The sequence below is a fragment of the Cajanus cajan genome, chromosome 1 (genome assembly GCF_000230855.2).
Source record: "Cajanus cajan strain Asha chromosome 1, NIPB_CcT2T_4, whole genome shotgun sequence".
Lineage (NCBI taxonomy): Eukaryota > Viridiplantae > Streptophyta > Magnoliopsida > Fabales > Fabaceae > Cajanus > Cajanus cajan.
In genome coordinates this window covers 16929484-17001572 of record NC_138517.1, presented here as the reverse complement: position 1 = coordinate 17001572, position 72089 = coordinate 16929484, and the positions used below count along the sequence as shown (strand labels likewise).

Here is a 72089-nt window from a genome sequence, read left to right as displayed (position 1 = left end):
GTACTGTAGTTCAAAAACCCAGTACGGGCCGTATTGACCTCCCAGGCCATATTGCGCCTCAATCCTATAAATAGGACGTCATTTGCACGTCCTCCCACACTTTTTACTGATTCCTCAACCCTCCTACTGAGTATTCTTGGGTTTTTGAGCTTTTCTCTGCCCTAGATATCTCTCCGGGAGCCGATCCGACGAAGTTCTTGAGTCATGAGCCATTAGCTTGAGATTCGAACAAGTCGAAGGGAAATCTCTTTGATTTCCATAGTAAAAATTTTGTCTTTAGGGGAAAGGAGCGAGCGGACGTGTAGTGGGAAGGAGCGCCAAAAAGCCTCCTAACGATTGTTCTGATATATATAAAAGCCCGCTTCGGAGGTTTCTTTCTAAATCCTTTCTTTTACCGCTTTTATTGATTTTTGATTATTGTATTACATGTTTAGAGCTTTCATAATGTAAATATTTTATCTATAATCGTTTCTAATAAAAAGGGGTAATTTAGTAACTTTTTACTGTTATTTATGAAATAATCCGTCATAGGGAACCCGAAAGGGGCGTTGTGGGGTGCTAACACCTTCCTTGCACGTAACCGACTCCCTTACCCGAATCTGGTTGTAATGGCCAAAGTTGATTTACGAAAATCAATTGCCTTATATCTTTTTCCAATGTTTTGAGTAAAATATTGGTGGCGACTCCAAGAACCCTTCTTTTTACGAAAACCACTAATCCATGGAGGGTCCCGCTTGAGATTAACATGGATTGGTGAGAGCCATTTAAACAAAATTGTTAGCTCGATGAGGTCTCAGTTTGAGAATAAGTCGTTCTAACAATCCATCATCTTTCAAAACTTAAAAAGAGTCCGACCATCGTCGCGAATGCCAAGGTCCGTTTCGGCGGGTGGCGACAGATGGCGACTCCACTGGGGAAGCCTCGAGAGCCAGTCCCATTTAGTGATGGATTATTTCTAAAATAATAGTTTAAAATTACTTCATTACCCCTCACTTGTATGATAACATGTTTTACATAGTTGGCTTTAATAAATGTTGGATGTTTAAATTTACGCAATTGTTTGAAATACAAACTGCACACGAACCTTTGCACACAACAGTTCCCTCTATACCCGGGGGCATGAGTGGAAAGCCATAGGGAGTGGATGTTAGTACGGCCGGTTGTCGAATGGGTCTATAGGTGCCCGTAGACCGTTGTCGGAAAGCATCACTCAAGGTGATAACCATGAACTCAAGTCCGACAGTGCGTTGGAACTTTCCATCGACTTACGACGAGAGGGATTGGGTCCCTATAATGGGGGCACCTTAGGGGCCTCAGACTAGTGAGAACAGTTAGAACCTCCTTGAATATGCACTTTTCTGCAGGATACCCCTACCTCGTGATTCGCTCGTGACTGTTCGTGGATGAGTGAATTGTTTGTGTATAGGTCTATGTGATACTGTTTGTGCATTAATAATAAACCTCGTGATAAGGTCTAAGAATAAACTCCATGCATAAAAAAAAAAAAAAAAAAAAAAAAAAAAGTCATGACATGAGAGGAAAGACCATGTGTGAAAATATAATAAAAGTAAGGAGCATGTGCATCATTACCAAAAAGACATCATGCATCCTCATAATCATTCATTTTGGGCTCACCAATACCCCCTTGACGTAAGTGAAAGAGACCCATGACTATTGAGATTCTCCGTTGGGGAGAAATCATAAGTCAAGGAGTGTGGTAAACCTCCGTCTTAAAAAGGCAGCGCCTTAAAGACGGAAGATTATCAAGCTCACGTCAAGAGTGTATTCATTCCATAAATAAACTAATTAGGTTAAGCATTCATTTTAGAAAGTGGCTGGTCATCTCTCTGTTCTCACGCGCGCGCAGAAACGCAAGAAAATGGAAGCGTTGGAGGAACAAAATAGGAAGCTTACAGCCGAGCTCTCGCAGCTCAAGGAGCAAATGGCGCAAATGATGGAACTCATGCGTCACCAAAACGAACACGGGGCTCAACACAGTGACCATGAATCCCATCATGAGGAGGAACAAGAGCAAGAGCCTCCGCAAGCTGTACCCCCTAGGGCGGGGATTACAATTAAAGAGCCCGAGATTTCAAAGGAGCAATTCCACGCTCTCGAGGACCGGCTGAGGGCTATGGAAGGGCATGACTTCGATATCAAAGATGCCGCCGACATGTGCTTAGTAAGGGACATCCAATTCCCTCCCAAATTCAAAGTGCCCGATTTCCCAAAGTATGTGGGATCGACTTGCCCCAAAAGTCATCTCACTATGTATTGTCGAAAGATGGCTGCATATGCCACTAATGAAAAGCTCTTAATCCATTGCTTCCAAGAGAGCTTAGCTGACATCGCACTCAACTGGTATATGCAGCTGGATGGGAATCAGGTGCGTACATGGAAACAGTTGGCTGACGCGTTTCTCAAGCGCTACAAGTATAACATCGACCTAACACCCGATAGGTCCGATCTTCAAGCCTTGAGTAAGAAAAATGATGAATCCTTTAAGGCGTACGCCCAACGATGGAGGGAGTTGGCGGCACAAATAGAGCCCCCGCTGTCGGACAAGGAGATGGTGTCCCTGTTTATAAACTCGTTGACCGTCCCTATTATGACAAGATGATAGGGAACACGACAACGCTCTTCTCGGACGTCATCACCATTGGAGAAAGAGTGGAACAAGGGCTGAAAAGTGGGAAGCTAGCTGGGCCTTCCCAATCATTTGAAGCTAAGAAGACCTATGGGAAGAAGAAAGAAGGAGGAGTCAACGCCGTAACTATTACTTCATCTTCCTCCGCTTCGAAGTCAGGAAAGTCGCAGTACAACCCTGTGAAGAAGTTTGATAAACTTCCGACCACATATAGCGACCTCCTGCCGAAGCTAGTACAAGCTCATCTTCTAGCTTACATTCCACCAAGGAAAATTGACCCACCTTACCCCGATTGGTACAATCCGCAAGAGAAATGTCTATACCATTCGGGGGCACCGGGGCATTCAACGGAGAACTGTAGAGCTCTCAAATATAAGGTCCAAGACCTTATCGATGCTGGGTGGGTCACTTTTGATTCGACAGAACCCGACGTGAGTAAGAATCCTCTGCCGAAGCAGGAATAGAGAGAAGAGCAAGCCACGATATGGCCCCTCCACATTTTTCTTTTCTTTTAGGGACTCATGATCAGTACCCGAGGTCATGAGATCTTTTTTATATGAATAAGGGTTTTTTTTTGTACATTTTTCTACATGTCAATAAAGAAGCATTTTTCACATATCATTCTCTCATTTGTTCTTTTCTCTCTTTCTCTCATTAACATTAATAATTCTAAACCAAAAACAGAACCAATAAAACAATTATGTCTGTGATTGTTCGCTCCGACCGGGATCCGAAAGTTGAGGATGAATGGGTTGAGTTGGACAGTGACGAGGAGACCATCTCTCCGGATCTGCAAAGACTGCTAGAACAAGAGGCTCGCCTACTCCAACCGTATCAAGAGAAATTGGAGACCGTGAATTTGGGACAGGGCCAAGAGATAAAAGAGGTCAACATTGGGACCCATATCAGTGATGAAATAAGGACGCAATTGATCCAATTGCTAAGGGAATACAAGGACGTATTTGCATGGTCGTATCATGATATGGCCGGTTTGGACTCTAATATCGTCGAACACAAGTTACCGTTGAAAGAAGGGTTTCGACCCGTCAAACAAAAGCTCCGACGAATCAAGCCCGAGTGGTCTTTAAAGATCAAGGAGGAGGTAGAAAAGCAATTAGATGCGGGATTCTTGGTTGTATCTCAGTATCCCGAATGGCTGGCTAACATCGTGCCGGTCATTAAAAAGAATGGAAAGGTTAGAGTTTGTGTTGACTACAGGGATCTGAATCGTGCCAGTCCAAAGGACGATTTTCCCTTACCTCACATCGATACACTAGTGGATCATACAGCCACGAACACACTCTATTCCTTTATGGATGGGTACTCTGGGTACAACCAAATCAAGATGAATGTGGAAGACCGCGAGAAAACTTCCTTCATTACACCCTGGGGTACTTTCTGCTACAGGGTGATGCCTTTTGGACTCAAAAATGCGGGTGCCACCTACCAACGAGCAATGGTGACGTTATTCCACGACATGATCCACAAAGAAATTGAAGTATACGTGGACGACATGATCGCAAAGTCGAAAGACGAAATGGACCATATCCAATATTTGAGAAAATTATTCAACCGGCTTCGCAAGTATCAGCTTAAGCTAAACCCGGCTAAGTGTACTTTCGGAGTTCGGTCAGGTAAGCTTCTCGGGTTCATCGTCAGTAAAAAGGGCATAGAGGTGGATCCCGATAAAGCGAAGGCAATAATGGAAATGCCTCCTCCTAAGACTGAGAAAGAAATAAGAGGATTCCTCGGCAGGGTGAACTATGTCGCAAGGTTTATCGCACAGTTGACCGACACGTGTAGACCAATATTCAGGCTGTTGCGCAAGAATCATTCCGAATCTTGGAATGAGGATTGTCAACAAGCTTTTGACAAGATCAAACAGTGCTTGGCCAATCCACCAGTGTTGGTACCACCTGTCGAGGGAAGACCATTAATCCTCTACTTAACCGTGCTTGATGAGTCCATGGGAGTTGTGCTAGGACAACAAGATGAAACGGGCAAGAAAGAACGAGCCATCTACTACCTGAGCAAGAAATTTCTCGACTATGAGACCCGCTACACGCCGTTAGAAAAGACGTGCTGTGCGTTAGCATGGGCAACACAGCGGCTCAGGCAGTATATGATTAGGCATACTACTTGGCTGGTTTCCAAAATGGATCCAATTAAGTACGTGTTCGAAAAACCAATAATCACTGGGAAGATTGCCCGATGGCAAGTACAGTTATCAGAATTTGACATCATACATGTCACACAAAAGGCCATCAAGGGCAGTACCCTAGCGGATTACCTAGCATACGGGCCAACCAACGACTACCAATCCCTTCAGGATGATTTCCCCGATGAGGATATAATGAATCTACAACATGAAGAACCAAAAGATGATGCATGGACCATGTATTTTGATGGAGCCTCCAACATGCTTGGACGAGGGATTGGCACAGTGCTAATCTCTCCACAAGGAAAATACATTCCCATAACGGCAAGACTCAACTTCGATTGTACAAACAACATGGCTGAATACGAGGCTTGCGCATTGGGAATCCAAGCGGCCATCAACAATGGTATCCTAAAGCTCAAAGTGTTTGGTGATTCGGCCCTAGTCATCCACCAACTACGAGGTGATTGGGAAGTCCGAAATCCTAAACTGATACCATATGTTGAACATATCAAAGATTTGACGCATCTCTTCCAAAGTGTCGTCTTTGAATACATTCCAAGGGAGGAGAATCAGTTTGCCGACGCTTTTGCTACACTCTCGTCGATGTTCGCCTTGGATAAGGAGCATGAAATGCCCATCATCAATATCCGGCGGCACGATAAGCAAGTGTTCTGCCTTCTGATAGATGAAGCTGTCGATAGTTGTCCATGGTTCCATGATATCAAGCAATATTTAACAAAAGGGGAATATCCTGATGCGGCCAACGACAATGACAAGAAGCATATCCGAAGAAGGGCCATGGGATTTCTGCTAGTCGGTGAAACCCTCTACAAGAAAAATTATGACTCGGTCTTGTTAAGATGTATAGACCAAGTCGAAGCTCAAAATATGATCAAAGAAGTACATGAGGGGGTTTCCGGTACCCATATCCCCGGGCCTGCGATGGCTAAAAAGATCCTCAGGGCGGGATACTATTGGTCGACCATGGAAAGGGATTGTTACCAGTACGTGCGAAAATGCCATAAATGTCAAGCCTACGCCGACAACATTCATGTCCCACCGACTCCACTCAATGTATTGGCTTCACCTTGGCCATTCGCAATGTGGGGCATGGATGTTATTAGACCCATCGAGCCGAAAGCATCCAATGGACATAGATTCATCCTTGTGGCCATTGACTACTTCACCAAGTGGGTAGAAGCGGCATCGTATTCTCATGTGACCCGAAAGGTGGTAACATCCTTCATCAAGAAGAACATTATATGCAGATACGGTATTCCCGATAAAATCATCACTGATAATGGATCTAATTTGAATAACAAAATGGTGGAAGAACTGTGCCAGGAATTCAAGATCCAACACCACAACTCTTCCCCATATCGGCCAAAGATGAATGGGGCAGTCGAGGCAGCCAATAAAAACATTAAGAAAATAGTGCAAAAGATGGTTGTCTCATTTAAAGACTGGCATGAGATGTTACCCTTTGCTCTTCATGGTTATAGGACTTCAGTACGCACATCTACAGGAGCTACTCCATTCTCCCTCGTCTATGGGATGAAGGCAGTTCTACCTGTCGAAGTCGAGATACCTTTTCTAAGGGTAATCATGGAAGCAAAACTTTCCGAGGCAGAATGGGTTCAAAGCCGATACGACCAGTTGAATCTTATCGAAGAGAAACGGCTGAACGCCATATGCCATGGTCAAGCCTATCAGAGGAAGATCAAAAAGGCTTTTGACAAGAAAGTCCACCCTCGAGTCTACCATGAGGGAGAACTGGTAATGAAGAAGTTGCTACCAGCTCAAAAGGACAAAATCGGAAAGTGGGCCCCGAATTATGAAGGACCATACGTGGTGAAGCGAGCCTTCTCAGGAGGAGCATTGATCCTCACGGACATGGATGGGGAAGAACTTCGATACCCAGTGAACGCTGACGTGGTAAAGAAGTACTATGCTTGAAGACGTTGCTTGCATAGGCCCGCTAGGATGAAAACCCGAAAAGGGCGTCCTAGGCAAAAGTTAGGGCAAAATAAAAAGCCCGCCAGTACAAGGGTACTAGGCAAAACAAAGGCGAATTTATCCCCGCTAGGATACGTCCTAGGCAAAAATTAGGGGCAAAAGAATAAGACACAAAAACAAAGCAAGCAACGATCACTCGAATCGAAAACCGAAAGGCGGTTCAAGTGATTATCTTCTAGAAGCAAGCGTCTTGCAGTATCTACACTCCTGACTCAGGCATCTCACCCGAAGCAATTAGGGGAACGTAAGAGCAACAATTACAGATATAATTGTTAAGCCCAATGTATATAGCCTACCCTGGCTAGCCATTCTTCAGAAATTCCTTTTGTATATCTTTCTGTAAAAACATTTGTGAATATCAATAAAATATCTATTCATTTCTCTTCTCTTGACCATGTGATTATGCCTCTAAATTGGTGTTTCCTAAAAATTGTACGAAATTCCTTTAATAATCGGTCAATAAAGAAAATTGGAAAATTGGAGGGGTTCCTATAAAATCCGTAATCTCCTGCGTAAAAGGCTCACAGAAATCTTCCCTCACGTCGACGACAGAAATTCCTCCAAAAAAAGGAGGATAGGGAGAGCCATTCATTTTTCTAAAAACATTAACAAAATAATTAAACTTGCATTTTGTGCATCACACACATTAGTTGCACATTCAAAGACCTTATTACAAGGCAATCGCATAAAATAGACAAAATAGGAAAAATTCTTGTGTATGACAGCAGAAAAACAAAAGCAGCCGAAATCGACAAAAAGGCAGAAAATCCAACAAATTGTACAGAATAACTGAGCTTGGAGAGGCTCGCAGAAATAATACTCCCCAGAGACATCTCAGCTCGCACTCTTGGGCCGAATTCCCAGTAAAAGCTATCAGAGTAAGATCAGCAAGATTCCTCAATGGAAGCATGATCGTCCAAAACAAAACATCCGAGTCAAAGGACTCAGACTTCCTCAGTGGAAGATGGCTTTCCAACTCGAGCGCCGAGTGAAGCTAAGCCTGAAGAGGCTTTCTAAATAATACTCTGGGATACACAAGATCCTCAATTCCTATTCGCCTACTCAGAGGCACTCCTTCAAAAAGGAAAATCAGAAAAGATCAATACGACAGAATCCCCCAGCGGATAACAGCCTACGCAGAGGCCACAAAACCAAGAAAATCAAAAAGTCACCCGAATAAGGATAACCGGGATACTCCACCAACGTCGAAAGGACGTCAGCCAATCATAAGGCATCGCTCACCTCAGAAAGAGCATCTTTGTGTCTGCATCCCCAAGGAATCAGAAATTCCCCAGTGGGCACCGACTACGCAATGGAAAGTTGGGACACAAGAACCTATGAGTAACTGCACATCCCCTAGACGGATCCCTGTGTTATCCAGCCCTCAGCGGTACCAAAATCGAAAACAACTGTCGAAGCAGCATCGTGGACTGTGGAGACAAAATCATCACAAATCCTTGGAGAGGGCAAACTCACGCTACCAAAGTGACCAGAAGCACGGAGGTATGCAACCCTGGGGAGGGCAAACTCAAGCTGCCAAAGTGATCAGAAACACTGAGGTATGCAACGAGCCTGGAGAAGCGACGACTAATACTCAGCTACCCCGTCGTCAGAAACACGGAGGTATGCAGCTGCCAAGGTTGTCAGAAACACCAAGGTATGCACGAGCCTGGAGAGGCGACGACTAATACTCAGCTACCCCGTCGTCAGAAACACGGAGGTATGCAGCTGCCGAGGTTGTCAGAAACACCAAGGTATGCACGAGCCTGGAGAGGCGACGACTAATACTCAGCTACCCCGTCGTCAGAAACACGGAGGTACGCAGCTGCCAACATCGTTAGAAACATGGAGGCATGCACACCCTGGAGAGGGCAAACTCACGCTACTGAGGTTGTCAGAAACACCGAAGTATGCACGAGCCTGGAGAGGCGACGACTAATACTCAGCTACCCCGTCGTCAGAAACACGGAGGTATGCAGCTGCCGAGGTTGTCAGAAACACCAAGGTATGCACGAGCCTGGAGAGGCGACGACTAATACTCAGCTACCCCGTCGTCAGAAACACGGAGGTACGCAGCTGCCAACATCGTCAGAAACATGGAGGCATGCACACCCTGGAGAGGGCAAACTCACGCTACCGAGGTTGTCAGAAACACCGAGGTATGCACGAGCCTGGAGAGGCGACGACTAATACTCAACCTGGAGAGGCCACTCAACAATTTTCCCACCGGAAGACACTACAAGTCGGAAGGATGGCTTACTCCCCGGACAATTGGGTCAATTCCTTTACTTGTCAACCGGTACACCAAAAAGCCGTTCGACTAAGTAAAGGGGGGGCAGCTGTAGACCCCTAAAATTGTCCGGGTCGGAAATAAGACTCAAAGACTCTCGAAGACCGAAGGAAAGTCAGCCGGAAGGACTCCTGGAAGACCCTAGGATGATTCTTTGTAGGTCTAGAAGTCTTAGAGTAGCTTAGAATAAGGGTGTGCGAGGATTGGAGCTCAATACACCCTCCCAGAGGTTCAGTACGGCTGTACTGAGCCATTTGAACTGCAATACGGCCGTAGTGAACTCAATACGGCTGTACTGAAGTTTTTGCACTTCAGTACGGCCGTACTAAATTCAATACGGCCGTACTGTAGTTCAAAAAACTTTAGTACGGCCGTACCAAATTCAATACGGTCGTACTGTAGTTCAAAAACCCAGTACGGGCCGTATTGACCTCCCAGGCCGTATTGCGCCTCAATCCTATAAATAGGACGTCATTTGCACGTCCTCCCACACTTTTTACTGATTCCTCAACCCTCCTACTGAGTATTCTTGGGTTTTTGAGCTTTTCTCTGCCCTAGATATCTCTCCGGGAGCCGATCCGACGAAGTTCTTGAGTCATGAGCCATTAGCTTGAGATTCGAACAAGTCAAAGGGAAATCTCTTTGATTTCCATAGTAAAAATTTTGTCTTTAGGGGAAAGGAGCGAGCGGACGTGTAGTGGGAAGGAGCGCCAAAAAGCCTCCTAACGATTGTTCTGATATATATAAAAGTCCGCTTCGGAGGTTTCTTTCTAAATCCTTTCTTTTACCGGTTTTATTGATTTTTGATTATTGTATTACATGTTTAGAGCTTTCATAATGTAAATATTTTATCTATAATCGTTTCTAATAAAAAGGGGTAATTTAGTAACTTTTTACTGTTATTTATGAAATAATCCGTCATAGGGAACCCGAAAGGGGCGTTGTGGGGTGCTAACACCTTCCTCGCACGTAACCGACTCCCTTACCCGACTCTGGTTGTAATGGCCAAAGTTGATTTACGAAAATCAATTGCCTTATATCTTTTTCCAATGTTTTGAGTAAAATATTGGTGGCGACTCCAAGAACCCTTCTTTTTACGAAAACCACTAATCCATGGAGGGTCCCGCTTGGGATTAACATGGATTGGTGAGAGCCATTTAAACAAAATTGTTAGCTCGATGAGGTCTCAGTTTGAGAATAAGTCGTTCTAACAATCCATCATCTTTCAAAACTTAAAAAGAGTCCGACCATCGTCGCGAATGCCAAGGTCCGTTTCGGCGGGTGACGACACATCATCATGATACTATTCTCATATATATTAATATCATTCATTCGTCACACATTAATTAGAACATTCATCATTTCTACATCACTGTCACAATATCTTCTTTATTTATTCATCCAAGGTATACAATTAGATTCATGCACTTATAATTCTTCCACTTATAAGTATTATCATACTTACTAACCACTTTATTCTCTTCTTTTTAATCATAACATTAATTAATTACTTCTCACAAGTACCTCCTAGATTATTTAAAATAAAAATAATTATTCTGAATATGTTTGACGACTAATCAAGTCAAACTCACGTTCAATAAGAAGAAATTAGAAATCTCTATACTAGATTTACGCTCGACGTAATAGTGTCTATAAAAATCCTAAATCCTACCACTAGGTGAATCATAGTAATTCTAAGAAAATGAATTAACATCATTTAGTTACACTAATTTCATTTTAAAAAATAAATATTTTGAAATGAGCATTGAGAAGGGCACGAATGACGATGTGGTTTGGTTTGGTCTCAACAATTTGCCAAAGAAATGGCCCCTCCTAGCCGCCTTTTCATTGTGTGGCTTTTGGCTGCTTTTGCGGTGGCACGCACTCACACTTGCTGTATCCACGTACACACAGATTATACCCTAAACTTTGCTCTCTGTTAAATAAATAAACAAAACATACTAACAAATTCTTCCAAGATTGGCACATGATTCAGTTCCTTGCTTCCTTAACTATTCAGGGAATTTGATTGATTGATCATTTTTTTTTCTTAAAATTATTTTTGAAAAACTTTATCTAAACAAATTCAGTGTAAATTTTAGGTTAACTTTTTAAATTTAATTAGAATATACCGTCATTGTAAAAAAAACTATACATTCGTATTTTTATGAATTATTATATATTTTAAGGTTATAAAATTAATTTTAAATTATTTCATAGAATAATTTATAATTAATCGCCTTTATAAGAATATTTATGCAATTTAGTGTAAATTTTAAATTAACTTTTTAATATTTATAACTTATTTTATGCTAATTGCATAAATTAAATACAGCTTAAGTTTTAGAAGTTTAAATATCTTTTAATTAGGGTAGCGTATTCTCCTCTATTTTTATGTTAAATTATAATTAGTTTGTAGTCTGCGCATTTTATAGGATATTTTTTTTTATATTATTAAAATTCATTATAATATAATAGAATAGTGAGAATTTCACTTTTTAAGTCGTAAATTATAATCAATTTTTATATATTAAATATCTACCTTTATTTTATCTAAGAATATATTTTTAAGAATTTTTCTTTAATAAGAAGATTTGTAGATTTTTTTTTAATTTTTATTTAATAAAATGATTTACGAGCTAAACATTAATAATTTAAAACAAATTATCAATAAATAAATTAAATATTTATGTATACTTATTTAAATATAATTCATATATTCAAACATAACATTTATATATATATATATATATATATCATTTATTATAAATTTTAATCAATCTCTACATATTAAACAATTTTCAAAGATCTTTCTTTGATGAGAAAAAATTAACTTCTTATCTAATTTGATTTTTATTTATCTTAATAAATTTTGAATTAAATTTTAATATTTTAAAATAAAATTTAAATAAAAATAATATTATTTTATAATTTAAATTATTTATTATAAATGTTAAATATATATTTAAAATTATTTATTTATACAAATTTTAAATATAATTTATATATTCAAACTTAATATTCATTTACATATTTTACTTATTATAAAATTTAATACATATAATAAATATTTAACTTCAACATTAGGCTAAAATACTAATATAAAAAACAAATTTGACACACAAGTATTAATAGTAAGAGCATAATAATTAGTGTTTTAATAGAAAAAGAATTAGTATGGCATTATATAATCTATAGCTGAAACGACACACTGATATAAAATACATAGAAATTGCAAGGAAAAAGACACTTTGTTTTGGCCTCTTCCCCATGTGCGTTATAAAAGCAGCAATGACCGAAAGTAATTTTATAATCAATATTTTGGAAATTTCGGCTGTCCCTCCTTTGCTTCAACATTTAGTGCATGGACCATCCTACTTATGTAGGTAAACCTCTGAATTGTAATTTAATTTATCAAATATTTTATTCTTTGAGTTGGGAAGTAATTAATAATTAATTAGCAATATACCTATCAAAAGGAGTTGGCTCAATCTATATAATTATTCCCCCTTTGCAGCTTAATAAATTGCACATGTATACTTATTGAGGTTGACCCGAAAAGGAAATTAAGTTTAAAAAATAAGTTGTATTAATAAATATTTGGGAAGTTGTTTCTTAAATTTAAATGTATTTTTTTAGAAAGAAATATCATGTATATTTTTAGAATAGTGGATTTAAGCCTAACTCAACCTTACAAAATCGATTTATAAGATGAAAGTTGTTGTTCACTTATATATTATTTAATTGTTTTATCTCTAGTTGATGTGGAATTTAGATTTTTCCTAATATAGTACGTCTAACACTATTAGACTTCATATGTAAATAAATGGTGGGTGACCTTTTTGAATGATCTAGGATGGGCGGTCCTTTTTAAAGATCTAGGATAACTTTGATATCATCTTAAAATAATAGATTTAAAGACTTGTAAAATGAGGTTTGTTTTTCACTTTTATATATATATATATATATATATATGATTCTGTGTGCGAACAAAATGTGCTTGTCCATGTAGATAGTATTATTTTAAACATTATGATAAGAAAGTGAGTGATGTAGTGAGTCAGAATGTAAATTTCATTGATGTTTCGTTAATATTATAAGAATCAATGAACTTCAAGTCTTTCTTAATTAACAATTATAGGCATTGACTTACGAAGATGTAAATTTCGTTGATGTTTTGCCTTTGACGTGTGTTACACTATCAAAGAAACCAAATGTTTGTTCACATATACAAAGGACAAAAGCGATATGTTGTGTGCAGTACCCAACTATTTTAGTTAGGGTTTTTAGTACTATTTGTGATATGCAAGCTAAACATTTATTATATAATTAAAATTTATAATAAATTATATATAAAAAAAATTATATTTAAAATATATATAAATAAATATTTTAAATATATAAATTATATTTTTAATTTATGATAAATAATTTATATTAATAAAAGATTATTTTAATTTATTAATAATTTATTTTTAAAATATTATAATTTAATTAATAAAAAATTATAATAAATAAAAATTAAATTATCTAAAAAAATTAAAAATATCTCTAAAAGCTTTTTTTTTGGAAAAACATTTCTTAAAAACATTCTATGGTAAATAATACTTTATGTTTATAATATATAAGAGTTGATTAAAGTTAAATTTTATTTTAAAGGCTTGTCAAATTTTATTATCAATATATTTAATGTGTAGACTAATGAAGTGAAATTATAAATTTTAATTTATTTCTATATATTAAATACAATCAGTTATTTTGCGTAAAAATGATTTTAAACCAACATATTTATTTCTATATAAGTTTTAAAATTTTTTTATCTAATTTAATTTTTATTTATCATATTTATTATAAATTAAAATTTAATATTTAAAATAACTTATCAATATCATATATTTTTAATATGTATTTGAAAAAAAATATATTTTCATATAAGTGTAATTTGATTTGATTCAGATCGATTTTATATTTTCAAATTGCAAACCAATTTAAACCACACAAGTTAAAAAAATAACTAAATAAAATCACTAATTTTTATTTTTTCATCAATTTTCAATATTTTAAGTTGATTTTTGATTTATATTGGTTTGATTTTTAATGGCCCTGCCATTGATATCTGCAGTGTCAGTGTTATGTCCCCAAGCATCGGTGTCGCCCTATGTAGTAGCATTCAACAAAATGTACTGAGGTTATGAATTTTTGTATGTGAACGAAAATGTGTATGTTGATATAGAGAAACGTACGATATATTTATATCAAGATTATGTGGTTGAAAAAATACTCAATAATAATGATACATTATAATAAATAAATAAAAACTTAAAACGACTAGTTGAACATTCATAATTTAATTTTAAAATTTTATTGAAATAATATAGGTCATAATTTAAGAAATAAAAAAATAAAAATAATAATTTTATTTATAATTTTACATTAATAATTATGAAATTTCACATTATGAAAGAGAAAAAAATAAGTCAGTAATATATATTTTTTCTCTTTATACCAAATATTATTGATTTACTTTCTTAAAGTTAATGGTAGATTTTATTCATTACTGAAAAAATTGATCAATTATTGGTAATTCTTTTATTTTTTTCTAATAATTTAATTATACAACTTTTTTATATTATACAAACTAAATAATATTTCTTTTGGTACCTTATAACAATTAAGCCCTAGACAATGGTTTCATCAGCCAGTGCATTATTGAATGGTCACCGTCGGAAAGTGAGAACTTTAAGACTTATAATTTAAAATAATAATAATGGTAAGTGAGAACTCGGAGACTTTCTTAATTTGAAACAATAATAGGCATTGACTTACCAACATGTAAATTTCCTTGAAGTTTTGCCTTTGACGTGTGTTACACTACCCAATAATCCAATTTATCCAACTATCTATTCACATTGATAAAGAACAAAATTAAGTTATGTGTTATTATGGCACTATTTTAATTAAATAAAATTATTTCAATAACTCGTCAAATTTTAATATCAACATTTTAACGTGTAGATTAATGAACTGAAATTTTATTTTTAATTAAAAATAATATCACAAATACTTTCCTATTATTTATTAGAGAGAAAAGAGAACAAGAAAAAAAAAATTGAAGTTTTGGAGCAAGAATATCTCATAGCTAGGCAAAAGGTCGTAAAAGAAGACCCTAAAGATTAAGTTTTCCTTATATAGCAACTGCATGCCCATGAGCATTATCATGCTTGCAATGTAAGAAACTAAGAATTCAGATACATAGAATAGAATCTAATGTATTTTAAATTTTAATTTTAATTAATACAAAAAACATGATTCAAAGAATGAAAGAATCGAAGTGGAAAAATTTTCTCAAAGAACTCTATCATTTTATGTGAAACATGGAATCGATGTTCCTGAGATGACTACTTTGTATATTTTTTAAAAGAGAATAAACTCACCCAAATGTTGTTAATTTTATTTTAAGCATTATTATCATATTAATTTGTTCATTCTTCCACTTAGACTTAATACTTAGTGTACAGAAGTTTAGTAGAAGATTTTGTAATAATATGATGGAATTGCTTACTCCGAGTTCAACTTTAGATCCATAGATAAGATCATCACAAATAAGTCAATGTCGAGAAATTTGTGAATTAGTAATAAAATAACCCATTGATTTTGTTGAACAAGAGAAATGTTGTATTTTAGAATACATTATGAACTTGAGGTTCCTTTTCATTTTGAATTGACAGAACTATAAATAATTTCTCGATGATCGATGAAAAACAATAATTTTTGTGAGTTATTCATTGATTGATCCTTTAATTCGTTTGATATTAGCTGTTGCTATTTCCAGGAATGGATCCACTTTGGTAATTGTTGGGCCAATGCCTCACTAAGATTTTAATGTTAATTTGTTATATATATATATATGTATATATATATATATAATAAAAGAAATTATTTATTAAATTAAAAATTAAGTGTTTTTATTATTTTTTTTATTTTGATGTTGTAAAATAAAGTTAAAATTAATATATTATTTTTTTGAAGTACATCTTTTAAAAATGTATAGGTATTGTTTACTAACTTATTTCTTATTAATAAGTAGTATACGTTATGAAATGTTTGTGAGGTTTGTTAATATAAATCCACCTTTTCTTTTATAAAAGTATATTACCAAGTTATAACTATAATAATTTTTTAACATGCATTCTTTAACTTTCATTCTAAGAAAAATAAGTAGATGTAAATTAGTAAATTATATATATATATATATATATATATATATATATATATATATATATATATATATATGATATTTGGTTAAGAGATGATAATTTGTTTATGTTCATATTATATTTTTTTAAAAAAAAATAATTTTAATGTGAGAAATTAATGATTAAATAATTGTTTATTTATTTATAGAAAAAATAAAAATAATTTTAAAAATATTGAAAATGAGAAAAGTATATTTTTAGAATATAAAATCTCGTAAAAAAAATTGTAATATATATTTATATTCTAAAAATTATAAAATTATATATTTATTACTACAAATTTACATATCACTATTGTTTCTACTGCCTAAAATTTTTACGTCCTTCACTGTTTCAATTGATACAATTAAGAAGTAATTCATAACTACAAAGATTGTGAAAAGATAGACTAAAATAAAAGCATGATAAATTTCTAGCTCATTATTTGATTATTTAAAATGACAAAGAAATTACTACAATATTTGATACATATTTTATTATGAAGAAGTGATATAATTTTTATTAATTATTATACCGTTTAATAATTTTTAATTAATAATAAATTTTATCGATCTAATTACTAAATTATAATTTCATATCATTTTGTACGTATACATCAAATTTTATTAAAATTAAACAATAATTATAACATAATCAAAATGTTCATATTTTAGTGTACTTTGAAATGTATATATTATGTCTATTTTTATTATATAAGGATGAGGTATCAAATTATTATGAATTAATATAAATTTTTATAAATATGATTTAAGAATAATAAACTTTTAATCTAATGATAAATTTTGAAAAATTCATATTTAATTAAAAATTATTAAACGATTTAATATTTGATGAAAATTATACCAATATCATTTGAACTTTATCATTTTATTGTTAATATGTAACACCCTATTATTTTAATATTATTATTGAGTCTTTTCGTAAATTTATTAAGTTTTAGGGGTATTTTTGTAAATATTAATGGCATTTTTGCAGTTTTATTAAAGTTTGAGGGGTAAATGGGTAACTTGGAACGGGCTGTTCCAAAGTTGGAACGGGCCGTTCCAAGCAATAAAAAGATACTGAAATTTTAAGTTGGGAACGGGCCCAGAACGGGCCGTTCCGGAAGGAGAACGGGCCGTTCCGGAGGGAGAACGGGTCGTTCTGCTGAGAGTGAGAACGGGCCGTTCTGGTTTTAGAACGGGCCGTTCTGCTTTTTGGAAACGGGCCGTTCCAATTTTAGAACGGGCCGTTCCAGTTGAAAATTTTGCACAGATTCGAAGGTTCCAGAACGGGCCGTTCCGAAATTGGTACGGGCCGTTCCGGGTAACCCAGATTGCCTATAAATAGGAGGCATGGGGGGGTGAAAAATTATAACTGTGAAGGGTGACAAATTTTAGAGAGAGAGAGAGAGAGAGAGAGAAAGAGGAGGGAGAGAAAGAGGAATCTTGAGGAGGAGATTCTGTCCTAGTTCCGGTTATTGTTTAAGGAGAGAAGTGGAGGTTCTGCCCTAGTTCCAGTTACTGTCTAAGGAAAGAGAGGAGGAGGTTCTGCCCAAGTTCCTATCTATTCAGGTACGGGGGAAAAGGGGATTATTTATATGTATAGTACATGAGGGAATTGGGTAGAGGAAGAATTCCTTAGGATTATGATTGATTTTACAATTATTTGATTTGGAGAATTATTGGTTCTATTAAAATTATCTGTGTTGAGGTTTATAAATATGCCTAAGTGTAGGAATGATGATCTGTGAAGAAGAATGAATTGTAAGGAAAATGCGGTGAGCTAGATTTTGGAATAATGAGGGGTTTTACTGTTTATATTAATTATTCTATTGATTATTATATTAATGAAAGTTATTGCTATATTACTTGTTAAGAATTAATGATATTGATGTATGAATGTGATTTTGATTGTGATTGTGGTGCCTCACATCGATGACTAGGGATGGCACGGCCCCTGGGTATGTGGTGCTACAGGGAGGGCGTGACCCTAGCAGGGTGTGGGATGAGTAAGACAATTAACACACACCACTTATGTCGTTTATGGCAGCCCTGACATAGGGTTAATTGCAAGAGATTGTATTGATTGTAATGTGATTGTGTTTCCTCACACCAAAAGACTAGGGATGGCATGGCCCCTGGGTAAGTGATGCTACAGGGAGGGCATGACCCTGGTCTGGTGTGGGTTGAGTGAGGCAATTAACCTGTATCACTTGTGTCAGATATGGCGAGGTCTTGGCATAGTGTTAATTGTGAAATTGGCATGAATTATAGATGTTGAGATAATTGTTATATTGATGTGAATGAGGAAAGGTAAAAATGATAGTGTTAATTATAAAATTTAAATGGATTGTGATGGATTGATAAATTATGATACATGCTTGTAAATATTTTATTAAATAAAGAAAATATGATGAGATTTTAACATGGTGTGTTTGGATGTACTTTGCATATAGATATCTTCTTTTCTCACCGTATAAATTGTGGATATTTTAGGTGGAGAAGATCCGGCTGCAAGTGGCATATAGGATGCCAACAATTTTATTTTGGGAAATGCTCTGATATTGTGACATCGGGGCAAAGGATTTTTAGGAGCGAAATATTCGTGTGAATTTGGTACTGTAATATTATTTTAAAAACAATTTGTAAAAACTCTTGTGTGTTATATGTTATATTTCTGCTAACGTGATTGTTCGAAGTTTCTCATGTGAACCCTTTTTACTGTAAAAGAAAGATTTATTACAATATATGTGTTGGGGTAGTAAGGGTGTCACATAATAAATATTAAACTTTATTATTTTATTATATATATATATATATCAAAGTTAAGAGTGAGATATACAAACTATAATTAGTTACGGAAAATCTGTTATGGTTTTATTATAATATTTATTAGTTATGTATAATTAACTTTTGTAACCAATATTTAAGTGGTTTCTTTAACCATAGGAATCAGAATTAAATTCACCACAACATAGTTTGAATTTAGGATATTATGCATATTATCTTATCATTGGGGTTTAAGAGTTAATTTAGATAAACAAAAAATTAGAAATACTTATAAAAGTTTTTTTTTTATAGTTATGCTTAACTTTGTATAATCAGTTATTATGATTACACTGAAAAAAACCAATTGATTCAAAGCGTGCGCGCTGAGTAAGATCTGGTTTATACCACTTTTTTCAATATTGATGGATGAGTTGCCCCACAAGAAAGAGATATTCAAAATGCATCCTAAGGAATGCTATCATGACACAGACATTTGTTTAACTTGTGATCTATAATTTAGTTAGGATGTTTTATAGGAAGGAGGGTAACTATTACGTTTAACTAGGTAGTATATTCTAAGATTAGACTTGAAAAAAAAACAATACATATAAATAAAACCGCTATGACTTATAATAGATAATTAAATTGATTCAATAAAAATAATAATTAAATAGATATATATTTAATAATGGGTGGAGACTAAAGACTAGAGACAAGACTAGAGACAAGTATTAGCCAATACTCATGCTTTAAAAATATTCAATATTTTTATTATATATAAAGTAATATCATTTAATTTTTTTAATTATAGATATACATCATAATTATTTAATTTTAGTACAAATATATTTTAAAATAATATTTTAATATAAGTATATATTTTAAAATTACTTATTTTTATCTTTATTTTATATCTTACTTTTTTATTAAAACTTTACATTTTAACAAACATTTATAAATACTCGTGGTTAACCATATATATTTAAAAAAAAATAGATTAATACTTGTTAAATAGATACTTTCAATAAACATGATAGGTGATGGGGTTGTTATTCATCCTATTGTCACCCCTACATTAGACATTGTTCTTATCCCGATCTATCTTGTAACAAATTAGAAAAAGACATTACATAAATTAAAGAAATAATATTAACAATCAAGAAAACAATCAAAGATATTCGTAGAAGTGAAACCAAACAAATAAAATAAAAGAAATACTAAAGGTATGTTTGAGTAAAGTTTTACAGAAGTAGAAGAGAAAAATAAAATAAAATCCTAAATCCTAAACTACAAACTAAAATTAATTTATGCATGAGCTAATTTGAAAAAAATTTCTTATTAACTTCTTTAAAATCTTATTTTTATCATATTCATTAACTAATTTTAACTTATGGAAAACTAGGGGTGACAATGTCAAATCAACTTGAAATAATTTAAAATTTGATTTAATAATTAACTCATCAAATTTGATTCATGAACCAAATGGGTTGAATTTGAACTAAAAATTGAGCTCGATAAATAAATGAGTCGGACTTGAATTATGTATTATTCGACTTTTTTGGTTCATGAATTAGTTCAACATATAAATATATAATTTATATAATCAACTTTCTATTTAATTTCAACTTATTAAAATTTGAAAAAACCTTCAAAACTTAGTTATTAGTTAATAATAATAAAAGAAGTGAATACTTTAAAATTTCATGGTTAGAGATTTTTTTTTATTATTTTATGCAAGGTAGAGTAGTTTTTATTTACATAGATTTTGATTAATTATATTTCTTTGGAGTCATACCTCAATCTTGTAAAATTAATAAAATAAGTTATGTTTTGTATTTTTAAAAAAGTTAAAAAAAATTTATTTAAATTCTATTATTAAATTAAAATTTTGAAATGTATATGATTAAAAAAAATTGACTCTTGATTAATGTGATTTAAACTAACAAGTTGCTAGCAAGTTTGAATAGTTGAGTTCAAGTTAGAAAAAAATGGCTCATGTCAAACTTGAGTCTTATTGTAAGCTGAAACAAATATTGTTGAGTCGAGTTGTAAATTAAGTCAAATATTATTAAGTTGATTTGAGATAAGTAAAACTCAATTCAACTTGATTCATTAATTTATAATTCTAAGAAAAAAAATTAATTTTGTTTTTTTTCTTTCTATTTTTATTTTCTCTTAAGAGTATTTCTTAAAAAAATTATCTAAAAATACTCAACTTCAATAACTTTTTATTATAGTCTTGTAGGAGAAGAGTTAGCCGCTTTATTGGACTTTTCTGCTTAAAAAAAATTACAAGATAAGAAACTATAAACATTATCAACAATTGAATTATGGTTGACTTGGGGGAGAAAGTTGACATAATTTACACAAATTATATAAATGATAGCCACTAAATAATTCTTTTTGAAACGTAAAACTACTGAAATAAATTTATTTTTTTAACATTATCTTTATATACATAATTAGATAATTAAACTCATGTAAACACATTTAAAGAATCTAACTATTAGAACAAGTCCTTGACTAATTTCAGGATCGGAGTAATCCTGTTTTTAACAATGTAATGAGAAAGCTTTTATATCTAAGCTAACATCATATCTTGATTAACTATAACCTCGTCCTCAAGGCAAGTTAACTTAATTAACTTAATTAACTATATAGAGTCATAAATAAATTTATGCAATTACAATATAATAATCACTTCCTCAAAAACCTAATAAAATTAAAATATATTATATTAGTTTAGCTCATAGAATTTTATTTTTTTTTTAAAACAAAAGGTGTACAACGAATTCCTTCGGGACATCCAACGATACAAAGAACAGGGTTTAATGAATTTAGCAAAATCTTATGACATGACCTCTCATAACGTGCACAGACTTTTATTTTTTTTTTGGGTACAGAACGTGCATAGACTTTTACAAAAGGAACAACAATTGCATGTTTACGGTGTCTTTCGGAGTGCCCCAAAAAGTACAGTGTATAAATAAATAAGTGGAGACGAAGTTCTTGAAAATTGGTTTAGTTTTTTTTAATATATATAATCAAAGTATTTTCTCTAAACAAATTGAATCAAATAAAATCATTTTTAACGACAAAATCTAACTTCTGAAAAATGATTTTAAATCGAGAAGTTTTGCAATAGTTGTTTTTTATTTGATAATCATATAATCGGTACGAATATTTACTATAACCAATAAAAAATTACACTTCACATAATGAAATTACTCAAACCTTCAAAGATTTTAAATAAAACATACAAATTTTATTTCTTGATTCTTTTTATATAAATCAAAACAGTAATACCAAATGAAACATATAATCTTTTTAGTTAAAAAAAGGGAAACAAATCTTTAAAAAATATTAAAACAAATAAAGAATTGTATCTAAATAATATCCTTAAAAACCCCAAGTGTGTGGTTCAGCGGTAAGGGTTGATCCACGCTTAAGCAAGGTCAGGGGTTCGAATCCTGCCTTGTGTATGCAGGACATTAAATCATGGGGCCAGCTATCCTACCCTTTGAGGTGCCTCCAACGTAGCGAGGAGATTAGTTACTGCTATCGACGAACAAAAAAAAAAAATCCTTAAATTACAAATTTCTAAAATAACTTCTTAAATTTTCACTCGATCAATTTATTTAAAATTTAAATTATTTTTTTTAATAATAACTAATCTTTTTCAAAAAATCTCACTATTTTTAAAATAATTATTGAATAAATACAAATAAATTTATCATAAGAGATAATTTATATTCTAGATGACATTATAAAATCTCTCTATATTGTCAAATTATATACTATTTCTTTGTATAAAATAAACAAATTTATTATATATGATAATAACGGTTTATGTTTTTAATAAAAATATAAAAAAAAATCTTGGCACTTTTAATTAAAGAGTTTAAAAATACCAAATAGTGAACACTATTATTATTCTACATTAACTCAAAATCAATGTATACTCTCTTCAAAAGATTGCAAGATGAATCCGATTTAACTACTATTGCTTAAGCCATGGTCCTCCTCAGTAAAATATGCAAAATTAGAATGTACCATGAAAGGGGTAGGTATGTAGCATAATTTTTTTTAGATAACTTCATGAATGCTCCTGACTTTAACATTTTTTAAAGAAAACAAATAAGCCAGCACCAACCATACCGTTTCATTACCTTTACATTTATTTATTAAGAAAAAACCAAAATGACACTGCACCAAGCAAGCAATGGGCTACAATAATATAATCATACAAAAAATTATTACGCAAAACTATAACATATATTAAATAAAGCTTAAAAAAAAAAAGATTTCCAAATAGACAATAGGCAAAGAATATAGAAAAGTAAAACACCATTTTGTCCTTTAGAAAACGTAGTTACATTATTTTCAGAAATTAAAAAATAATTAAAAAAACCTTTAAATTTTATTATTTTAATTTAAATATATATATATTAATATTATCACTTTAATAATGTAATTTTTGAATTTTGAATTATATGGTTGTTAATTTACATTTGTAAAGAATTACGACGTAATGGCATGTTTGTGTTTCCATGATCTGAAAAGAAAAAAAAAGGGACTAATCTAAGTAAGAGAAAGAACCCAGATTTGTTGTTACCACCACTAACCAGTCACCACTATGCTAAAAAGAAGCACTAAAAGTAAAAACCTTAGCCTTTATATATTTTTTCTTTTGGAGTTTGGGTTCATGTGCAAGCAATGTGTGTTAAGTTTTAACGTCCATAAGTTAATGGCATGCTATATATAGGCATTGAGGAGCGAGACACAGAGAGCGAGTCATTGCCTTGTCAAAATCCTTAGACCAACGTTGTCTTCGGAGCCTCGATAACATAGGTTGTTAAACTATTTGTTATTGTTGTTGTTATTCTCTCCAAAATATCCGGGGGTAGGTACCCATTTTTTCTGAATCATCATCCATCACCTACTTTGCTTAACAATCCTGATACCCTTTGGTGAAAAATCGCTTCTGGGGTCTCAAAGGACCGAACTTGGCATCAGGGTCGTCATGGAACAGAAGCGCGTTCTGTTGTCAGCATTGAGTGTTGGGGTTGGGTTGGGTGTGGGGCTCGGGTTGAGTTCAGGGCAGAAATGGGTTGGCGGGAATCGTGCCTCTGATGAGCTTTCTTTGGAGCATATTGAGCAGGAGCTCAAGAAGCTGGTGGTTGATGGAAGGGACAGCAAGGTTACGTTTGAAGACTTTCCTTATTACTTGAGGTGATTTTGTGATTTCATTGGAATATGATTATATAATATGACTTGAACATGGTCTTCTTGATGTCTATGTTTTTGTTACCATTTTTGACCCTGTAGAAATGATATTTATGGGTGTGTGTGTGTTTGAATTTATGATGGTATATTATGATGAAGTTGGGTGTCAAAGGTGTTTTAGACATGGATCTCTCTCAGTTTGACTTGTAAATTTCATGGCAATTTGCTGTGAATCTTGTGGTAGATATAAATTTGATACTCTCTATGGGGCTTCTATGATGGGTTTGATCTCCTTATATCCTTGAGATTTTCTTTGATCGTTTGTTATTGAGTTCACCAAACTTCCTTAGATTTTTCCTTGGTATTTTTTTGTTTTGTTTTGGTTTTTAAAAGTAAATTGTTGCATTGAGTATATGTTGGGTTGGGTCAGAAACAGGGAAGCTTCAGGATATGAGTGATGTAACTTTCCTGATAAAATGTGTGCAGTTTCTCTGAAATAAATAAAAGAATGAACCTGATAGCATACTTTTAGTTTGTACTTTTTGTTATCAAAGAGTAGCTTATTTGGATATACAACATGGTACCTTGTGCTTATGATGTGCACTTGTACTTATTGTAGATTTGTCATCGTTTCTGGTTAAACATAGCACTATATTTCAGATTAGAGCTTCACCCTCTTCATAGATGATGGGACAATTGTCGTTTGTACTTTTTTATGCGTCTACTAAAAATTAGTGGTTAAACTCTGATTCCGAGCATATAAATGGTGATCACAATAAATATGCACACCCGAATTCATGTAATTAGCACTAGCTGACATTAAAAGATCACACTTTTGTTTTATGATCGAGGCTCTAATTCAAGTTTTGGTAACAACCCTTTGATTTGAAAGGGTGGTCAAGTGCACAAGACTCTCACCATTGTGAGGTTTAGCAGTTTAGGAGGTTCCGATGTAGAAAGCCTTGGAGCATGATCTGAGAGGTTGTTTCTGCAACTACAACTCATGGCCTCTATGTTGAAAAGATACACTTTAACAACTCCTTGATGTAGCAAAATGAAACAAAAAAATGTTATGTAATTCCTTAGTCTTTGAAAATTCCTGTTATCTAGATGCTTATGGCCTCATGCAGTCTTTACAACAGCAACTGAGTTCTTCCATATTCTTTTTTCTGTTCTTATATTCTCTAGTTCATAGGTCAGTAAGTTGGTATATAACTACTATTAAGGAATTTTTAGATATAGGAATATGGTATTGATTGTTGACTACTGCAAGATTGAAAATATATTCCTTCTAACATTAATTGTGCATCTTGGATTTAATTGAATTCAAATTCTAGCTTCTTGCCTTTTGATTTTAAATTCCAAAAATTACATGCTATGTTAAATCCGCCATCATGCTCTCTATCTGGACTCTCATGTTCTGTCACAGATGGATTTGTTCTAATGGAGGAATTTGATATATTAATACCTTTTTTCCTTATTCATTCAGAAGTTATGAACAATATTTTTTTTTATTCTTTTCCCGATAGCACCATATCTTATGCATGCATATAATGTGATAATGGCAGTGAAAGAACTCGAGTTTTGTTGACAAGTGCCGCATATGTTCATTTAAAACATCTGAATTTTTCCAAGCACACCAGGAACCTCTCACCAGCAAGCAGGGCTATTTTGCTATCTGGTCCAGCTGGTATGTTATGCAAGAATTTCACCTTGTCCTGCAGAAACCCTTTTTAAATGCAACTTGGTTTGACTAATACTATTTACATCTAAATTTTTGAAGAACTTTACCAGCAAATGCTTGCCAGAGCTTTAGCACATTGCTTTGAATCAAAATTGTTGTTGTTAGATATTACTGACTTCTCTTTGAAGGTAATTTTTCATAGTTTCTCATTTTCAATGCTTTAACTGGTCATGTACATGTGTTCTTACCTTTTACATTTTCCCTTGTACAGTTGCAAAACAAATTTGGATGTTCTAGAAAAGTACCAGTAAGTTTACTCTGCTCCTTTCTATGTCATTATTGACATGATGAAATTGCAACTTGTTAGCTTCATTTCATAAATTTACTTTTAGAAAGAACAATAAAATCATTTAATTTCTAGTTCATAGTGATATTTTTGTTACTTATTTACTTCTGTTTCCGTAGTCTTTGAAAAGGTCAATATCTGAGGCAACTTTGGAGCGAATGTCTGGTTTGTTTGGTTCCTTTTCAATGCTTTCTTCAACAGGAGAAACAAGAGGTACTAAATAACAATCAACTTTTAAATTATGAAGTTCCTTATTCTATAATTAGCTGTTATAGAGTTTGGTAGTTGAAGACTTCTAGATATGAAATATTTAATAATATATGTATTGCTTTGACATCTGTTAATAGGTTCTGTTTTTAATGTTAGTATCACAGGCAGTGATCATAGTCTTGACATTACAAATGGTTGTAAAGACTCCATATTATCTCTTCTCATTTTTCTACAATTTGTATTGATTGATACCCTTATTGATCTTTATCTATGTGTTGCCAACTCAGTATATATAACTACTACTTCGTTTGATTTTGATTGATAATTTCGTTTGAAGGAATTCTGCGTCAACAAAGCAGTGCTGCTGAAAGTTCCAATCCTCCAAAGCTTAAGAGGAATGCTTCTGCTGCATCAGATCTAAGTAGCACTGCTTCCCAGTGTGGCCCAACATTTCCAGGTTATACTTTAGAACTATAGGTTACCTTATTAATCAAGTTTGCGATTGCTCATCCAACTCAAAGATTAAATTGAATAACTACTTTTAATTCTGTTGTGTTGTGTACTGTGTAAGCTTCTTTTCAACATACTGCTTTAAATAGTAAATCAAAATGTCAATCTGTTAGTTTCATCTTTGAAGATGAAGGGTGTAGATACTATTCCCAAGGATGCTTATAAAAGTTTTGAACTGGTGTTAACAAGAACTAACCTGATAACAGTGTTTTAAATCCCAGATAGCAGTGTGTCGTGGTCGGTCCCAAAAATATTATAAGATGATAACTGCTATTTTGAATTTTTTTATATGGTCAAAGTAATGTATACTACATACATATAAATTGTCAAAAATTACTCAAAATGAATGACATTCATAATTAACAATAAAAAGTCATAGGCATCTTAAACAAAACATCCAAGTACAAACCAACAGAAATCAAAAACAAGTTTACTAAATAGGAATCTTCATCATCTTCTAAATCCAAGTCTTTCTCATTTTCACTACTATTACAACTGTAGAATTCCTTTTTGGAAATTGAAATCACAAAAAATAGGCCCCACCCCCCAATAAAAGCACTTATGTGTCTGTTCAGAGGGCTATTTTGGAATCGACACATAACTCCAGGAGCCAAATAGTCTTCTCTGTAAATTTCTTATTGTTTAAAATATGGTGAATGTCATGCAGCTATATACTTGATGGCTTGATGCTTTCTCTTGTTGTCACTGATGCATGAAATAACAAATGTTCTTCTCCAACATTTTGCTCACTTCTTTGAATTATGTTTTCAGCTCCTTTAAAGCGCACAAGTAGCCTGTGTTTTGATGAAAAGCTCTTTGTGCAATCTCTTTACAAGGTGATTTAATTACTGAAAACTTATTTTATAAGAACTTTTCTCATGGCTATTTTCAAACGGAGTTTAGTTTTTACACTAATAACAAGATCATTGTAATTTTTGCAGCTTTTGGTTTCTATCACCGAAACTAGTTCCATCATATTATACATCAGGGATGTTGAGAAGCTAGTTCTCCAATCACCAAGGTTATATAATTTATTACAAAAAATGATAAAGAAACTGTCAGGCGCAGTGTTGATACTTGGTTCCCAGTTATTAGATTCAGAAGATGATTGCAAAGAAGATGATGAAAGGATCACTGCATTGTTCCCCTACAGCATTGAGATCAAAGCTCCTGAAGATGAAACTAATCTTGGCAGTTGGAAAGGCCAACTTGAAGAGGACATGAAAATTATTCAGTTCCAAGATAACAGAAACCACATTGCTGAAGTACTAGCAGCAAATGACATTGAATGTGATGACTTGAATTCAATCTGCCATGCAGACACTATCTTACTTGGCAATATTGAAGAAATCGTAGTATCTGCAATATCTTATCATTTGATGAATACAAAAGATCCAGAATACCGAAATGGAAAGCTAGTTATATCGGCCAACAGGTAAATATCTTGTCCAATGACTGTGTAAGAAATTGATTACATGAGAAGATTTTCTAGTTACTGATCTTGGATGTGCATAGTTTGTCCCATGGATTGAGTCTGTTCCAGGAAGGCAAGAGTAGTGGGAATCTTAAGACTAACGAATCTAACAAGGTATGCTTGTTTACATCTATTTATTAGCACAGGAATAATGGAAAATCTTGGGAAAAAAAATGATGAAGAGTGCTTATCATTATATATATTCAGTTTTTATCTACTGATGTGTTTTCTGTAACATTAGGAAAATGCTGGAGAAGATATTATTGGTGCAAAAAATGAAATGAAGTGTGACAACCAAGCACCTGAAAACAAGAGTGAAACAGAGAAATCCATCCCAGTAACAAAGAAAGATGGCGAAAATCCTACACCTGCAAAAGCAGTAAGATCATTTTTCTCAGCACTCACGACTGTAAAATGCTTCTTACCTGCTTATCAAATCCAACCCATGTAAAAGAGACAATACATGAATAGGATTCTTATACAATCTTCCATCAGCTTATAAGTTTTTTGGTTTCAAACGGACCATTGATACACATACACTAATCAACATTTTGCTAGCCATCTAGTTGAAGTTGTGTGATCTAAATTCTAAACTTGTTACCTTTTATACTTATTACTGTCGGGTTTAATGGTCATACATTGCTAATGTAAAATGTTTTCCATGATCAACCAATCAGAAATCATGATTTGTATAACTTTTAAGGTAGTCATCTTAAAAGTCAAACAAACTTACATTTATGGTAAATTGTGATTGGATGATATGTGAAACTTTTTTATACTATACGTGCATGACCATTGAACTCTTTTCTTTTACTCCCCCTTTTACCCTTTTTCAACATCTTGTGTGTAGGAAGTTCCTGACAATGAGTTTGAGAAGCGCATAAGACCAGAGGTTATCCCTGCAAATGAGATAGGGGTTACATTTGCAGATATTGGTTCGTTGGATGAGATCAAAGAATCACTTCAAGAGCTTGTGATGCTTCCTCTGAGAAGGCCAGACCTCTTCAAAGGTGGGCTTCTAAAGCCATGTAGAGGTATATTGCTGTTTGGGCCTCCTGGTACTGGAAAAACAATGCTAGCAAAGGCAATTGCAAATGAAGCTGGTGCAAGTTTCATCAATGTCTCAATGTCAACCATCACATCAAAATGGTTTGGGGAAGATGAAAAGAACGTGCGTGCTCTGTTCACACTGGCAGCTAAGGTTGCCCCAACAATTATATTTGTTGATGAGGTTGACAGCATGCTTGGACAGCGGACTAGAGTAGGAGAGCATGAGGCCATGAGGAAGATTAAAAATGAGTTCATGACACATTGGGATGGACTATTGACAGGGCCTAATGAGCAAATTTTGGTTCTTGCTGCAACCAACAGGCCATTTGACCTTGATGAAGCTATCATAAGGCGCTTTCAGCGCAGGTAGGATCACACCTTTGTCTTATTGTTTACATGTTCATTTTCTTCATAATGTAGTTAACATTTTTATTGTTGAGCAGGATCCTGGTTGGTCTTCCATCTGTTGAGAACAGGGAAAAGATCTTGAAGACACTTCTGGCTAAAGAGAAATATGAAAATTTAGACTTTAAAGAGCTGGCAACCATGACAGAAGGATATACCGGAAGTGATCTTAAGGTGAGTTTTGGTATTGGTTTACCGATTTTATTTATTATATTTTATTTTGGTGAAAATCTGTTGAAGTTAATTTCTATGAACAGAATTTGTGCATCACTGCGGCTTATCGACCTGTTAGGGAGCTAATACAGCAGGAGAGAACGAAGGAAATGGTAGTTATTCAACAGTTATACTGTGTTAAGAATAAAATCTCCATCCAATGCAGAACTTTGGCATGACATCTAACTATACAATTACACCATATTTTAGGAAAAAAAGAAAAGAGAGGCAGAAGGCCAAAGCTCAGAAGATGCTTCAAACAATAAAGATAAGGAAGACCAAGAAATTACCTTGAGGCCTTTAAACATGGAAGATATGAGACAGGCTAAGAGTCAGGTAGGCTGAACTGAATTGTTTTACACAAATGGCACTAGTGTCATGTGATCCATTTTTATTTTCACTTAAATGTTAACTTGTACATTTAACTAAGAACTTCATACTCACAATGTCACATTAGTGGGAGAAGTAAAGTGTGTTCTTTCCTTGTACTTGTACATGAACTTAACAAATATTTGATTAAATGCAGGTGGCTGCAAGTTTTGCATCAGAAGGATCTGTAATGAATGAGTTGAAGCAGTGGAATGATCTGTATGGAGAAGGTGGTTCAAGGAAGAAACAACAACTCACTTACTTCCTTTAGATTGTGGAATGCTACTTTTATTTTGGATTTGTTCAACATTCATCTCAACGATGCATTTTAACTAAGGAAGAAGTCCTTCACCAGAGATGTTGAACGCAAAGCATGCCCAAATGTGAAAGAGATGTTATGATTCCCAAAAAAGCAAAAAGTATTGGCACACCTATTCTGTAAAGGATGTGTAGATCATCATGGGTTATGTTTAGAAAAAGGTTATCGAGTTTTGTTTGGATTTTCTACAAACAAATGAGCACCTGCACTAGGGGATTTATATTCTGTCATGCACGGTTTTGGAAGATGCAATGGCTTTGTAGGAAGTAGGAATATTTTTCACCAATCCTTTTAGGTATGTATTATATATGATCAGAATTTTCAGACAGTTGAATTTTGTAAATTGATCGTGCAGTTGCACTGCTCATACAGTTTGGTTCAATTATTTATCTAAATTCAACTTAAAGATGGCTAATCATCTTTAAACAAAAATATCTAAGTGAAAAGCTTTGATAGAGAAAGGGAAATCCTGAAAGAATATTATTGTTTTTAAGATGATCATGGAATATAATGCTACCTAATGTAGTCTGAAACTCAAGGCTATGCTACGAGTAAGGAGCCAATGAATAATATCGAATTTGACAAATCTTAGATTGACATATTGAATAACAAGTTAATGATGCATATTCCAATCCATTTCTAACAGCCTATTGGTATACTCAAAAAAAAAAAAAAAAAAAAAAAACACGCGATTGGTTTCTGGCTTAAAATTCAAACATCAAACTACTAATTTTTACTCTTGTAGGTAAGTTATCTTAATTGTCTTTTTTATAATTTGCTGGATGGTCTTTTATTATTGTTATTATTTTTTATCATAGCATTAATAGGAATATCTATTATTAGTAAGAATATCGTATCTATCGACTTTTTAACAATTAGTCTTTTTTAAAATCTTAATTATGTTAAAGCTATTTTTATTTGACGTTTTTTTTTATTAAACTCAAAACTGGAATTCCAAACTTTGAGATTTGAAAACTAACAACAATATCAGCTGGACTAATGAACATTGACTGTGGGATGGTTTATTTACCAGAAAATTCTGTATTTTATTTTTGTTGGGTGTGAAAATCTTGACCAGCAATAAAAATATCATAAGTGGATTCAACATTTGATTGATATGCATGTTATCACATCAACATTTTGTCATGTATCATTTTTTTGTCTTAAATAATCATTTACTTTGTTTTAATATAATATCCGGTACATTTTTTATTTATCATAACATTCCAATTAATTACTCAATTGATTGGATGTTGTTGATATATATATATATATATATATATATATATATATATATATATATATATATATATATATATATATATATATATATATATTCTTTAATAACTATGAACAGGGAAAATTATCTATACATGTTCCATATTAAATTAGTAAATTTTCATTTTTCATAAAATATAATATTAATATTTTATTAACAATTTTAGTATTTTTATTTTATTAATAAAAATTGTAAAATATTTATTTACTTTTTAATATATTTTAGAATATAATATATGATGTTTTATTACAAGTTATTATAATATTCTATTAAGAGGAAAGATTTTTTTAACCGTGATTAATATGTTTTATCTAGAAGGTTAAATGAAGATTAATGTATTTAAAAAGAGTAAGTTTATGATCAAATCCTCTTTACACTTTTATTTTTACATATGTGCTTTAGAGCATGAAAATCAGGAGTAAGAAAGAAATCACCTTGCAGTATTGTACTTGTCGTTTAGTGCTTATTCATGTAAGAGGGAGTGAAAAATCTCGCTTTGGGTGTGAGATTATATGTTGGATAGTGTGATTGACCTTAATCTTATCTTTGTTGTATGTCTATGTATGAGAGATTTTTCTAAAATGCGTCTATTTTACATCTTGTTCTTCTTACATGTTCCTAATAACATTAATTGTTTGAATATATGATCAACTGTATGTTTTGGATTGTAATTGTACAATCTGAGGTTCCTATGGTAAACCCTAAGAGAACTTATTGTGATAGTTTGTGAAGATATTGATAGATATGTGTAAATTGGGTGATTTGAAATGTTAATTGCATGTTACATAACACTTTTATCGATTATATATGAATTTATGCATGAAATTAAATGTGGGTAACTTGTAGTCATCGAGGAGATGTGATTTCCAAGAAGAAAGATTGTGTTCTTGCTCAGCGGGATGTGTTGGATTACTTAATGAGAAATCCTAGGGGGCTCAGCTTGATGTTGGTCACTTAAAGAAAAGTTTCAGGGGACTCAGCTCGCTCAACTAGATGTTTGTTGCTTAGCGAGAAGTCCTAGGGGGCTCGTCTAGATGTTGGTCATTCAGCTAGATGTTCGTGGCTCAGCTAAATGTTATCCACTTAGTGAGAGGCTCCATAAAGCTCAGGTTGCTCAGTGACTGTTAAAGGGTTGTTTTACTCGCGTGATCTTGATACTACCTTTTTACTAATGACTAGTTGATGTATTTGAGAATATACATGGGATATATGAGGTGATATGATGAATATGTGATATGTGAAGTGAGATCATATATTGCATCGAGTTTGTTTGACATGCATCATTTGTATAAAAATGTGTTTTATGGGTACAATATGGAATACAACGTCAGGGAAAGCCTCCTTGTGTAAAAGCTCGGGGATGAAGCATTAGGGATAGCTCGATATGAAAGTCTCAATCTTGTCCTCGTGAGCATGAGATGTCTCTTGCGTGACTTAACTATCTCAATCAGACCATAGTTGTATGTCCTTCTAATGAGACTACACAAAAGGTGCGACTTTACATGTATTCTTAGACTACTCTACGTGTATTACTAATGATAATGCATATATGTGATATTTTTACTGGTACCACATGTATGATAACATGTAGTTCGTGTCTATTGCATATGCATTATAATGTTAATTATAATTGTTTATTATGCCATGAATAACCAAGCATGATAATGATATTATTTGTGTATGCTATGTCTTGTCGTATGTCTTATTTGTATTTGACTATCTGTTTCTCATTCCTGCATCGTGAGTTACAGTGAGATGTTTATCACTCCCTTTCTTTTGTGTTGTTTTCTTTAGTTATTATGTAGGTGATCATCAACATGATCGTGAAGATGTTGATGATGAGCTAGACTTAGGTTTCATGTTAGATTGCTCTAATAAGACGTGATATCGAAATTTAGTTGAAACTAGTTTAGAACTTTGTTTTTGTTGGTTCATTTGGAAAACATCAACTTTTAGTTTCTTTGTAATTCTTTCAGTTATGTTATGTTATTTGTTTAATTACAATGTAATCCTCTATGCTTGTAAGGATTTTTGAGTTATTTTATTATATTGAGGTTTATTTAGATTTTATATTTTTATGTCTTATGACATGCAGGATAAAAAATGTTATAGTAAAATTGTAAAATTTGCTAGAATTAATGAGATGAAAATACTATATATCTATATTTTTATCCAAACAACAAAATATATTGCTATATATTAAGATAAAAGAGGGAAAAGAATGTGTTAAAAACAATAATTAATTCGGCTTTAAAATTATTATTAAAATAAAACTTTAATTACATACTACATTATATTAACAATTATTGCATAAAAAATATATTTAAGCGTCCACAAACATGTGATTACATGAAATGTTATATTTGTGTGAGGCACACTTCTATGAGAGACCAGTTTTCTGTCTTCACCAGTTATATCGAGTAAATTTCACTTAAGATTTGCTGAAATTGTATAAATATTTCTTATTTTTTACAATTCTAATAATAATTCTTCTTAATTATTTAAAAATACTATATTATTACTCTTTATACATTACATTGCCCCTTAATTATTTGAAAAATATTTTAATGTGATTAAGATTATGAACGCTTTGATAGTCAAGTGGAGTTCTTGAAACTTGAGTTTTACTTGTGAGAAAAATTGATTGTCCAAATTTAACTCATTTATTTTTTAGTAAAATATGTTTTTAACTCCTCTAAAATTATTGAAATTCCTTTTTAGTTCCTATAAATTCATTTGTCCTATTTTAATTCCTCAATTTTGAAAATATATCACTTTTAGTACTTTAAATACATTAGATAACACTTATTATTCACAGAATCACAAATCATTATATACAGTGAATTTGTTGACTTTTATAATATATATTAGATAATACTTAAAAATAGTTATAAAATACTATTTAAATTATTTTAATGATAAAAAGTATTTTATTTCAAAATTAGAGGACCTAGAATAGGACAAAAAAAACTTAAAGAGATTGAAAAAAAAAAACTAGAGAAATTTTAGATTAAAATATATTTTACCCTTTATTTAATCAAGCCTGTTTGAAAACTTGAGTTTGACTTATTTAAAAAACTTGTGTTTGAGTTTGATTTGTTTAACCCATTTTAAACTTAATTCTTTTTGCTGTTATAAATTTATGTTAAATTACTTTTTAACTTTATCAATATAACATTTAATAACTATGTAGACAATTATATGTGAATATATAGAAAAATGTGTTTAATATGTAATAAGTGAAAATAAATTATTTTAAATTATTATATATTCATAATTTAATAAATTAAAATTATAACTTATGAGTATTACAAGAAAGAAATTTTAAAATTCATTTAATACTTTTTAAAAAAGAGACAATAACCTTTTTACTTTGGAAGACAAAAAATGAATTATTAAAATATCAAACTTACAATGCGTAAAAGATACATGCAATTAATTAATAGAATTAAGTCTATACATAAAACATCGACAACATTACATAAAAAAATATTTATATAAAAGAAATATATATATATATATATATATATATATATATATATATATATATATATATATATACGAGTTATTCACAAATTCTAAACATCCAAGATTTTAAAAGTTACACTTAGATCATTTAAATAATAAAGTCTAATGTTAAGTTTGAATTTATTTGTTTAACTAAATAAATAAATTTAAATGAGTAATTTACGAATTGGATAATTCGTGAATGGGAGTTGCTACGGTACCCTTAAAGATCAAGGGAATTTAATACATTTTTCTATGTAAACTTATAAAAGACTTAAAAAAAATTAATTTAATTATAAAATAAATAATTCAAATTATACTTATAAAATAAAAAGTAAGATAAAATTATAAAGATTAAAATTATAAGATTTTAATAATATTATAAAATATTAAAAAAAAGAAAAATTTAATAAATAATAGAAATAAAAAATTATTAAAATTATAATATAGAAATTCAAAAATTTAAGATAAAAAGACAAAAAATATACTTAAAAAATTATTAAAATTAAAATATAGAAATTCAAAAATTTTAAATGAAAAGATAAAAATATACTTTAAAATTTATTAAAATTAAACTATTTAAATATATAATAATATTATTACAAATAAATTAGAATATATAAAATAAAAATAAAATGACTAAATAATTTAAAATTTGAAAAAATAAAATATCATAAATATTATTTAAATAAATTATTAAAAATAAAAACTTTAAAGACTATACCGGTACCCTCTCAAATAAGTTTCTCTTCGTGAATAACTGGATTCATTTACAACCATAACTGTGCCTCCCGTAAAAAAATTATCGTAAACGTTCCAAAGCATGAGATGTCAGTGTATTTTAATAAAATTTTAAGGAGTATTAATGTAATTTACTTTTATATTTTAATCATTGTATTTCCATATCGGATTGTCACGTGTACGATTTTCATTGAAAATTAGATCAGGAAAGGTCTTTGTATATATTTTACAAGTATTTTAACTCAGGTTGTAACTTTTTTGATTAACTAAAACTTTTATTTAATTATGTTAGTTTTGTTTGATAAATATTTTATCTGTTAGATAATTTTATCTGTTGATAATTTCTTTTAAAAATATTTAAATTTATTATAAAAAATAAATATGAAAATGATAGATTAAAAAATATGAGAGGATAATAAAAATTTTCAAAACCATTTTTTGTTTAAAATAATTCTTAAAAAATGCTCACGTTGAAAATACTATTTATAATTAATGTATAAAAACGGTTGTTTTTAGGGCTATGAAAACAAGAAAAGGTTCATTTTCACCCCTCCCATTTCTAAAAGTTCATTCCTCTTTAAAACATGCTGCTAAAAGACCTTTTAGCTCCCTCTTTCCCTCCCCTTTTACTATTGGTTAAACCTCTTCTAATCCTCCCCTTTTCCACTTCACAATGTTTCTCATATTCCTCTTCTTACTTTTTTTTGCACCTCCCATCTTCTTCACACACCAGTCAACATAGATTATTCTACGAGCCCACCCATAACAACATTAACTCACTAACATTCAAGTTGTCTCCAATGTCATGCATTGCCCATTACATCTACCTTAGTGACATTCATGCACCAAACACATCTAGGTGAGCACCATCCATTACATAAGCTTGTAAAGTTAGAGGGGATGCGACATGAGAAACACATGCGGTTGAAATTAATACAATAAGAGAGTTGTGAAAAAGGCAACATTACTTGGTAATGTAGTAAATGAGTAAGGTTTTGCTCGTGAGCTTTTCTTGGCTGAGGTATTTAGACTATTTGTTATCAAGGGGCACTACCTAGAAGGTCATGGGGACTTGTCTCTACTGAGGTTTTATGTGGACAATATTGCCCCCACGTGTGTGGTTAGGGCGATCTTGCAAGGAGTTGAAGTTGGTGAGCCATGGGAGTAAGATCTTAACCTTTCCTTAGCATCTAAAGGTTAGGAGATTAATTTGTGGAGGATTCAAGGTTGGTACAAGAAAGGTCTGTGAGAGAAAACAAAGGCATTATGTGTGCTTTGTTTAAAGGAGGCATAAGGACACCAACTCTTTTCACATGCCTATAATGTGGGGAAAAAATTATTTAGTCACTCTTTAACCATAACTAATCCTTTATTTTGTCATAATTGACTCGTGCCTACTTTAATCATCAGTGTATATTTATTTGTGATTAATTAGTCAAATTTAATTGTTGTATGATTGTCCCAATAATACGTGTTATTTTGAGGACACCTTCTAAACCAAAATTTTTGACATAAAAAGTTTATGAAAAACTTAACTAAAACTACTTACTTTCACAATTTTTTTCAAGAATAGAGATTATAACTTGTAATGTGATCAATTCATAAACAAGTCCAAATATCATAAAAGTTAAATCAAATTATTTGGCACTCCAAACATTGAAACAAAAACTGAAAGTCAAACTACGTGTTTAAACTTAAACATCTTTAAAGAAAACATAAGACATAAAGAAACCCATAAGTTTTGCTCTGATGTCATAGTCAAAGTATAGACATCAACCTCCTCTATATCATCATCCTCAAGCTGACTCTCACCTACAAATGGCGATTAACCACCAAACAAAGACAAACACAAAAAAGTAAGATATATTTTACATCGTGATCAAAGTATTACAAACATTATGAACTGATACCCATTTATAAACATATAAATCATCTCATAAGTTAAGTTAATCGATATGCATATGGTTCAATAAATGAGATATCCTTTAGTCATCTAGCTTATATGCATGTGACACCATTTCTGAAACATAGCAAAAATGTACTACGAGTAAATGCAACATCACATATTGGAATATTCCAACCATTTACTATAACCTTAATTAGTAAAATACTTTGTGTGACTAGTCAATGTTACCCAACTACGATGGTATGCTCCGATCAGCATGAGATTAACATAGTGGACTTTCCTCAATCTCCCTCAAATTTTAGGGTTAATAATCCTTCATGACCTCCACCAAACTAATTCTCTAAGATATTTCTTAAAATCAAATCTTTGCTCATGAAATGATGCATGGTCTCACAAAGTTTTAACTTTCATATGAAGGTACCTACCTTTTTATGATAGGTCATCATGTCATTCTCATAGGATAGAATGTCCCTTAAATTCATTGTAATCATTCTCAAATATAACAAGTTCACATTAATCATGTCATTTATAATACACAAGATTTCACGTTAACATTGTTGAAGATTGAAGAATCTACATCTGGAAGATGTTCCCTAGAAGTTTTAGTTTTGATGTTTTGCTCATGTTGCTTTTTATTTTAAGCCTATGTCAAAAGGATAATGTATTGATTGTTTAAAAGATTAGGCTTGTATGTGTTTGTTTGTTATGTGTTAAAAATTAGTAATTAACATGAAGGTGAAAATATCATAATACTCATTTTTCTTATTTCATTCATTGTTGAGAACATGAAGTATTAATTTACTGAGTGTTTGAGACTTTAAATGAAAACTTGAAAACATCAGAAATTTTCTGAGTTAAGGAATAGATTACCTGAACTGGTAATAGATTACCTGACTCATGTTGAAAAACTGATTGATACTGGAATAATCGATTACCATGTGTGGTAATAGATTACCAAACTGATTCTGATGATTTCAAGAGGAAAAAGGATCGTGTTAATCGATTATCTCTTTAAAGTAATCGATTACCTCTGTTCCAAATGTGAGTTTTGTGTTATTTTGGCATCGTGTTAATCGGTTACCATGTTAGGTAATAGATTAAAACAAGAGCTGAAATAATTAGTTCAGTTATTCTAACTCGTGGTAATAGATTACCATCACAGGTAATAGATTATCTCCGTTATGAATATAACTGAAATAACTGTTTCCTTGCACATGAAAATTGTCTTTAAATAAGATTAAAACTGAAGCTTTTAAAAAGAGAATTTTCACACACGGAAAGAAGAGAAATACTTACACGAACAAGAGAGACTTTTTTTTTAGAATACACATTACTGCAAAAGAGAAAAAGATTTTCTGAAAAAGAAAGAAAGAACATATCTGCTGAAAATCAACTTTTGGAAAAAGAAGTGTGCAAGATCAATTCAAGAAGATGAAGTTCATATAGAAAATTCATTCTAAACTGGTTTACGTTGTTGAAGATCATATCTACACGAACAGGTGTACTCGTTTCTGATCTTTTGTTATTGTTTGAATGGTTTTAACTCTTGAGATTAGAGAATCTCTGGAAGAGTTGTGTAAAGAGAAATCTTGAGATAGGTTTTTCTCAAGTAGGATATTGTGGGATCAATATTCTTGGGTTATATGTTTCTTGTGGAGTCAAGAAATGGTTTGTTAATCTTGTGGGTGTCAAGATTTGCTTGTTAAATTCATTGATTGGATATTGCTTGTGCAGGGTGCATGTAAAGAATATCAATAGTGGATTTGACTGGATTTAGAGGTGTATCTAAATCTGAAACTGGATGTAGGCCTTTGGATGGCTGAACCAGTATATATCTTGGTGCATGATTTTCTTAACTCTTACACTCTTTACATTCTGTATAAGTTTCTTGATTAATGTTGTATGAAGAAAAACATTATCTGCAGAAACTGAACTTTAAAGATTCTTGGTAATTGATAAATTCAATCTTTACATATCTTGTATTAATTGTGTTATTCAAATCTTGTTGGATAAGCTGTGCATATATAACTCTGAATTACTTTTTATGTTTAAAGGTTTGTTTTAAATCAAGATTTGTTTGGTAAAGATTTAGAAAGCAAACAAGAAAAGGAAAACTAACATAGAATCTATTCAACCCCCCCTTCTAGATTCTAACCGTAGGGACCAACAATTGGTACCAGAGCTGTATCTTGTAAAACATTCAAGACTAGATCTTTAGAAAGGTTAGATGGCTGGTAATCAATTACCGTTTGCTGAAGGTGCTTCTATAAACAGACCCCCATTGTTTTGTGGAGATAACTATCCCTTTTGGAAAGTTAGAATGAAAATTTTCATGGAATCTGTTCATAGAAATATTTGGCAGGCTGTAATCACAGATTACAAAATACCCACTAAGATAGAGGGAGGAAAAGAAATTGAGAAACCATATGATAGCTGGGATCAAAGTGAAATTAGAAGAGCAGAGAATGATGCAAAAGCTTTAAATATCATACATTCTGCACTAAATTCTGATGAATTTTTTAGAATTTCAGCTTGTTCTACAGCAAAGGAAGCTTGGGATTTAATCCAAGTAACACATGAAGGAACTCCAGAAGTGAGAAGAGCTAGAAAGAACACACTCATTCAGGAATATGAAACCTTCAGAATGAATCAAGGTGAAACTGTCATGGATATGCAAAAGAGGTTCATTCACATAATAAATCACCTAAAAGGATTAGGGAAAGACTTCGTGGAAGAAGAAGTAAATGTCAAAATCCTGAAGTCACTAAACAGAAGATGGCAACCAACTGTCACAGCAATTACAGAGTCAAAGAACTTAGCTCAGATGACAAGTGCTGAGTTATTTGGAAAGCTAAGAGAATATGAGATGGATCTGTCAAGGATTGCTGATGAAGAACAAAAAGATAAAAAGGCAAAAGGTCTGGCCTTAAAGGTAAAAGAATCCTCAAGTGATGAAGAGGATAGCAGCAATGAAAGTTCTGAACAAGAAGAATTAAATCTAATGGTGAAGAATTTCAGAAAATTCATGAGAAGGAAGAACAACAATAAGAGATTCTCCAGTCAGAAGAAATCCTTCAAGAAGAATGAAAACTCATCTCCAAAGTTCAAATGTTTTGAATGTGGAAAAGCTGGACACATGAGAGCTGACTGTCCAAGCCTGAAAAAGAATGAGGAGACGAAACAAAAGTTCAGATCAAAGAAAAAGAAAGCATACATAGCATGGGAAGAGAATGCCTCAACAACTTCAAGTGATAGTGATGAGGATCAGGAAGCAAATCTCTGTCTCATGACCAAACATAATTCAGATTATGAGGTATATGATTCTGACTCATCTATTGACTCGTATGATGAATTGCAAAATGCATTTGCTGAACTGTATGCTGAAGCAAAGAAATTAGAAAAATCAAATAATGTTTACAAAAAGAAAATGACACACATGAGAGATAAAATTTCTGATTTAGAGAATGATAACAGGAAACTACTTTCAGATATCTCTAAACTAAAGTCACCATGTGAGAACTGTGAAACATTGTATGCTGCATTAAAAGCAAAGGATAAAGAAAAACAGAATGTTAATGTTATGAAATCCATTAATTCCCACTCATGTAACTATTGTATGAAATCTGGTCATAACTACTACAGATGCATGATAAGGAAATTTGGCATTCCTAGTGGAAAATATAAATGGATTAAGAAATTAGATTATGTACTCACTGATTCTCCAGGACCCAAGATCCATTGGGTACCAAAATCAAATTGAATAACTTGTGTTGCAGGTGTGCTTGAGAGCAAAGCAATCAATGTGGTACTTAGACAGCGGCTGCTCAAGACACATGACAGGAGATAAAAGCAAATTTATCTCATTACAGGAAAAAGAAGGAGGATCTGTAACATATGGAGATAACAACAAAGGCAGAATACTAGGCTCAGGCAGTGTTGGTAACAATTCCAATACTCTCATTGAAAATGTCCTGTATGTAGAAGGTCTCAAATATAACCTGCTTAGTATTAGCCAGCTTTGTGACAAAAATTACAATATCTCTTTTAATAATCAATGCTGTATGGTTTGTGATAAGGAATCAAATGAAGTCCTGCTTATAGGAAAAAGAGTCAATAACATATACATCTTAGACTTAGAGCATTCATCATCCAATTCTTGTCTCACATCACATGATAATATAACATGGTTATGGCATAGACGCATTGCACATATAAATGCAGATCAGTTAAATAGACTTGCATCTAAAGATCTTGTTAGTGGTCTTCCAAAGATCAAGTTCTCTAAACAAGGACTTTGTGATGCATGTCAAAAGGGAAAGCAGACTAGAGCTTCTTTTAAATCAAAGAAAGTTATGTCAACCTCTAGACCGCTGGAACTTTTGCACATGGATCTCTTTGGACCATCAAGAACCAAAAGTCTAGGTGGAAACACTTATGCTTTAGTTCTCATTGATGACTACTCCAGATTCACATGGGTTGCATTTATATCCCATAAAGACAATGCTTTTAAAGCCTTTAGAATCATTTCAAAAAGAATTCAGAATGAAAAGGACTTGAAAATTAAATCTTTGCGAAGTGATCATGGTGGTGAATTTCAAAATGAATCTTTTCAAACTTTTTGTGAAGAAAATGGTATTAATCACAATTTTTCTGTCCCTAGAACTCCTCAACAAAATGGAGTTGTAGAGAGGAAAAATAGATCTCTAATAGAGCTAGCAAGAGCCATGTTAAATGAAAATGGTTTACCAAAATACTTTTGGGCTGATGCAGTAAGCACTGCATGCTATGTTCTAAATAGAATCTTGATTAGACCTATGTTAAAGAAAACACCATATGAGCTTTACAAAGGAAGAAAGCCTGACATTTCACATTTTAAAGTGTTTGGCTGTAAGTGTTTTGTTCTGAATAATGGAAAAGACACTCTTGGAAAATTTGATGCTAAGGCTGATGAAGGAGTTTTTATTGGATATTCTGCAATTAGCAAAGCATATAGAGTCTTTAACAAAAGTACCTTATCTGTTGAAGAATCTATACATGTTACTTTTGATGAAACTAACATCCTTGAAAAAGGAAAATCTCTTAATGATGAAGATGAGATAGGTGACAGTATTACACAAGAAGAAGAAAAACTGGAACTACAGCAGAAAACACCATCTGAAGACACATCACTACCCAAAGAATGGAGGAAACCCAAAGATCTATCTCTGGATAACATTCTTGGAGATATAAATAAGGGAGTTTCTACTAGACACTCTTTTAATCTTCTAAGTGATGATATGGCATTTGTTTCTCAAATTGAACCATTATGTGTGGAACATGCATTAAAAGATGAATTCTGGATAATGGCCATGCATGATGAACTGAATCAATTCAAAAGAAATGATGTTTGGATTTTAGTTCCTTTCAATAAGAATATGAATATCATTGGTACAAAATGGGTTTTCAGAAACAAACTAAATGAAGAAGGTGTTATAGTTAAAAATAAAGCTAGATTAGTAGCCAAAGGATACAATCAACAGGAAGGTATAGACTTTGGTGAAACATATGCTCCAGTTGCTAGATTAGAAGCTGTTAGGCTTTTACTTGCATTTGCTTGTGTGTTTGATTTCAAACTATATCAAATGGATGTGAAAAGTGCATTTTTAAATGGTTTAATTGATGAAGAAGTTTATGTAGCTCAACCACCTGGTTTTGTTGACTGCAAATTACCTAAGCATGTTTACAAGCTCAAGAAAGCTTTGTATGGACTGAAACAAGCTCCAAGGAAATGGTATGAAAGGCTGAGTAAGTTTCTACTAACTCATGACTTTCAAAGAGGTAATGTTGATAAAACTCTTTTCATAAAGAGAAAATCAAAAGATATTCTACTGATTCAGATTTATGTTGATGATATAATATTTGGATCAACTAACCAATCTCTTTGTGGAGAATTTGTTTCCAATATGCAGAAGGAGTTTGATATGTCTATGATGGGAGAATTAAGCTTCTTCCTAGGACTACAAGTCAAACAAATGGAAAATGGAATTTTTCTACATCAAACTAAATATAGCAAAGAACTGTTAAAGAAATTTGATATAGAGAATTGTAAGATATCAAATACTCCTATGTCTACTAATTGTTATCTAGATAGTGATATTGCAGGAAAAGATGTTGAAGAATCAATGTATAGAGGGATCATTGGATCTCTTCTGTATCTAACAGCTAGCAGACCTGACATCATGTACAGTGTATGTGTATGTGCTAGATTCCAATCAAAACCAAAGGAATCACATCTGAAGGCTGTAAAGAAAATACTGAAGTATTTGAAAGGCACAATCAATGTTGGATTGTGGTATCCTAAAGGTACTTCTCCATCTTTAACTGGTTACTCTGACTCCGATTTTGCTGGTTGTAAATTGGATAGGAAAAGTACAAGTGGAACGTGCCACACGTTTGGAGAATGTCTCATATCGTGGCAGAGCAAGAAACAAGCTTGTGTAGCACTCTCAACTGCTGAAGCTGAGTATATAGCTGCTGGAAGCTGCTGTGCTCAGTCAATTTGGTTTAAACATCAACTTCAAGACTTTGGATTGAAGATTGATCACATACCACTGAAGTGTGACAACACAAGTGCAATTAACATTTCAAGGAATCCTATTCTACACTCAAGAACTAAGCACATTGAAGTTAGACATCACTTTATCAGAGATCATGTAGAGAAAGGAGACTGTGACATCAAATTCATAATGTCAAAAGATCAACTTGCTGACATCTTTACAAAGCCTCTACCAAAGGAAAGATTTTTCAAGCTAAGAACCAATCTTGGTATCATTAGTGAGTCCAATCTATCCTAAATCTCATAATTAAAGTATGATTGTGTGAATATGCATGAAATTGCTAAGCACTTATAGGTTTAAACTTGATGTATGTGCACTCATAATAGGAAATCACACAAAACACAGTATGCCCTGTATCTGCACACATTTCTCTGTGATAAATCGATTACCTATCGGGTTAATCGATTACCATTGGAAGAAATGAAGAAATTGCTGAAAAATCAACAGCAGTAATCGATTATCAATTTTCAGTAATCGACTACCTCTGCTACTTTGATGCAATTTCTGATGCATACCCACTGTGATAATCGATTACCATGCGGGTTAATCGATTACCACTCACTCACTTGCATAATTACCCTGTTTCAGTTGCGAGATAATCGATTACCAACTGGGTTAATCGATTACCTGACGCGAACCCCTGTTTTTTTTAAGTACTCAAAAACCCTCTTTAAATCTGTTTCGAATTCAAATTAATTCAAAACTCTCTCCATTTTTGCTTCAAACTAAAACGAACGAAACCCCTGGTTCCCTTTTCTATCTCAAAATCTCTTTCAAAACCTAACCCTAAGCCCCATTCATGGAAAGTCTTGGCAAAGGAAAGCGTGTAAAGCACAAAGCCAACAGAGATTACCCTCGTCCTACTACTCAAGGTCAAGGTACATCTAAAAAGAAGAAACAAGAGTCCTCTCGTCCAGAACCTGAAGAAGAATATTCTCATTCGTGGTTATCAAGGAAGTCTCAAGAGGAAACTTTCAATGAGTCTTTTGCTTGCAAAGACATTGTGGCTCCAAAGGTACTCTACTCGTCTTGGCTTATAGAGCAAGGTTTTACATTTCCTACTCTGTTATCTTGTCAAGGAGTTAGCAAATTTGTTGGGTTAAGTGGACTGTACTACCCTGATCTTGTTAGGGTCTTTTACTCAAATTTGGGAAGAGATGAAAATGGTGCTTTGGTTTCAGAAGTTAAAGGAATAAAAGTTACTCTATCTGCTGATGTATTTTTGAAGATTGGTGGATTAACCAGAAATGGTATTAAACCTACCTTCAATGAATTAAAGATGAAAAATTTCTCAATAGGTAAAGATACGTTTTTTATGAGTATGCTGAGGGATGTTTCAGCCTGGGAGGCTAATAAAGAATACAAAAGAAAAGAAAAGAGGAAAATTACATATAATGCTGGAGGTCTACGAGTGGAAGATAGACTCCTACATTATGTAATTGTTTGGATTCTGGCAGCAAGGGGGAGCAATCACGCACAAATCAGTGAAGAAGATATGGCACTGCTCGCAGCTTTTAAGAACAACATTCAAGTTGATTGGGTATATGTGGTAGAAGACATAATGCTAAAGACAAGGAGGTTAATGGACTGCAAGTGTCCATATGCTGTGTTCATAAGCAAGGTATTGGTGTTCTATAAAGTTCCCTTAACTGGTGAAGCAAGAGAGGTCACCAGAGATGTTCATGATATCAAGGATAGAGCTCTGAAAATGATGAAGCTAGTGAAAACAGATGCTGGTTGGATAGCAAAGGAAGATGTTCCTACTGCTGAGACTACAGAGCCGTCTCAACCTGAAGTTCAAACTGAAGAAGAGGAAGGAGCTGAAGAGCCCAAGCCTCTTTCTACTTTTGAGCTATCTGTTCTGGCAAAGCTAGATGACATCAGAGAAACTCAGAGAAGAGATTATCAAGAGCTGAAGGCTTGTCTTGAATCTATATCTGAACGACTGGATGCGATGAACATACCCTACCCTGAAGAAATTTAGTTATGCATTACATTTTAGGCACTGCATTTTAATTTGTTCTGCATAAATACTTTGATTTATATTTCAGACTTAAAGTTTGTAATAGTTGTAGTATTTGTATGCTTCTGAACATTTTTAATGCTTATATGATGAAAGTCTTATTAAGTGCTTGTTGTTTTTGTTGCATAAGTATCATGTTATTTCTCTGTTTACTCTGTTTTTTTTTTTGGTTTGGTTAAGCCAAACAGGGGGAGAAATTCATGAGAAACTGATTAAATGTTTATATGGTTGTTTATGTATTGTATAAGAAAGAAATGGAAATAGAACTGCATAATGCTTTGTATGGAAGTTTTTGTTCTAGACATATGCAGGTTCAAATTCAAGTTCAAATTTCAAACAAACAAGTGAAACAAAACAACATGATGATTGTGAAAGTCAACATGAAGAGTTTGGCTCATCAAAACCAAAAAGGGGGAGATTGTTGAAGATTGAAGAATCTACATCTGGAAGATGTTCCCTAGAAGTTTTAGTTTTGATGTTTTGCTCATGTTGCTTTTTATTTTAAGCCTATGTCAAAAGGATAATGTATTGATTGTTTAAAAGATTAGGCTTGTATGTGTTTGTTTGTTATGTGTTAAAAATTAGTAATTAACATGAAGGTGAAAATATCATAATACTCATTTTTCTTATTTCATTCATTGTTGAGAACATGAAGTATTAATTTACTGAGTGTTTGAGACTTTAAATGAAAACTTGAAAACATCAGAAATTTTCTGAGTTAAGGAATAGATTACCTGAACTGGTAATAGATTACCTGACTCATGTTGAAAAACTGATTGATACTGGAATAATCGATTACCATGTGTGGTAATAGATTACCAAACTGATTCTGATGATTTCAAGAGGAAAAAGGATCGTGTTAATCGATTATCTCTTTAAAGTAATCGATTACCTCTGTTCCAAATGTGAGTTTTGTGTTATTTTGGCATCGTGTTAATCGGTTACCATGTTAGGTAATAGATTAAAACAAGAGCTGAAATAATTAGTTCAGTTATTCTAACTCGTGGTAATAGATTACCATCACAGGTAATAGATTATCTCCGTTATGAATATAACTGAAATAACTGTTTCCTTGCACATGAAAATTGTCTTTAAATAAGATTAAAACTGAAGCTTTTAAAAAGAGAATTTTCACACACGGAAAGAAGAGAAATACTTACACGAACAAGAGAGACTTTTTTTTAGAATACACATTACTGCAAAAGAGAAAAAGATTTTCTGAAAAAGAAAGAAAGAACATATCTGCTGAAAATCAACTTTTGGAAAAAGAAGTGTGCAAGATCAATTCAAGAAGATGAAGTTCATATAGAAAATTCATTCTAAACTGGTTTACGTTGTTGAAGATCATATCTACACGAACAAGTGTACTCGTTTCTGATCTTTTGTTATTGTTTGAATGGTTTTAACTCTTGAGATTAGAGAATCTCTGGAAGAGTTGTGTAAAGAGAAATCTTGAGATAGGTTTTTCTCAAGTAGGATATTGTGGGATCAATATTCTTGGGTTATATGTTTCTTGTGGAGTCAAGAAATGGTTTGTTAATCTTGTGGGTGTCAAGATTTGCTTGTTAAATTCATTGATTGGATATTGCTTGTGCAGGGTGCATGTAAAGAATATCAATAGTGGATTTGACTGGATTTAGAGGTGTATCTAAATCTGAAACTGGATGTAGGCCTTTGGATGGCTGAACCAGTATATATCTTGGTGCATGATTTTCTTAACTCTTACACTCTTTACATTCTGTATAAGTTTCTTGATTAATGTTGTATGAAGAAAAACATTATCTGCAGAAACTGAACTTTAAAGATTCTTGGTAATTGATAAATTCAATCTTTACATATCTTGTATTAATTGTGTTATTCAAATCTTGTTGGATAAGCTGTGCATATATAACTCTGAATTACTTTTTATGTTTAAAGGTTTGTTTTAAATCAAGATTTGTTTGGTAAAGATTTAGAAAGCAAACAAGAAAAGGAAAACTAACATAGAATCTATTCAACCCCCCCTTCTAGATTCTAACCGTAGGGACCAACAAACATGTCATTACAAAAGCATCATAAACATACCAATAAAAATAGGGACTTCTCTCTTAACAATGTAGTCCCTCACTAAGAGCCCAAGTAAAATCAAATAAGGTTTCCTTGCTAGTGTTCTATCACTTAACACCACTACATCAATGCCTAACGATACCACATTGTCACTTAGCAACACATAGTGACACAACATTGTCGCTTACCATTGAGAGCACAAAGAAAAATTATTGCTTTTTTTGACTTCCACACTTAGCATGAAAAATTAGTGGCTATGCTACTTAACGAGTCAATATACTCACTTAGCACCAAAACTTTAGTGAGACACTAGAAGTTTCGTGCTTAGAATCAACAAGATAGAGAGTTTCCCCCTCACTATCTAGAGGTTTCTTGCTTTGTGAGTAGTCTTCTCACTTAGCATTGTTATAGAAAATTTAATTTTACTAAAACATTAATTTTGATGTTTCTAGATTTTCATATTTTAAATAGCTTCATTGTAATCCCTTACTTGACTACTAATTATCTTGCTTTTCTAACTTAATTATATACAATGATATGCCTAGTAACATTATCAATTTAACATTAACTCATTTCCATTCAAGAATCCTAATCTTTCGAGAAACAACTATCCAAATACCCATACATCATTCTAGTTAGTCAACAATAACTGTGAACCAAATTCGAACATAAAAAACATACAAGGTTATCCATGTAATTCTCAATGTCATCAACAATTTTTATAATACACATTTGTGATCCCTAATTACCCCTAAAACAACCGATCTAAAAAATTAAACATATAATTAGGATTAAAGAAAAACCTATAGGATATAAGGCCAACCTCTTTACCCATAAACCTCATTATGCACATGATCGAGACAAACTCACTTCCCCTTTACCTGAAAAAAGGACTCCACATCAAGGGTGTAATCAAAGTAGCAACAACCTCGTCACAATTCCTCTTCGGATCAAGGTTCTCTTCACAAAGGTTTCAAAAATCATACCAACAACAAAGAGAAAGTATTAGGTTTGACTTATAATGAACCTCTGACATAAAAAGGAGCTTATTGGACCTACGAGGATATAAATCTAAAAACTTAAAAATATATTTTTTGTGATTAGAAAAATATTGTTTTATTCATTAAAGTCTTTTACATTATTTTCACAAACCTCTTTTAATTATAAAATTTCATTTTAAAACAACCCAATATTTTCCTAAAGCATTTTAATTAATTAAAATTTCATATTAATTTAATTATGAAAATTGAGGTGTTATAACTCCTCCCTTAAAAGAAATTTTGTCCTCCAAGTTTTACTTGAAACGAGGAGTTTAGGATAGATTCTCTCATTATTATCCAACTATTTTATTAAAAGAGTTTCAGATACATAACGTTAATTATTATCTTTTAATAATTTTCTATTTAGTGATATCTCTCATTTCAATATAAAAATAAATTCACAATTAAATTCTAATTATCTCTTACAACAAAGGTACTTTGGTAGGACAAAATTATTTTATAACTATTACTTGCGTAAATATTTTTTTTTAAGAAATGTGCATTATTTTAAAAGGAGGACAGATTCGTTTATTTTAGAAATAAGTTTACCTAAATTTACTTTATTCAATTACTTATATTTTACATAAAATTTTAATTATCTAACTATTAAATTTAAATCTTTTAATACATATAAAAAGTTTGTAGATTTTAAAAAAATTTAAAAATCATTTAATATTTTGTTTCATTAATTCAAATCAACATATAAAATAATTTTATGATTATCCGTCCATTTGAATTTATGAAATTAAGTATCAAATGGTTTTAAAAATATTTTAAAATTTACAAATTTGACCTATGTATTAAGAACTTTAAATTTAACAATTAGATCATTAAAATTTGATGTAAAACATGAATTATTGAATGAAATAAGTTCAGGTAAATTTATTTCTAAATAAAACGAATACCTCCTCTTTTAAAAGAGAAGTAATATAAAATGGACCTTGCATTAAATTTTGATGAAAATAAAATTTATTATATCTATGTTTTATTAAAATTTATTATTATTATTATCAATAATAATCCTTATGATCTGCATTAATATTATAAATTATTAATATAAAGAAAATGCATGTCTGTTAAAATATTTTAGGTTGACTTGTGCTTTTTGAAAATTCATCCTATTAGACAATGATAATCTGATTATATTATATTGAAAAATTTGATTATAATAGAAATTGTTAAAAATTAGAAAAATTGCAAATTCCAATTGATTCATCTTAATTGCTGACAAAATTAATATCATCCTATCATTTATTGAATATTTAACTGCAATAGTTGCAAATATATAACCAATGTACTAAATATTTCAGAAATGCATAAAATTTATGCAGGTTCATCTTTTGTTAAATTTATTTATTCAAAGATATGTTATAATTTTTTTAAAAGAAAAGATAATTTGGACTACAACTTGTTTCCGGTGTGACGACCGTAAACTAAGGCTTGCGTCAAGTGATTCTAAACCAAGGTTTATGACTACTATTTATTATATAAAGGAAAATCAAGTATGTATGGAAAGGTTAGAGTATTATTACCAGCTATATTCTATGCCGCCACTTGAAAACTTTCACCGCTGCCATGACATAAATTTTGTCTCTTACATTGCTTAAGAACTTGAAATAAGCATGTCTCCAAGAACGTTTTATCAAGATCGAGCCAAAAACTCCCCAAAAACTTGTAACAAATCCAATTGTCATACTCATGTAAAACTCACGAGTAAAAAACAAACCATCCTCATGAAGTTTCACAACTGGTCCTTGTTTTAGCTCCTCATCAATACACAATTTCTCAAGTGGTGGTCCACAAAGATCAAGATTATCTTCGTAACTTGAGGCATTGAAACTTTGTAATTGTGTGCCAGTTGGAATTTTTCCACATAAATGGTTATGTGACAAATTTAAAGCAGAGAGTCGATCAATTTGAACAAGACTCCAAGGAATTGAACCAACAAGTTGGTTTCTTGACAGATCAAGAAATTCAAGAGATTTTAGCTTTCCAATATTTGAAGGAATTTTTCCGATCAAATGGTTATTTGATAAATTCAATGAAATCAATCCAAATAAATTCTCTATTTCAACTGGAATTTCTTTTGAAAAGTGATTACTTGAGAGATCAATGCTTTTTAAAAGTGATAACTCATTATTTTTGAACATTTGTTCTGAACCTTTCCACATCAAGAATGCATCCAAATCGTATGCCCTGCTAAATGAATCATAACTCGTCTTGACATTATACCAGTGATAGGCATAAGAACTTGAATATGTATTTTGAGCCATTGAAGTAAAAAATTTTATGCATGTAGGAATTTTCCCAGATAAGTTGTTTAGCGAGAGATCCAACAATTGAATGCTTCTTAGATAACAAATCTCTAATGGTAAACTTCCATAGAAATGATTCATCCCCAAACTTAAAATTTGCAATTCTTGTAATTTTCTCCCAATCCAAGCAGGGATATGGCCTGATAACTTGTTTTTTGCCATATCAAGCATTACTAGCTTTGTGCAATTCCTTAGAGAGAAAGGGATCTCATTTGTTAAGTTGTTGTTTCTCAATAGTAATGCTTGAAGATCAAAAAGAGATCCCATGGAATTAGGAATCTTTCCTGAAAAATTATTGTGACTTAGATCTAAATAAGATAATGACTTGAAATGGCTCCAACAATTTGGAATTTGGCCAGATAATTGATTATTTGAAAGGTCTAATTGGTATAAGGTTTGAACTGTACCATTGATACATAAAAATGAAAAAGAATTTGAGAATTTGTTTTTGGATAAATCAAGAAATATAGAATTTCGTAGAAATGGTGGTATTGGGCCTTCAAATCGATTTGATCCAAGAGTTAGGGAAAAATAAGTATTCTTCTGTGGAAAATTTGGAATTATACCAGAGAGATTGTTGTATGAAATATTCATTGAAATCCATTCCTGTAATGCTAATGTAGCCCAAAACCACTTTGGAACCTTATCTGATATTGAAGCATTTGAAATGTCAAGATGATTAAAATGATTTTGCATTTTCAACCATTTGGGAAATGTTGGACCTAGCATGCAAGATTGCAATCCTATGTAGCTCAACTGAAAAGGTGGAACCCAATTTTGTGTGAATGTCAAGGCCAATAATGAGTTCTTTGACAACTTCAACTCTTTTAACTTAGACAAATTAGTGAAATGGTATTCAGTGAGCACACCTTTTAAGGAATTTGAATGCATATTCAGACTCTCTAGCTGAGGTGGAAATCGAATATCTTTAGGAATGTCTCCATTTAACTTGTTTCTATAAAGATATAATCCTTTTAAAGATGAGAATATTGAGAGGTCAGGTAGTGTCCCATTGATTTGATTCATGCCTAAATATAAATATTCCAATGAATATCTAGCACATCCAGACAGGTGATGGATTATCTTTGGAAATTCTTCACCCAAACTATTGTTAAACATATCCAATGAGTGCAAAGCACATGCATTGCCGAATGATTTTGGAACTCCACCTTCTAAAGAGTTTGAGTCAATTGACAAAGACTCTATTTGAGATGGCAATTTACTACCTTCGAGTATCTTCCCACTTAATCGATTGTTAGAAAGAATCAATGTTTTTAAAGATGAGAATATTGAAAGGTGAAGTAAGGAACCTTTGATTTGATTAAAACTCAAATCCAATTCTTGTAATGAGTGCCTAACACAACCACCAAACAAATTATGAAGAATTGATAGAAGGTTTTCAGTCAAATTGTTTCCATTCATGTCCAAAGAATGTAACGTGCATATATTCGTGAAGGATTTCAAAACCCCAGCCTTCAATCTATTATAAGAGAGGTCAAGGTGCTCAAGCCCATTCATCTTGACCATGCCAAAATGATTGGATGTGGAAACCTCCAAGAGATTATCACTAAGATGAAGCTCAACAAGGTTGGAAGTGGTGTTTGACACCCACTGGAATATCATTGGTGACGTGAAGGTGTTCGAGGATAGATCAAGGAGGGAAAGGGAAGTAGAAAAATTGAATGTAGAAGGCCTCAATGAAAGGATAAAATGATCGGAAAGGCTACAATCACTTAAACTTAGTTGTCTTAGTTTTGGTAGCTTGGCAATCATTTGCAGGTAGCTGTGAGAAGTGTTAAGAATAGGTATGGATGACAAGTAAAGATGGGTTAGAGAAATGAGATTAGACAAACACTGACCTCCATCATAAATTTTGAGAGCAACATCACCACCATATATATTTCCTCCAAGATAAAGCTCTTGTAAGTTTGAAAGGTTCCCAAGCTGAGATGGTATATTTCCTTCAAAAGAATTGTACCTGAGATCAAGATACTGCAACTTGGAGAGATTTCCGAGTTGGGATGGTATCTTTCCTTCAAAAGAATTGTCGCTGAGATCAAGATGTTGCAACTGGGAGAGATTTCCTAGTTGAAGGGGGAATAATGAACCCTCCAGAGAATTCCCAGCAAGATTCAAGTATTTCAAATGAGAAAGAGAGCCAAAGTGAGTTGGAATTTTTCCTTCAAAACCACAGAATGACAGATCAAGGGATATCAAGTTGGTGAGAGAGCCAAGAAACTCTGGAATATGTGTGTTGTAAAAAGAGTTGGAAGTGAGGTTGAAATAGTATAATTGTTGCAACTCCATCAACGACTTGTGGATCTCTCCGCTGAGATAACTTCCCGAGTTGAGAGAGCGGGAGATTTCATATGAATTGTAAGCATATTCATCATCATGAATCTCACCATGAAGGTCGAGCATGAGGACATGGCGAGTGAGGTTGCTGCAGCGGATGCCCTTCCATTGGCAGCAGTGAGGAGTGGTCCAAGAGGAGAGCATGCCATAGCGATCAACAAGGGCAGCCTTGAATTGGAGAAGAGCTTCCCTCTCCCTTTGAATGCATTGAATTTCATGTTCATCACCACAAACAACAACCTCCACCCACACCAAACACACCATCATCATCAACATTTTCAATTTCAAACGCATCCTTGACATTATCATCACAACCACTAAGTGATTGATATTAGAGAATTGGATTGATACTTGTTCTCACTTTCATTACCACTGCCAATACCCATATATATAACATACATCACCTCATCAAAACTCACCCAAATATTAAAGATCAGGCAACTATTAAAAAAAAGAAGAAAGAGACCATTAATTTTGCATTGTAAATTTCGAAACTAATCACAAGTTCTCGACTGCTTTTCGTATATTAATAATTATTTAAATTGTACGAGAGAATAAAAAGTTTCAAGTACCATAATTATTTTTTCATGTGAAATCAATAAATTTTTATTTTGTTACTAATTCTATCGTTGTAAGTATTCTAAGACAGCAGACAAAATACAAGTTAGCAAAATTAGTTATCATGAGCATAAATTAATTTATCTTTTCCAGAGTTAAACTTTTATTGTTTCTTATTCAATTATTTATCATTTTAAATCTAAATCTATGTTTACTTTTGATTTAACTTTTATTATAATATAAACAAAATTCTTAACAATGTTTATTGTTTTCATTTTTATTTATTAACTTTTATATTTAAACTACTTCGATAAGAATCTATTTAATATATTTAATAAATAACAGTCTTGCACAAAAAAAAATTATATGCATAAACTTAAATTTAAATTAGACAAAAATATGGAGACTTTTATATTTTAGTAAGTAATTAATATAACAAAGTCTTCTAAATTTAGATGTCAAAATAATTATTTACTTATTTTTTTTTAAGTTTAGTTTTGTAATATATGAATCAAATATATATATATATATATATATATATATATATATATATATATATATATATATATATATATATATATATATATATATATATATATATATATATATATATATATATATATATATATATATATAAACAGTAGCTTGCTTTGCTGAATCCGCACAATGGATTAGCTAGACTCAAAGTAGATTAAATCAAAGTATAGTGTTGACCGTAACTAACACGTAAAAGATGGGTCAACGGAAGATACTTATCTCTTCTCATAAATGGGTCCGCTCTCAATTTCTCAAATATGAAATAGGTATTATTCTCACTCATTGTGCTTACGTTATTTCCATCATTTCTTCCATGTCGTTGTCTTCCTTCAAATGCGAAATGCTAACTTGCACAAATTTATTTAAATATTTATATTTTTATTTTATTCTGTTAAAAACTTAAAATTCATATATGTGAGGGATTGTGTTTGAATTAGATTATTGGCTTTGGAAAAATGATAAATGTTTTTTTTTTCTTTCATAAAGTAATATGAAAAATTCATTAACTTTACTTATAACTAATTTTTATTAAAAAATTTGATTAGTCATTTTTGATAGTGACTCTCTCAATCACATTGTTTTCATTGATTTTAGTTTGTCCTTGATTAAATGACTTCGGTGGAACAAAACAAGAAAGACTTGGAAAATAACTCGAGTCATCGTGTAAGTTAAAACAATAAATGTGGAAGTTGTTATAAAGTGGGATGGCCCTTATATTTACCACTTTGTAGGAACAAAATAAAAAAGACTTTGAAAGTCTACTCATCGTAGCATATACGTTTAAACAATAAAATCTGTCAAGCTCTATGTGGCTCTAGTTATAATAGTATATTCACAATTTTAAATTTGAGTTATGATTTTTTTTTATTTTATTTTTTATAATTTTGATAGATAAAAAAATAATAATAAAATACGTGTCTATGATATAAAGGAAGAAAATAGGAGAAAAAGAGAAAATTAAAAGTGAAGAGGAAAGAAAGGAAGTAATTAATAAATATAGAGTGAAAATAAAATTCTATATATAACTGAGAATACATGTAGCAAGTGTTTTCAGAAATTTTTCTTATAATGTGTTTAGGTATTTTTTTTAATGAAATGGGATTTAGGAAATTTTTATCATCTTATTTATTTTAATTTGTATTTTATAATATATATTTATAAATAAATATTTTTTTAATAATTAATCAATAATTAATAATAATCTCGTAATATAATATAAATTATTTATCATAAATTTAAAATATAATTCATATTTTAAAATATTTATACAAATTTTAATTATAATAAATTTATATATCTAAAATATATATATATATATATATATAATGTATTATATACATTATAATAATATAATAAGCATTAATTAACCTATGTAATACACATTCTAAAACATTACCATATATATAATCGATTACGTAGCATAATTATAAAAAAAATAAAATTGATAGAAACATAATTTAAAATATATATATATATATATATATATATATATATATATATATAAACTTTTAACTATTTTTATATTAAACTAGGAATAAGATAAGAAGACGGTACATAGTAATTTTAATTTATTTATAGTTTTTTAATTTTAATTTAATATTTGCTATGAGTTGTTCTTATATTTTTATATTAATAAGTGTTCTTATTTGAGTCACCTTTTATATATACTAAAGGTGTCGAGATACTTATTGTCTTTAACAATTACACAAATAGGATATTAAATGGTTGTGGGTGGTTATTGAGAAAGGATGTAAAAAAATTATTTTTTTTTAACATTTAAGGATATAATGCTCCACTCTAAAATGGGAGACCAAAAAAGATTATATATCTTTGTATCCCCTCTATAATAGGTATAGATAATTTGTTGTTTTAGCATAACATAATCGATTTTATTAATATAATTGATAAGTGTTTCCATGTAACTTCTTTGTATATTTTTTTTATAGAGAAGTCATTTTAGGTGAAATTACATGATGTTTTTCTCACAATCCCACAATATTTCACATTTACCAAATACATTGCAATAAGAACTTCTTGACATTTCACTTTTCTTACATGCTTCTTTTTTCCCACCAAATACAAGGTAAATTTTATATTCTATTTTTAATGTATAAAAAGTTTTATATACAATAATTATTTGTTGTTCAAAATTTGAATCATAACTTTGCATATTCACTAGTGAAAAAAATACTTTTAAAATTGGTCATTTTTTACTTTTAAAATTGATTTTCTGATTGATTTTAAAAGAGACGATTTTAAAAAGTAGGAATTTTAACATCGGTCATGCATAAACCAATTTTAAAAGTCTAGCTTTTAACATCGGTTATAGCATGACCGATGTTAAAAGTAGTTAATTTTTTTTTAAATAATTGACTTGTTTTAGAAGGATCCTTGAACAAAACTTACAAAACCTGGAAATTAATAAAATATCAGACAATTCATATGTTTTCAATGGACCAAATTACACACAAATGACAAGAGTTGGTAAATGCCAACCATATATATAATCAAAATGTTTTTAAAATACATGCATGTAATACATAAATGTGTACATAATAAGTTAAGTAACTTACAAATTATTATGCATCCTAAACTACAAAATAAGTAAAACTATAAACATAACTCGTAGCTAGTCAATGTTTCAATGAAAAATGTAGCCTATTGCTCCCTAATGGTGTTTATATCTTTCTAGCGACAATGGTGATCGATCTATAAATATTTGTTAAGAAAATTTAGAACAATTAGGAGTAACTCATAAAACATATGATAAAATGCAAACTTAAAATAAAAATTTTCAAAATTCTAAAACTTACTTAAGCCCACCTAGCTACTATTTGTGAATTAACAATAGTATGCATTACCTTCATTACATAATATCCGAACTTATAGATTCCTTTTTTCTCGAGACTACAAAATGAATATAAAAATCAATTTTAGTAGTAATGGTAATTCAGAAGAAAATACCTTAGAAAAAATATCATTACTAAAATAAAATAACTTACTTTAAGAGAGACCACTACAAGGAAAATGATGAATTACGACGGTTATCCTGAAACCGTCGTGGCTTTGATATTGCGACCCTTCATACGACGATTTCAACTAACCGTCGCAAAATTTTTCAATATTGCGACGGAGAAACCGTCGCAAAATTTTCCAACATTGCGACGGATTCTTCCAACCGTCGCAAAATTTTTCAATATTGCGACGTTTTCTCTCAAAATCGTCACAAAATTTTCAAACATTGCGACGGTTTCTCCCAACCGTCGCAAAATTTTCCAACATTGCAACGGTTCCTCCCAACCGTCGCAATTTACAAGATAAAAATTGAAATAAAAATTTACACAAAGTCATGCACACTCAAAAATTATATAATTTTACTTTCAATAAATAATAGAAAAATAAAATCATAATGACTTGTAATTACATTTAGAAATGTTAAAAAGGAAAAAATACTTTAATATACTATATTAATTTTATTTATCTATCTTTTAAATTATTTTAGAATAAAAAAGTTTTATGTTAATCCTAGGAAGCTAAAAATTTAAAAAAAAATATATATATATATATATATATATATATATATATATATATGTTTCATTTTTTTTATGTGTTAGTGAAATTAATAATACATCTTAATTGTGGATTAAATCGAGAATATTAAAAAATTAATAAATAATTTATGAAATTTATTATTTTAATGGTTAAAATTAAATATCATATATTTGATAAATTAAATTATCTTTTCACAAATATTAACTTAAAAATCACTTCTAGGTTTGAATATAATACACACACACACACACATATATATAACCCCTATTTAATTAGAATTTAAAAGTTATTTTTAGTACAAACTAAATATTATTTTGTTCAAAAATTACAGTGAAATTTGATGAAGTTTAGGATTAAAAATACATTTAATAGTAGATTAGTCCAAAAGTAATATTTTTCTTTTGGAAGTATTATATTATCTTAATAAACTTACATATTATTAATAATTTTATATATATATTTTTTTAATATGAGATACACAATTATCATCAAAAAAATTATATATATATATATATATATATATATATATATATATAGAGAGAGAGAGAGAGAGAGAGAGAGAGAGGAATCAAATGACTCACAAAGTAACTCTTAATAAAGTTACTCCGTTCAATAATTCATGGTGTAAGTTAAATTTTATCAATCCAATTATTAAATTAAAAGTTATTAAATTTTACTAAAAATTAATATAGAAAAATTTGATTAGAAAATAAAACAAGTATAAATACATTTTTGAATTTTATATCTTAGATTTAAGATGAATAAATAAATTAAGTTAATTAATAATTTATTTAAAATGTTAAAATTTAATTTATAAAAATAATATTTTAAAAGAGAAAGGTTATAATAACACCAGTGTAACTTTTACTAAATATTACATCGCTCAATAAATTTATATTAAATGTGAATTTTATAAATTTAACCGTTAGATTGAATGTTTTTTACTCGTAAATCATATATACAAAAGTTTATATTAATTCAAGATGATTTGATACTTCATTCTTGTAAAAAAAATTTGACGTAATATATACATTTCAAAATATACTAAAATATGAACACTCATGATTACCTTCAAGTTGTTCAATTTTAACAAAATTTGATATAAACATATAAAGTGATATGAACTTTCAATCCAATGGTTGGATTTACAAAATTCACATTTAATATAAGATCATTAAGCAGTGTAATACTTAGTAAAAGTTACACCCGTGTTATTATAACCTTTCCCATTTTAAAATATATAAATTATTATTTAAAATTTTAAATTTATAATAAATAATTTAAAATATCATAATATTAATTTTAAATAGAAATAAGTAGATTGTTAATTATAAAAGTAAGTGTATATATATATATATATAAAGATTAATTAAATATAATATAATTATTATTAGTAATATAATTATTATATTATTATAACAGTTCGAACACACTGGAATGAGAGAGATCCAAAGATAGTATAAGTATGAGATTGTATAGTTGAGGATGACTTAAATGAATTAATTTGTACTACTTATACTGACAACATGTATCTGCTTTTCTGTAACTTCTCTCATCAGAACTCCACAGTTAAGTGTGTTTGACTTGAAGTAATATAGGGATGGGTGACCTTCTGGGAAGTTTTCCAGAAACTGTGGAAATAAGGACAAAACATGCTTAAAAGTGAATATTGTGAAATAGAATCCTTGAGAAGAATAGCAACCAAATTTGAGACGTCTAAAAAATTTAATAAAATAAAAAAAATATTTAGCGACTGATTTAGAGATAGTTAGTGCGACAGGTGTTGTAAGGGTCGCAATTCCAATTTTGCAACGATTTGTGCAACGGTTCCATTAACCGTCGCAAAATTCACTCGTGACGGACATTTCTGCGATAGTTGGTGAACCATCGCAATGATGTCTTTGCGGCAGTTCTAACCGTTGCAATGTAGGTTATATAAATGTCACAAAATCGTCATTTTCTTGTAGTGAGACCCAAAGCATTTTTTCTTCAACTTTGAACCTTAAAGTATATGGTATCCTTCCATAGCCCTAATGATAAAAGGACATCATTATTATTATATTTTAAAAGAAATGTAATGATCAATACAATAAAGTAGATTTTGTAAAACAACTTACTTATCTAATAATTGTTTAAAGTCCGCAGGAGGAGGTTTGTACATCGAACAAATGCATACAGATATATTTTCCATAGGAAAAATAATCAGAAGTTGCCAATGAATACTGCATTGAGAAACTATCAGTAATAGACAATACATTTTTTAAAAATTTTCAAAGTTAGTTGCAGAATGGGCTGTTCTGGTTGCAGAATGAGCCATTCTGGTGCTATAGTAGTGTTGCAAAGAAAATGAGACACTTCAAACTTTAGATGACAGCACGAGAGAAAGGAATGGAGGGAACACGTATAGGCTTTGATATATAGGAACGGAGGGAATGATGAAGCTGTATAGTGACATTTTTAAAATTGGTCATTGAAGAATCAATTTTGTATGTAGTATACAAAATCAGTTCTTAAACAGTCGATTTTAAAGTGGCTGTGCAGAAACTTTTGAATGCTAAATTCATCAGGGAAATCAAATACACTACTTGGCTACCCAACGTTGTTATGGTCAGAAAATCAAATGGCAAATGGCACATATGTGTTGATTATACTGATCTAAACAAAGCTTGTCCAAAAGATGCATATCCTCTTCCCAACATTGATAGGCTGGTTGATGGAGCCTCTGGATATGCCATGCTTAGTTTCTTTGATGCATCTTAGGTTACAACCAGATTCTAATGTACCCTCTAGACGAGGAATACATTGCATTCATCATAGAACAATCTAACTATTGTTACCACGTCATGTCTTTCGGACTCAAAACTGCTGGGGCTACTTATCAAAGACTCATGGATAAGGTTTTTGTTGAACAAATCGGTCGCAACCTCAAGGTCTATGTCAACGATATGGTCATTAAAACCAAATTGGCCAAAGAACATGTCCAGGATTTGAAAGAAATCTTCCAACAAGTTAGAAAGCATGACATGAGGTTAAATCCAGAAAAATGTGTTTTTGGAGTCCATGGTGGGAAATTTCTGGGATTCATAATAACTTGCAGAGGAATTGAAGCCAATCCCGACAATTGCTAAACATTGATCAATATGAGAAGTCTGCAAAACCACAAAGAGGTACAAAGGTTGGCAGGGCAACTTGCTTCCCTATCTCGGTTCATTCCTAAAATGGCGGAAAAAGCCAAATCAATTTTTAATTTATTGAAAAAACCAAAAAAACTTTCATTGGGATGACCGATGTGAACAAGCATTTTACAACTTCAAGAAGTTCCTGTCTAACCCGTGAATCTTATCAAAACCAAATTGCCAAGACGATTTTTTATTATATCTTGTTGTGGCCGATAACGTTGTTAGTGTGCACTTGTTCAAGAAAATGATAAAAAAAGCAAATCCTAATTTACTTTATCAGTCGTGTTTTGCAAGAAACTGAAAAAAGGTACCAAACTATTGAAAAGCTAGCATTGGCATTGGTAACCTTTGCCCGGAAACTTCGACCTTACTTTCAAAGCCATCAGGTAGTGGTAAAGACCAATTATCCCATCAAACAGATACTCCAAAAACCTAATTTGGCAAGTCGGATGATAGCTTGGTCAATTGAACTTTTCGAGTATGAGATAAAATATGAAAGCCGAGGTTCATTGAAAGCTCAATGTTTTGCCGACTTTGTCGTCGAGCTAACACCCACTCTAGAGGTGCAAAATGAATCATGGATTTTACATGTTGATGGATCCTCCAATGTCAAGGGTAGTGGTGCTAGGATTATCCTTGAAGGACCTAATGAGATGATGCTTGAACTCTCCATCAAATTTAAATTTTAGGCCACCAATAACCAAGCTGAGTATGAAGCGTTGTTGGTAGGATTGAAATTGGCCAAAGACTTTGGTGTCAAACGACTGAAATTTTGTAGTGACTCCAAGCTGATCACAGAACAAGTAAGAGGTAATTATCAAATAAAGGAGCCACAATTGCAAAGATACAATCTCATGGTTTCCCACTAACATCTTTTTCTGATAATTTTCAAATTGAACATATCCCTAGAGCACAAAACTCCAGAACTGATCTGTTATCTAAGCTTGCTAGTACTAAATGCACCGGTCAACATAAGACAATCATTCAAGAGACAATTACAACTCCCAGTTATAATTCTATAGTAGTTCTAGCTAACGATCCTGGTCATTAGAGTTGGATGTCGAGCATTTGGAAGTACCTCAAGGAAGGAACTTTACCAGAAGACAAAATCAAAGCCTCCAAGATCAAAGCTAAATCTTGTCATTTCACGATTGAAGCTGATGAATTATTTAAATGAGGTTTCTCAGTTCCTCTTCTCAAATGTTTAGATACAGATCAAGCTAGGTATGTAACGAACGAGATTCACCGCGGCATATGTGGAATGCATCCTAGGGCCCAGTCTATGGCTGCCAGGGTAATCCGAGCTGGATACTATTGGCCAACCATGAGATCAGATTGTAAGTTGTATGTGCAAAAATGAAAGGCTTGCCAAGAATTTGGAAACTTACATCAATTACCTCCAACAGTGTTACATTTCATGCAATCAACATGGCCTTTTTCTTGGTGGGGAATGGAAATCTTTGGCCCCTTCCCAATAGCCAAGGGCCAATTAAATTTTTTACTGGTAAGCATTGATTATTTCACAAAGTGGATTGAGGCTGAAGCTCTTGCAAAAATCACAGCGGCCAATGTCTAGAGGTTTACGTGGAAGAAGATCATCTGCAAATATGGGTTACCCCAAGCAATAACCACCGATAATGGAAAACAATTTGTAGACAAAAATTTTGGATAGTTCTTGAAGCAACTTAGACTCAACCATAAAGTCACTTCGGTTGAACACCCACAAACAAATATTCAAGTTGAAGCAGCAAATAAAGTTATCCTCAGAGAAATTAGAAAGAGACTTGGATCCTCCAAAGGAGAATGGGTTGAAGAATTTCCTAGTGTACTATGGGCATATCATTGCACATCGCAAACAACCACCCAGGAAACCCCATATAAGTTAACCTATGGGTTTGATGCCTTGATACTAGTAGAAGTCGACGAGCCAAGTTACCGAAGACTTACTTTTAATGAATTTCAAAATGAAGAAAAACTCAGAACCGATCTAGATTTGCTTGACGAAGTTCGAGAATGTGCTTAAGTACAAGAAGAGGCTTGTAAGGTCCGTGGTCTCGAAGGTACAATTCAAGGTTAAAACCAAGGTCCTTCCGCAAAGGAAACCTTGTTTGGAGAGCTGCAAGAGATGCTAGAAAAGATACATTGGCTGGAAAATTTGCAGCTAATTGGGAAGGCCCTTTTTGCATTTTAGAATGTTTACAAAATGGTGCATATAGGCTGACAGAGTTGAGTGGTAAAGTTCTTCCTAGAACTTGGAACGCTACTCACTTGAAAGTTTATTACAGTTAAAATGTGTAAACATAGGTTATGTACTCTTTTTCCTACTTTAGTCTTTTTCCCAAGGTAGAAAAAAAAGGGTTTTGGCTGAAGAGGTTTTAATGAGGCATACCTAGAGTAAAGGAAAAGATGTAATTGAATCAGAACCTTATATTACAAATATTCCTCTTCTTATTTTGGTCAATATGTGTGCAAATATATCTACATACACATACAAAATCCATATTTTGTTTATTTTCTTCATAATAAATTGGCCAATAAATTGCACCACCAATGTCATTTTTGGCCAAGTTTGAGGCAATGTCATTTTGGCCAAATTTGAGCCAATATCATTTTTGACCATGTTTGAGCCAATATTATTTTTGGCCAAATGTGAGACAATGTTATTTTTGGCCAAATGTGAGCTGACGTCTTCTTGGCCAAATTTAAGCAAACGTATTTTTAATCAAACATGTTTAAGCCAAATTCATTACTAATTCATAACTTGATAAAAGTTCAAGTCAATAATTTCATTTTCAATTTATCAGTAGGTTACATTTCAAAAAAATTTATTGAATAAGTGTGCAAAGCATTGCATAATATCAGAGTTTATCGACAAAATTGACACCAAAATCCAAATTTTCATTACACCAACATAGTAGCTTGCTGAGTACATATCAGATGCGGGGAAATTAGAGACATGACACTGAAATGACTACAACATAGAAGAATATTGCGAAAACTATATTAAATACTAATCTTCACTGCTAACATCTTCAAGCAGATCATCCTCGTTGATTAGTTTACCATCCCACACATCCTTATTAGCATGAAGCTCCTGAAGATTAACATTTGGAGCAAATATCCTAATTTGCCAAAGTGCTTTGGGAAATCTTTTTTTATGCTTAGCCATCACGTGCAATTCAGTGGTACGAAGTTCTTCACTCAAACTCTTATTTTTATTATCCAAATCAACAACTCTTTCAACATCTGCGGTAATTACTTCTTGACATGCCTTATTTTGCTCCTTCAGCCTTTGCACTTCACCTTGTAAACCCAAAGTAACAAGATTCTTTTCTTCAAGTTTCTCCTTCAACTCAACACATTCTTTTTCTTTTTGTTCCTTCTCTTCCTCCATAGTCTTCACCTTATTCAGAAGCTCTTCGACTTTGGCAGAGTAAGACTTATTTGACCGGATAGATATTTCAAAAGCTTTGGTTATTTCGGCCAACTTTCGCTTCACATAAGCCAACTCAGCATTTAGAGGTCCAACTTTTGCACTTTCTGTCTTCAACTTATCCATCTGCGCTATATTATTTTCCCACTTCTTCTTCCAGTAGTCAACTACGAATATAGACATTTGTAGAAAGACTTCAACAAAGTCTAATCCTTGAACAATATATACATAATCATCTTTGAAGCCTCCACAGTCAACTTCGCGTTCCAAAGCGAGGTGACATCCGGAGACATACTTATATGATCTAATCTCCCAAGAGGATGATTAGAATCATATCTTTGGTGTCATGTCCTTGGACGAGCAGTTTGTTCAACCTACGATGGTCCAACTTGGGACATTGGTGATGAAAATCCAAGCTGGGCAATCGACTTCTACAAGTTTGCCATCATATTCTCAGAAGAAGTGGGAACCACCACTTCTTGTGGTTTTAAAATCTATAACCATTGGAACTCAACTTAAGTCACGAATGATATTTCACCTTATCCTTAATGTGATAAATTTCAATTCGATGTTCCAATAAAATACTACTTACCATTCCCTCATCAGGTTCAGTAATGACTACTTTCTCAACCTTCTCATGCCCGACCTCTAGAGCGGAAGAGCTCAACACATTGGCACTCATCTCAGTTGGACGACTAGAATTAGCACCTCGGTCACCAACTCTTTGTTTCTTCTTCGTAACTTGGTGGTCAAACTTTTCCTTCTTTTCTTTGAGAGGAGAGTTGTCAACATCTACAATCTCAACCTCCTCAGCATTGTACTTGGCTTTCAATTCGCGCCATTTACTTTTTCCCATGATTCCTGCATATCACAATGATCAATAATATATTCAATTAAAACAAACTATTTATTCAGTTACAAACATCATTGTTCTCACTTACTCTTTAAATCGTCTTGCGGATTTTTTTATCCCAAAAGTGATAGAATAGCTTTACTTTCTAGGGGCCGAGATAGCAATTCCAATTTTTCTATGTCCTTCTTCTTGGCAGATGTAAGTATTAAACCTTCTGAGTCAGAGAACTTCATAGGTTGTGATTGCCAATAGAAGAGAAATTTTGCCACACCGTTCCAATGAAAAATAAGATCCAAACTCAGATCATCGTACATAGATTGCACTTTAAAAAATTCCATTTTGAAATTTTTATACGATTGAGAAAAAATTTGAAACAATCCCCCATTAGAACTCTCACTCAAAGATACCCAACCAAAAGGTGTTTCCTCGAGTTTCAGTTGATAAAAATGCATAAATCTCCCCAAGCTTGGTTTAATCCCCAACACTAAACACAAAATTTGAAAGGCACGAAGAAAACCCCAATTGTTGGGATGCAATTGACTTAGGGCTACGTTAATCTTTTTTAGGAATTCGCATTCAAAGGGAGTGAAAGGAATTAATACTCCAAAGTCTTTAAATAAATATTTGTACATGTATATACAAGAAGATGGAGTGGATACTTCGAAGAACACCCGTTCATCTAGGGAACAAGGCTCAATAGAAATGTGTTCTAAGAAAGATGGGAGGCAAAATCTTATCTTATGTTGCAGTACACTCGCTTCCATAACACTCCTCACCTTACTCTCATATTTCCCAACATCACCTCTCACTCACTCGTAACCAATCACAAGGATTTTGGGGTGGGAATCTTTCCTTTTATTCCCACCCCTCTTGCGAGCACCTATTTCCTTCTCGATCGCACCAGACATTTTACCTTTCCCTTTATCCATTTCCCTTTTAATCTTACCCATTCCCGTAATTTCTGATAAAATAAGAAATGACGAAGGATGACAACTCCTTCTCCTACTAATATCATAGTGAGAAGATAAGATTGGAAGCGGTCAATACCTGTGAAGTGAGACCACCTCGCAATGATGCACTCTTGAACACCCTAGCTCGAATAGAAACCTATTCGAGCTCTGATAACAGAGGACACTAAGATCTTATGAACAACGATTTTGGCAGTAAAGGTAAGTATAGGGTTCTCTCATCTATATTTAGGCATCTAGGAAACCTTTAGCTAACTCTTCAAGTGTCGCAACCCATTAATGAAATGTCTCACCTAATTAATTTTAAGGCCCCATTTAATGACAAACATGAAAAGATTCAATAACAATGATTAAGCGCTGCATCTGATCACATTTCCCAACAATAGAGCCGTTGGGCCTTTAAAGATGTAACTCATAAAGACGTCTTTTCGTTTTTATAATTTTTTTGGGATTGCAGCTCTTCATGTTTTTAAGCTCCCTCGCTCTTACATCTTTCAGAGTTTGGGGACCTTATGCACCAACCTAGTTGATGAAATCGAGCTTATGATACGACTAAACCAAGTTGATAACTTAACTTTTGTAATAAATACACTGGACGCTGAGGTGGTGTTGAAGTTTCTAAAAGAATGAGAGATTGGAGAAAACTTATGGAAGAGAAAATATTATTGTATCAGTGAGTTACATCTAAGGTGATAAACATCTATTTATAAAGTCATCAAAACTGTAACTAACTAACAGATTTTATTCTTTTTCTGTTATCCTTAACATCCCCCCTCAAACTCATGTTATCCTTGGAGGTAACCATGAGTTTGTGTCGAAATTCTTCAAACTGGAAACTGGAGAGAGACTTTGTGAGGATGTCAGCAACTTGAAACCTTGCTGGTAGGTGAATGACTTGAATTTCTCCTTTCATCACTTTGTCTCGGACAAAATATAAATCAAGTTCGAAATGTTTGGTACGAGAGTGCAAAATAGGATTGGCTGCCAATAGAACTGCACCAAGGTTATCACAATATGTTTTTGGAACAGGAACAGAGATGTATAGTTCACTAAGTAGTGACTTTAACCAAACCAACTCTGCAGTGACAGCTGCGATTCCACGATATTCTGCTTCAGTGCTACTTCTGGAGACAGCTTGTTGTTTTCTTGAACACCAAGAGACTAGGTTCTGCCCTAGATAAACACAAAATCCAGTGGTGGATTTTCTATCATCCAAATCTGATCCCCAATCTGAATCAGAGTATGCAGTTAAATTCAGCTGAGAAGATTTCTTGAGGTGTAGGCCATAGTGAACTGTTCCTTGTAAATACCTCAGTATTCTTTTTACTGCTTTCCAGTGATGTTCTTGAGGATTGTGCATGAATTGACAGACCCTATTGATGGAAAACGAGAGTTCAGGTCTTGTAATAGTGATGTATTGAAGTCCACCCACAATTGATCTATAGAAGGTGGGATCTGTCACGGCAGCTGAACCATTTGCTTGAAGTTTAAGGCCTGAAACCATTGGTGTTGGTTGTGATTTGGAGTCAGTCATCTTGGCTCTATGAAGAAGATCTCTAATATACTTTGCTTGTGAAAGAACGAGTCCTCCATCTGTAGTGTTACTTACTTCAATTCCCAGAAAATAGTGTAGAGGTCCAAGGTCTTTAAGCTTAAACATAGAATTGAGTTTAGTAACCAAAGAAACAACCTCAGATTTGGAACTGCCAGTGACTATGATATCATCCACATAGACCAGGACCAAAAGAGTGAATGTTTGAGTGATTTTAATGAATAAAGAGGTGTCACTCTTTGCTGCTGTAAAACCCATTGTGATGAGAAAGTGACTAAGAGTTTGAAACCAAGATCGCGGAGCCTGCTTAAGGCCATAAATTGATTTTTGCAGCCTGCACACTTTCCCTTTCTCTCTGGAATCAAATCCAGGAGGTTGATTCATATACACAATCTCTTTAAGAATACCATGAAGAAATGCATTATTGATGTCAATTTGATGCATATGCCACTGTTTTGAAAGAGCTAAGGTTAAGACAACTCTTACTGTTGTAGGTTTTACCACAGGACTGAATGTGTCTGTAAAATCAAAACCCTCTCTTTGATGATAGCCCTTGGCTACAAGACGTGCTTTGTGTTTTTGAAAACTACCATCTGCATTAAATTTGCTTTTAAAGACCCATTTGCACCCTATTGCTTTACATCCAGGAGGTAAATCCACAAGGGTCCATGTATTGTTCTTTATTAGAGCTTCATATTCTTCTTTCATAGCTTGACACCATTCGGGTTTGGAGAGAGCTTCCTTCACTGTGTGTGGCTCAATTGTGCTATCATATATGTGGTCTGTAGCTTTTGCAGTATATATTTTTGGCCTAAAAATGCCTGCCTTAGCACGAGTTGTCATTGAATGAGCATTAGTTCGAGATTGTAGAACTGTAGAGCCTGTATCAGTAATAGAACTAGAAACAGGAACAATTGGATTAGTAGTATTTGCATCATCATTAGGAACAATTATAGTAGCATTAGTGGTATTAGCAATATTACAATTTTCATGAGAATTATTGTCAGCAGTAGGAATGAGCACAGTGAGTGGAGGACTAGGATGAGAAGTATATATATCTAAAATAGAAGATGAAAGGAAGGGATTCGGAGAATGTTTATAAGGGAAAAAAGATTCATTAAATTTGACATGTCTGGATATATAGCACTTGCCTGTAGGAGACAGGCACTTGTATCCCTTATGTTGGTTGCTATACCCCAAGAAAAGACACTGATGAGATTTGAAATCAAGTTTATGTTGGTTATATGGTCGAAGAAGGGGATAACAGGCACAACCAAAAGTTTTCAAAAAGTTGTAGTCAGGGGGTTTATGAAAGAGAATTTGGTAAGGGCTTGTGTTTTGCAAGGAAGGTGTTGGGAGGAGATTAATGAGAGTTGTTGCAGTGACAAAAGCTTCACCCCAAAAAAGAAGAGGAAGAGAGGCATTGGCAAGTAAGGTTAGGCCAGTTTCAGTTATATGTCTATGTTTTCTTTCTGGTCTGCCATTCTGTTCATGTGTGTGAGGACAAGACAGCCTGTGTTGTATTCCATTTTCAGTGAGATATTTGGTAAATTTTAAGTATTCTTTTGCATTATCCGTTTGAATAGCTTTTAATCTATAGCCTAATTGTAATTCAGCAGTAGTTTTGAATTTATTGAAAGCATCAAAAGCTTGAGACTTTGTATGAAGAAGGAATATCCAAGAATATTTTGAAAAGGCATCAATGAAAATTATATAATATCTAGCACCAGAACTAGATGCCACGGGAGAAGGACCCCAAATATCAGAAAAAACAAGTTGTAAAGGTGTATTATATTCAGTTGTTGAATCTGCAAAGGGCAGTTGATGTGCTTTACTCATACAACAGGAATCACAAAGAAAAGAATCTGGAATTTGATTACATGTGATGTTGTTTTTATTTAGAACTAATCTAACAATCCTAGGAGATGGGTGACCAAGCCTTGAGTGCCAAAGCTGGAAAAGTTGTTGTGAAGATCTTTGAGTGGGATGGGCAGAAATTGGCTGAACTTTTTGTAGTTGAGGAAAGACATACAAGCCTCCTCTAAGCTGTCCTTGAAGGATTATTTCCTTGGTATCCTGTGTTTTTACATTACAATGGTGAGGATAGAATTCAAAAAATACACCATTGTCAAGGGCAAACTTTGAGACACTAAGTAGATTTTTAGTTATAGAAGGTACATGTAGTAGATTATGCAGAGAAAACTGTTTTGATGATTGTGGAGTATGAACATAAGAATGGCCAACATGAGAAATTTGTAAATTTGTACCGTTACCAATATTCACTGAGTCTGCTCCTGTATAAGTACTTTTCGTAGAAAGATTAGATTCATCATGTGTGATGTGATGGGATGCACCTGAGTCAGGATACCATAGAGGATCCAACACGGTTGAGGGTGTGGCAAGAGAAAAAGACTCGGAGACTTCATTGCCACGATTTGTATATTGAGTGTTGTTTGCTTGAGGTTGATTCTGATATTCCTGATTGTACCTATGCCAACAATCAATAGCAATATGTCCAGTTTTTCCACAAATTTGACAAGGAACTTTACCTTGGCTCCACGAATTATGTCCTGTGGCGTTCCAGTTGGATCTGCCATTGCCTCTACCATTTGTGAATCTACCCCTATTATGAAAGTTTCCACTTCTGTTGTTTGATCTACCACCACGAAAAACTCCTCTAAAATTAGAATCACTTCTCCCACGACTTTGATTTGAATTCTGCC

General features: G+C 32.3%; 2 protein-coding genes across 6 annotated transcripts; one reads left to right on the top strand and one right to left on the bottom strand.

Moving 5' to 3' along the window:
• Nucleotides 1-23807: 23807 nt before the first annotated feature.
• On the top strand, nt 23808-31321 carry LOC109803650 (uncharacterized). Its single transcript, XM_020365321.3, has 15 exons — nt 23808-24352; nt 25915-26036; nt 26130-26218; nt 26302-26337; nt 26496-26589; nt 26924-27043; nt 27868-27932; nt 28038-28531; nt 28612-28684; nt 28812-28949; nt 29421-29986; nt 30064-30199; nt 30283-30351; nt 30449-30574; nt 30765-31321. The coding sequence occupies exons 1-15, from the start codon at nt 24144-24146 to the stop codon at nt 30876-30878; spliced, it is 2451 nt and encodes an 816-aa protein (XP_020220910.2). The 5' UTR covers nt 23808-24143; the 3' UTR covers nt 30879-31321.
• Nucleotides 31322-38029: 6708 nt separating this feature from the next.
• LOC114916241 (receptor-like protein EIX2) lies at nt 38030-55248 on the bottom strand. Of its 5 annotated transcripts, none has more exons than XR_014434273.1 (3): nt 51597-55248; nt 49848-49905; nt 38030-38265 (listed from the first exon to the last, which is right to left on the bottom strand). XR_014434273.1 is itself a non-coding variant. In XM_083075912.1 (2 exons), the coding sequence occupies exon 1, from the start codon at nt 55041-55043 to the stop codon at nt 51600-51602; it is 3444 nt and encodes a 1147-aa protein (XP_082932038.1). In that variant the 5' UTR covers nt 55044-55248; the 3' UTR covers nt 49664-49905; nt 51597-51599. The 5 variants fall into 5 exon arrangements, 2 of the variants coding, with proteins under 2 accessions (XP_082932038.1, XP_029128441.2); XR_003804632.2 differs by having other exon boundaries at nt 49848-49984; nt 51597-55247; XR_003804633.2 differs by lacking the exon at nt 49848-49905 and adding an exon at nt 49906-49984 and having other exon boundaries at nt 51597-55247.
• Between the last annotated feature and the right edge of the window lie 16841 nt (nt 55249-72089).

Excerpts from the sequence above, each read along its gene's own strand:
- LOC114916241 (XM_083075912.1), bottom strand. The coding sequence starts at position 55,043 with ATGATAATGTCAAGGATGCGTTTGAAATTGAAAATGTTGATGATGATG.
- LOC109803650 (XM_020365321.3), top strand. The coding sequence starts at position 24,144 with ATGGAACAGAAGCGCGTTCTGTTGTCAGCATTGAGTGTTGGGGTTGGG. Across the intron at positions 24,353-25,914 it reads GACTTTCCTTATTACTTGAG|TGAAAGAACTCGAGTTTTGT; the intron begins GTGATTTTGTGA and ends TGATAATGGCAG. Across the intron at positions 29,987-30,063 it reads ATAAGGCGCTTTCAGCGCAG|GATCCTGGTTGGTCTTCCAT; the intron begins GTAGGATCACAC and ends ATTGTTGAGCAG.